This window comes from Hypanus sabinus, chromosome 26, assembly GCF_030144855.1.
Source record: "Hypanus sabinus isolate sHypSab1 chromosome 26, sHypSab1.hap1, whole genome shotgun sequence".
Lineage (NCBI taxonomy): Eukaryota > Metazoa > Chordata > Chondrichthyes > Myliobatiformes > Dasyatidae > Hypanus > Hypanus sabinus.
This window is the reverse complement of record NC_082731.1, coordinates 26,504,672-26,565,619: the sequence shown is the minus strand read 5'-3', so window position 1 is coordinate 26,565,619 and position 60,948 is coordinate 26,504,672. Positions and strand designations below refer to the sequence as shown.

The window sequence follows — 60,948 nt, the reverse complement described above, 5'->3', positions numbered from 1 at the left end:
TCCCTATCCCACTGAGAGAATAGTTATAATCTCCATTACACGGTCTCCCTATCCCACCAGGAGAATGGTCCTGGTCTCACTATCCCATTGGGAACACAGTTACAGTCTCCTTATCCCACCAAGAGCACGGTTCCAGTCTCCCTATCACACTAGGTGAACAGTTCCAGTCTTCCTAACTTCCACAGGGAGATTCTGTTCTCCGTATCCCCCTGTACGTGCCCCCCACCCCGGAGAACAGTTCTGTTCTCTGTATCCTCCTGAGAGCACAGTTCCTGTCTCCATAATCCACTGGGATCATAGTTCCAGTCTTCCTGTCCTACCAGGAGCATCATGAATAGTTGTGGTTTTCTGACTGTAGAATCTCTTGGAGAAGTCCCATACCTTGCTGTCCGCATCTCCCAGGATCTGACGTTTCAACTGTCCCTGTCAGTCAGCTGAACTTCAGTGGACACAAACCCATCCTGTACAACCTTCCCCCCCGGTTCAGGACCGACATCCTTCCTGATCCAAGATGATGGACACTGTCCATGGCACTGCAGGGAAACCCTTACCAATGCCGTCTACAAGCACAATCAGGAAGAAGGCAGGCTACTGGCTTCATTAAGAGTTTAAGGAGGTCTGGGCAGAATAAAGTTGACTCTGATTCTGATTTGCTGCTGAGGATTCAGTGCTGCTTGCATAAAACAGCTTGTTTACTTCCCCAATACTTGCTGGAGCTGAACACTACTCTTTCTCGGAGAAATGTTCTGGGTCAGACTGATCCACTGCAATCTCTTGCTGACTCCTGAATTCCCTCCGGATGTGGTCAGACTTCGAGCTGCAGCAAGAGAAGCAAGTCCATGGAGGGGGGAAGAGGGAGAGAGAAGGAGACATTAGGGAGGGATGGGGAGGGAGCAACAGAGGAGGAGTGGGAGAGGGGTAGGGGAGTCAAGAGGGTAGAAGGGACAGAGGGAAAGGGAGGAGGCAGAGGGAGAGTCAGCGAGAGGGTGGGGTGGAGAAGGGGATAGAGAGGGAGAAGGGGCAGAAAGAGGGGAAGTGGGTGCGGTAAAGTGGGAGAGCTGGGGCCAGAGAGGGGGGCAAAAGAGGGAGGGGAGGGAGAGGGAGGAGAGAAAACGGAGGAAGGGATTGGGGGAGAAGGAGAGGAGATGAGGAGAGACATTGGGTGTCAGAGAGAAAGAGAAGGATGGGGGTGGGAGTGAGTGATTTGGATGGGGAGGTGGGAGGAGAGGGAGAAGGAAAGAGGGAAGCAGAAATGAGAGGGTAAAGAGTAAGAGGGAATGGGAGTGAGAGAGAAGGAGGGGATGAAAGAAGAGAGGGGAGATCAGAAGGCAGAGAAATGGGAGGGGGAAAGCTGATGGAGGTGGAGAGAGGGAGGTACGCTGAGGTCTGAGAGTGGGAGCCGACAGAGCTGAGCTGCTGCTAACTCAGCACAGCCTGGGGCTGGGCTCTGCTCCAGGTCTCGGCTCACGGGAGAGTTCGGCCTCTGGAAACTGGGTCCTGGGCCAGGCTGTCAGCTGATGGAGACTCCCCACCCTGGCCAGGAGGAGCATTGAGAGCAGGCACAGCGAGTGTCAGCCGCTCCAGAGAGAGAGGGATTGGGAGATGGGGATAGGGACAAAGCAGTGTGCAGAGAAGGGTAATGGAGAGGGGTAGATGAGAAGAGGGGGTAGTGGATGGAGGTGGGGGATAGGGAGGTGGAGTGAAGAGGAGGTGGGGAGGGGGACTGGAGGGAGGGGAATTGGGGAGGAAGGGTGATAGCGAGGAGGGGCAAGGGAGAGTTAAAGGGGAAGAGGGTTAGAGGGCAAGAGGCAGAAAGAGTGGGGAGGGAGGGCAGAGGTTGAGGGGAGAGGAGGAGGGGAGGTATGAGGGAGTGGAGAAAGGTGAGGCAAGGGAGGAATGGAGAGGGGAGTGAGAGAGGGGAGAGATTGATCAGTAATGCTGGGAGAAGGCGGGAAAAAGGAGTTGAGAGACGATAAATCAGTCACGATGAAATAACAGAGCAGACTCAATTGTCTGAATTGCTTATTTCTGCTCCTGTGTCTCATAGGGCTATGGGGATGCGGAAAGGTGAGGGGGAGAGAGAGGCGAAGGGAAGGGGCTGCTCTCAGAGTAAAGCTGTGAGGATTACTCTTCCTCCTCTCATCCTCCTCCAACATTCTCTACTTTTCTCTCTGAATTTCCCTCTCTCACCTTCTGCCTTTTCTCTCTCCCACCTCCACGCCCTCTTTTTCTCTTCAATGCACTCCCTCCACTCTCTCCCACACCTCTTGTGCTCCTTGCACCCTCCCCCTCCCCCTCCCAACACACACACATGCTGTAGCCACAGATCGCGAACTGTTCCCTGCCGTTGTGTAATATCAGGATCAGTCCCAATTGGAATTCTGAACCACAGCCTGGGATTAGGCAGCTGGTTCCAAGTAAACAGAAAGGTTTAACCCCTTACTGCCCTCTTCCCACTCACAGATTGTCAGAGGGGATTAACCCTTTTCTCGCCCCTCTCTGACGGACATCATCCCCTTTCTCCTTCCCTGGTGGTATGTTCCAAAATCCCCTTCTCCCCTTCCTTCTTCATATTTATATCTTCATTGTGATACAGTGTGGAATAGGCCCTTCTGGCCCCTCAATCCCCTCATTTAATCCTAGCCAAATCATGGAACAATTTACAATGACCAATCAACCTACCAACCAGTATGTCTTTGGACTGTGAGAAGAAACCTGCGCAGTCACAGGGAAAATTATTTGCTGGCAATGGTGAGAATTGAACCCGGCTCAACTGTACTGTAAAGCATTGTGCAAACCACCACAGCACCACTCCCCCACCACCCCATAAAGTGTAATAGCCTTTACAGTTTATTCTGCATTATTACTAATTATCTTTACCTTATTCTAATCCAATGCACTGTGTAATGATTTGATTAGACAATATGCAAGACTCTCTTTACCCTCAATCCCCCCAATCTCCCCCCCTTGCTCCTCTTTCTCTCTCCACACTACTCTCTTGAAGACAGATACAGGGTATTGGCAGGAGTTTTGCAGTGTGGAGAAACAGAGGGATCTTGGACTCCATATCCACAGATCCCTCAAAGCTGCTGCGCAAGTTGCTAGGGTTGTTACGAAGGCATAAGATGTGTAGACCTTCTTTAGTCAGCGGAATAAGTTCAAAAGCCTCAAGGTAATGTTACAGCTTCGTAAAACTTTAGCTAGACCACACTTGGAACATTGTTCAGTTCTGGCCACCTCATTATCGAAAGGATGTGGAAGCTTTAGAGAAGGTGCAGAGGAGATTCACCAAGATGCTGCCTGGATTGGAGAGAATATCTTCTCAGGAAAGACTGATTGTGCCAGGGCTTTCTCTTTCAAAGTAACAAGTTCAACGTGAATTTATTAACAAAATATATAGACTACCTTGAGATTCATTTTCTTGCAGGTATTCACAGGAAAATAAAGAAATACAACAGAGTTTGTGGAAATCTATACATAGCAAAGACTGTCAAATATCCAATGTGCAAAAGCAGACAAGTTGAGCCAATAATAAATTTGAGAAGTAAATAAATAATACTGAGAGCCTAAGTTGTACAGTTCTTGAATGTGAGTTTATAGGTTATGGAGGCAGTTTAGTGTAATTCATGCTGGTTCAGGAGGGGAATAAGTAGTGCAGGACCTAAGCCTCCTGTATCTCCTGCATCTCCTGCCCGATGAAGAGTGACTTGATAGGGGTGAACGAGATGACACGAGGCATGGATAGAGTTGTTAACCAGCAACTTTCTCCCAAGGTGGAGATGGCTGATATGAGGTGGTGTCATTTTTAGATGAAAGTATAGGGGCATATCATAGCAAAAAGGCTATCCCCTTCTCACTATTTCTCCACCTCCGCCTCATCTGCTTTCAGGATGAGGCTTTTCATTCCAGGACAAAGGAGATGTCTTCCTTTTTTAAACAAAGGGGCTTCCCTTCGTCCACCATCAACTCTGCTCTCAAACACATCTCTCCCATTTCCCGCACATCTGCCCTCACCCCACCCACCCGCCACCCAACTCGGGATAGGGTCCCCCTTGTCCTTACCTACCACCCCACCAGCCTCCAGATCCAATGTATAATTCTCTGTAACTTCCACCACCTCCAACGGGATCCCACTACCAAACACATTTTTCCCTCCCCCCCCACTTCTGCTTTTCACAGGGATTGCTCCCTACATGACTCCCTTGTCCACTTGTCCCCCCCCATCCCTTCCCACCGATCTCCCTCCTGGCACTTATCCTTATAAACAGAACAAGTGCTACACCTGCCCTTACACTTCCTCCCTCACCACCATTCAGGGCCCCAGACAGTCCTTCCAGGTGAGCCGACACTTCACCCGTGAGTCGGCTGGTGTGGTATACTGTGTCCGGTGCTCCCGGTTTGGCCTTTTATGTATGGGTGAGACCCGAGGCAGACTGGGAGACCATTTCGCTGAACACCTATGCTCGGTCCGCCAGAAAAAGCAGGATCTCCCAGTGGCCACACATTTTAATTCCACGTCCCATTCCCTTTCTGATATGTCTATCCATGGCCTCCTCTATTGTCAAAATGAATCCAAACTCAGGTTGGAGGAACAACACCTTATATACTGGCTGGGTAGCCTCCAACCTAATGGCATGAACATTGACTTCTCTAACTTCCATTAATGCCCCTCCTCCCCTTCTTACCCCATCCCTGACATATCTAGTTGTTTGCCTGATCTCCATCTCCCTCTGGTGCTCCTCCCCCACCCCTTTCTTTCTCCTGAGGCCTCCCGTCCCATAATCCTTTCCATTCTCCAGCTCTGTATCACTTTCGCCAATCACCTTTCCAGCTCTTAGCTTCATCCCACCCCCTCCGGTCTTTTCCTATCATTTCGCACTTCCCCCTCCCCCCACTACTTTCAAATCTCTTACTATCTTTCCTTTCGGTTAGTCCTGACGAAGGGTCTCGGCCCGAAACATCGACAGCGCTTCTGCCTATAGATGCTGCCTGGCCTGCTGTGTTCTACCAGCATTTTGTATGTGTTGTTGTTTAAATTTCCAGCATCTGCAGATTTCCTCTTTTTTGCGGCATATCAGAGATGGGTTTCTCACACAGAGAGTGGTGGGTATGTAAAGCACGCTGCCAGGGATTGTGGTAGAGGCAGATATATTAGGGGCATCGGAGAGACTTTTAGGAATGTGGATGTAAGAAAAATTGGGTACTGTGTGAAGGGGAAGGGTTAAATTGAAGGGTTAACTTAAAAGGTCAGCACAAGATTGTGTCCAAAAGATGTGGACTGTGCTGTGTGTTTCTGTTCTCTCCCTCCCCTCATTCTTTCACACTCCCTTTCACTCTTGCTTTGCTGTTCCTGCCTTTCAAAGTTCAACCCTACACCCCATCATGAGAAGCGTAAACAGCCAGGGTCAGCCTAGCCCCTGTACAGTGGGTGCTGTGGAAAGAAGTGCTTTTGAACTCCAACCATACCATCGCCTGACTGCCTGCTCAGCAAACAAATCTCAAGCTTGTGCAATTTATACATTCGTGGAAATAAATGCACTTTGGATCTTGACCCTTTGAATTCAGAGAATTCAGGAAGTGTGAGGTCATCGAAGGCCTGTGCTTCACCTGGAGTTAAGGGCTCAATTGAAGTGAAGCGAAGATACTGCCAGGCCTGCTGAGTTCCTCCAGCATTTTGTTTGTGCTTGGATTTCCAGCATCTGCAGACTTTCTCTTGTTTGTGCAGTTTGCTCTCCCTTCCTCTTCCACTCACTCCCCTCTTTCTCTCTGACCTCTGGTGCTCACTAAAATCCACTCACCCTCCTCCCCACATTGGAACAGCTGGTGTCTCTAAGTTGCCCTCCTGATCTCTTGAAAAACATGCTTGGCATTTCAGAAGCAGTGGTGATGTTCATGGAGCTCTGTAGATAGAAGATGTGGAGGAGTGAAGGAGAAAGATGAAGGATCAGGGGAGGCAAGGGTGAGCAAGACTGAGGATGCTGGATGAGGGGAGGTAGGAGGGAGGACAGGAATAGTTCGGGGAGGCAAAAGAGAGGAGGATGATAAGGAAAGGTGAAGGAGAAGGAAGAGGATGAGGTTAGAGGGATGTTGGAGGGAAAGGAGAGTGGGAAGGCTAGGCCCTGTTCAATGTCTCCACCACTCCTATCTCTTCTCTGTCCTGACCAGAGTCCCCTCATCCTGCAGCATCCCAAGATGGCCCGTATCCCATTTACCCTCACCACCACCTCCTCACTCTGCACGCCCCCTCCCCATCTCTAGAGACACACATTCCCCCTCCCATCTTCCCTTCCCTGGGTATAGCAGAGAGTGGATGGAACAGGAACAGGCCCCTGAACCTACCCCACCATCAGTACAGATCCCACCAGCACCACCACCAGTTGCCCAGCCAACCCAGTGTCCTGCTAACTCAGCAACTGAGCCCCCAGGAGACGGAATTCCAAAAGTTCACCCCATCCTCTCCGTGTGGAAGGATCTCCTCCCTGTATCCTCAATTCCCTTTCATGTTTAGAGCAGAAGTCTGGAATTCGCAACCCACCCTGACAATCTACAAAGCACCTGATGCCACAGGTCACCGTCCACAAATGAAAGGTCAGAGAGTGAACATCAGAGAATGAGGATCAGTCTGGAGCACCTAGGCTCAACTCGAGCAGCAGCAGTACTCAATGGATACGATTAAGTATTCCCATTTCAGCTAAAAAGCACAACTGCTTCTAAGGTCAGAACAGTCAGCAAAGATGTCTTAATGCATTTAAATGAACTATTGCTGCTTAAAACTGATGGAAACAGCATTTGTTGTCAGACGTGCCCCCGGAGGACACCTCAGAGGAAGCGTGGGCGTTGATCAGGATTACAAGTGCATTTAAGGAAATGAAGTTTTAAACTCCCTATACCAACCATCTTGTTGGAAAATATGCAGTCTCTGGTGAATAAAATCAAAGATCTCAGAGCCAGGGTGCTGTGGCAGAAGGACATTAGGACCACGAGTGTTCTTTGTTTCATGAAATCCTGGTTAACCTCTTCCATAGTGGATGCAGCAATTCAGATCGATGGGTTTACTATGCACCATCAGGATAGATCTACACAGTCTCTCAGAAGCAGAGGTGGAGGAGTATGCCTCACGATCAACTCTTCTTGCTGCACAAATACGTGAGTGCTATCCCAATTCTGCTTACCAGACCTGGAATATCCAGCAGTAAAGTGTCATCCTTTTTACCCACCACAGGAGTTCTCTAGGGTCACTCTGATGGCAGTTTACATTCCACCTCAGCCAATGTCAAGTAGGCCTTAGATGATCTGAGTAATGGGATCACCATGCACGAAATAGCACACCCCTAATTCTTCCGCTATTGTTTTGGGAGATTTCAACCGGGCTAGTCTGAAAACAAAAATCACTAAGCAAATATCATCAACAGATCACTTGCAATACCAGAGGAAACAACACACTGGACCTTTGTTACACCACCATCAAGAATACCTACTGAGCTATTCCATGCCCTCATTTTGGGAAGTCTGATCACCTGGCTGTACTCCTACTCCCCGAGTAAAGCCAGAGACTGAAGACTGCAGCACCAGCAGTGAGGACCAAGAAAGTATGGACAAGGAAAGTACAGAAATGCCTACAGGTCTGCTTTGAATCGGTGGACTGGACTGTATTCAGGGATTCATCTTTCAATCTGGATGAGTATGCTGCATGTTGTTACTGACTTCATTAAAACCTGTGTGGATGAGTGTGTGCCCACAATGACTTACTGTACATTCCCAAACCAAAAGCCGTGGATGAACCAGGAGGTACATTGTCTGCTGAAGGCTAGTTCTGAGGCATTCAAGACTGGTACCAGAAAACCAGGTATGACTTGTGGAGGGCTATTTCAATGATGAAGAGACAATTTCGAATGAGATTGGAGCGATATCAGATGCATGGCAACACTGGCAGGGTCTGCAAGGCATTACTTCCTACAAAACAAAACCTAATGGCATGAATGGCAGAGATGCTTCATTACCAGATGAACTCAACACATTCTATGCACACTTTGAAAGGGCGAACACAACTACAGCTGTGAAGATCCCTGCTGCACCTAATGATCCTGTGATCTCCATCTCAGAGGCCAATGTTAGGCTGTCTTTAGAGAGTGAACTCTCGCAAAGCTGAAGTTCCCGATTGAGTACCTGGTAAGGCTCTGAAAACGTGTGCCAACCAACTAGCGGGAGTATTCAAGGACATTTTCAACCTCTCACTGCTATGGGCAGAAGTTCCCACTTGCTTCAAAAAGGCAACAATTATACCAGTGCCTAAGAAGAATAATGTGGGCTGTCTTCATGACTTTCACTCTGCAGCACTCACATTGACTGTGATTAAATGCTTTGAGGTTGTTTATGACTAGACTGAACTCCTGCCTCAGCAAGGACCTGGACCCGTTGCAATTTGCCTGACACCATAATAGGTCAACAGCAGATGCAATTCAATGGCTCTCTACATGGCTTTAGACCTTCTAGACAGCACAAACATCTACGTTAGGATGTTATTCATCAACTATAGTTCAGCATTTCATACCATCATTCCCACAATCCTGATTGAGAAGTTGCAGAACCTGGACCTCTGTACCTCACTCTGTAATTGGATCCTCAACTTCCTAACCAAAAGACCACAGTCTTTGCGGATTGGTGATAACATATCCTCTTCACTGACTATCAACATTGGCGCACTTCAGGGGTGTGTGCTTAGTCCACTGCTCTACTCTCTGTATACACATGACTGTGTGGCCAGGTATCTACAAATTTGCTGATGATACAATTATTGTTGGTAGAATCTCAGGTGGTGACGAGAGGGCGTACAGGAGTGAGATACACCAACTAGTGGAATGATGCCACAGCAACAACCTGGCACTCAATGTCAGTAAGACAAAAGAGCTCATTGTGGACTTCAGGAAGGGTAAGACAAAGGAACATATACCAATCCCCATAGAGGGATCAGAAGTGGACAGAGTGAGCAGCTTCAGGTTTCTGGGTGTCAAGATCTCTGAGGATCCAACCTGGTCCCAACACATTGATATAGTCATAAAGAAGGCAAGACAGTGGCTATACTTCATTATGAGATTGAAGCAATTTGGCATGTCAACAAATGCACTCAAAAACTTCTATAGTTGTACCATGGAGAGCATTCTGACAGGCTGCATCACTGTCTGGTATGGAGGGGCCACTGAACAGGACCGAAAGAAGCTGCAAAAGGTTATAAATCTAGTCAGCTCCATCCTGGGTACTAGCCTACAAAGTACCCATGACATTTTTAGGGAGCGGTATCTCAGAAAGGCAGCGTCCATTATTAAAGACCTCCAGCACCCAGGAAGAGTTTTTACTGTTACCATCAAGTAGGAGGTACAGAAGCCTGAAGGCACATACTCAGTGATTCAGGAACAGCTTCCTCCCCTCTTCCATCCGATTCCTAAATGGATTCTGAAGCTTTGGACACTACCTCACATTATTTTTTTACTATACAGTATTTATGTTTTTGCATATTTTTAAAAATTCTATTCAATATATGTAATGGATTTACTTGTTTATTTATTATGTTTTATTTATTTTTTTTCTCTCTGCTAGATTATATATTGCATTGAACTGCTGCTGCTAAAATAACAAATTTCACGTCACATACCAGTGATAATAAGCCTGATTCTGATTCTTCAGATGAGTGAACATGAAATGAAGATCAGTCTTCTGGAGAGTGAATGGAGAATGAAGACTATTCTTCCAGAGAGTTAACAGAGAATGAAGATCAGTCTTCCAGAGACTGATCAGAGAATGAAGACCAGTCTTCTGAAGAGTGAACATCAGAGAATGAAGACCAATCTTCCAGAGAGTGAAAATCAGAGAATGAAGACCAGTCTTCCAGAGAATGAACAAAGAAAGAAGATCAGTCTTCCAGAGAGTGAATCTGTGAAAAACATTTTGACCAGGTACCCCGGCCATGTCCTTAGATCCTGTGCAGAGCAGCTGACCGGCTGATTTGTAGATATTTTTAACCTCTCCTTGCTCTGACCTGAGTTATCACCTGCTTTATCATTATCCGTCTGAGAAAAACAAGGTAGCACACCTTAATAACTACTGCTTGGTGACACTGACATCCAGTGCCTTGAAGTGCTTTAAATGGTTGCCCATGGCACACATTAATTCCAGCCTTCCTAACAACCTCAACCCACTTCAAGTCACCCACCACCAAAACAAGTCTATGGCAAGCACCATCTTCCTGTCCCTACACCCTTCTTTAAAGTATCTTGGACAGTAATGTCTCTCGTTTATTGATTTCAGCACTGGTTTCAATACAACAATTCTAAGCAAGCTCGTCATCAAATTCTGAATCCTGAGCGTCAGTACTTCCCTCTGCAATTGGATCTTTGATATCCTGCCCAACAGACCACAATCAGCAAGGACGTGCAGCAGTAATTCCACCAACAGTCACTCAATATGCTGGAGCTCTACAAGGTTGCATGGCCTGCCCCTGACACTACTTGCAGACTGTTTTGCCAAATCCTGCTGCAACTCCATTGACAAGTTTGCCAATTGTACCAGTGTAGTGGGCTTTATCTCAAATAAAGATCAGTCCAAGTCTGGGAAGGAAATACGGAGCCCAATCATCACAGCAATGTTTCCTTAAATGTAAGCAAAACAAGACCTGGTCCTGGACTTCAGGAAGAGGGCAGTGTAGACTCTCTTGTTTATATCAATAATGCTGACTTTGAGAGCTGCATGTTCATACAAACGAGCCTGTCCTGATCTAACCATGCAGGCACTATGGCCAATAACATTCTCCAATACCTCTATTTTCTGAAGAGGCTAAAGAATTTGGCATGTCCCCTCTGATGCTTAGCAGTTTTTAAAAAAAAAACGATGCAACACAGAAAGCGTCCTACCGGGATGCATCACGGCTTGGTACAGAGCTGCTCTGCTGCCTGCACAAGAAACCATTGGGAGATGGGAGCACAGCTCAGCATATCACAAAATCACGTCGCTCTTCCACGTCTCTGGTTCTCTCTTCTTTGGTAAAGCAGCCAGCATAACCAAGCACCCCACCCACCCAAAATCTCTACTCTCCCCTCTCCCCATCAGGAAGATTTTTTAAAAAAGGCTGAAAGCACATTCCACCAGGATCAACGACAGCTTCTGCCCCACTTGTATGGCAAAGCAGACACTTGACCCCACAATCTAGCTCACTGTAACCTTGACTCTTATTATCTACCTGCATTGCATTCTTTTCTGTAGCTCTTACACTTTAATCTGTACTCAGTTATTATACCATGTACCACTACAATGCACTGTGTAATGATTTGATCTGTATGGATGATATTCAAGATAAGCCATTTCACTTACAATAATAAACCAATTCTGAGGTCCTGGGACTCCACAAGCTACTGAGTGGTAGTAGGAGGGGGGATTTCAGATAAGGGGGTGGGGCACCCCCCCTTGCCAGGTTCTACAAATCCCAGAGCATTTCAATTGGATCTCCCATAGATCTTCTGAACCTCACAGGACACCCCACTTCCAGCTTGCTGTGAACCCTGGGACCACCCCTTGAAACTCAGCTGCATCCCCTCCATCCTGCACTCTGACAACTGGAGTCATGGACTTCAGGGTCTTTGGCAGCTGGCAGGCTTTGTACTCTCAGGCAGACAGCATAGAGCTGTCCACATCCCCCCTAATGGAAATACCCAATGCCAAAACCCTCCCCCACGGTCCTCCACCTCCAGAGATCTCACCAATCCCAAAAATAACTCTCCTCCAACCTCAGTCAGTTTCAATCCAATCTGTTCACCACCCATTCAAAAACGGGATGTGAACTGTGCTGAGGTCAAGAAGGTTGGGAGCTTCATCACCAATAGCCTATCCTGATACAACCACGTTGATGTCACAGCCAAGACACCCACCATCACCTCTACTTCCTCAGGAGGCTTACAAAAATATTCTGTATGTCCCTGTCGACTCTTAACGGATTTTTATTGATGTACATACAAAGCATTATGTTTCGATGCATAACAGCTTGGCATGGCAACTAATCTTCTGCACATAACTGCAGGAAACTTCAGAGGTGTGGACATAGTTCAACACACAGGAACCAGTTTCTACTCCATGGACTTGTCTGCACTTCCTGCTGCCTCAGTGAGGCAGTCAAAATAACCCACCCATGTTAAAGTGCAAGATAAACGCCAATTCCATCGAATTCTACAAGAGTTCAAGAGTTTGATAACAGCGAGTGGAAGCTGTCTGATGCTCTCTCTCTTCCCCCATCAGGCAAAAGATACAAAAGTCTTTTCACCAGGCTCCGGGACAGCTTCTACCCTACCATTAACCGAGGGGTCCGTGGAGACTGGGTTGGGGCCCTCTGCTCTAGATCAATGCACTCTTTGATGATGTGAGCCGCATGCAAACAAATTTTTCACAGTATCTTGGTTGCTTGTTCATTTTATTTGAGGTACAGTGTCGAAAAGGCCTGCCAGCCACAAACCCCCAAACCTGCCGATTATTATACAATGATCAATTAACCTACTAACCGGTATGTCTGTGGGAGGAAACCAGAGGAAACAGTCAGAGGGAGAATGTACAAACTCCTTACAAGCACAGCAGTGGGAATCGAACTTGTAAAGTATTGTGTTGACCACTACGTTGTCATGCCATGTGGTGCATCAGGCTGCAACCTTGCCATTTCTTATAGCATTTTGTCTTTTTTTTAAAAACCAGGCCGAGTTGCGAGCTCGACACTCACAAAAAGCATGCCAGGAGCCAGCCGGGACCACTCGCCTCAAAGTCCAGTGCTGAAGCCACTACACCACCAGCTGGCTACACCACGTCGTGTGATAACAAACCAACACCAATACCACAGTGCTGACCCAAGTTGTTCACACCCCACCCATCATGTTGGCATGACCCAATGACTGAGACACAGTTCACAAAATTCCACAATTCTTTTTAATTAACCCACAGAGGAAAACAAAAACATAACACTAAAAAAAAGACCAAAAAAAATCACAATTTAATATTTTTTCTTATCTTAGAAAAACACGAAGGGGGCTGAACTGCAGTCTGCAGTGATGGTGGGGGGAGGGATTTGGCCGAGGTACTCGGACCAACACCAGCACCTGCGCAGCAGGTTAACTTGGTCATTTGCGCTCGGCTGAGACGGGCGTTTTAATAACCGCACTTATAATATATAAAAACACGCAACACACAGAGAGTCTGCAGGGCTCTTGCTGCCCTGCTGATGGTACCTTTACCTTTAAGAGTGCCCCCATTCTGCATCCTGACGGGTCGGGGTGTTTAGTGGGACAACTGGGGATGAGAGGGGGTTTGGGGAACGGATGATCGTACTCCGGGGTCACACTCTCTCTCTCACCCCTGCATCAGGGGTCAGGGGTTTCTTGCCTGGCTGGTGGGACAGTCTTTTTAAATTGGGCGGGGGGGGGGGGGGGTTCTGTTCGTAGTGTGGGTGAAGGGATGGGACAGGACAGGCTGGGAACAGGGGAGGAGAGGGGCCGTGGGGGTGTTGATATGTAGGGAGAGGGGAATGGGGGGGGACATTATGATGGGGTGGGTGTCTGTAAGAGGGTGAGATGGGGTGAGGGGAAAGACAAGTAAGGGGCTAGGACAGTGGGAACTGTAGGATGGGTTTGGAAATGGGTCTGTGAGATGGTGTGGCATGCCATGAGATGGGTCTGGGATGGTGTTAGGTGGTCAAGATCTGCGAGTGAGGCAGGCCGATCAGTTTTGTGACTGGGTGCCACAGGGAGGGACAGCTGGGACGGGTTAAAGCTTGGGAGATGGTGTGAAGATGGATTGAGTTTTGGGGTTGGGGCAAGGCAGGAGAAGACAGGGTCGGACAATGTTAAGGCACTCGGTCTGGAGTTTAGGATTAGGATGGTCGAGGGATGGCTGGGGTCCGTGCTGGGTCAGGAGGAGACAGGATAAGATGGTCAGGTTTTGGAGATGGGACAGATGGGGTATGGGACGGTGTAAGACAGCCAGGGTTTGGGGGGTGGGGGAGGCTGGTTTGTGTGGGACAGGGTGTGATGGGTGTCAGACGATCGGGTCTGGGAGCAGTCTGGGAATTCCCACCTGGGACATCCCCTCACACCTGGTCCAGCAGGGAGCGATGGCAATGCAGTAGCTTCTTGGGGGTGCCATTCCTCTTAAAGACAACAAGCAGGGCAATCAGCACTAGAACAGCGATCAGCAGGAGTACTGGCACCACCACGGCCGCTGGGTTTATCTCCACCTGGGACTCCTCCACCTCAACCAGGATCTCCTCCTCCGTGTCCCGGTCACGAGGGAGCTGGCAACCAAACCAGTCCCGCAGCATCGACTTGGGGAAGCCTGGCTCCACCTTTAGGTGCTGGTTATTGAACTTCCAGTAGTGGTTCCCCTTTACGAAGTAGGTGTAAGCTGTGGAGAGGGCAGGGGTCAAAGGTCAGACTGCGAACCTTGGGGGGGAAAACACAAAACAGTCCTCACAGGTGGGACTGGCAGGCAGCTCAGACTGGGGAAAGAGGAGAAGACACACTCCGCACCGTCCCATCGAACACTCCCGGGGCTACTTCCACAGGATCCCATCACACATTCCTGGGATCAGAGGCACAAAGAGTGAGGCTCCCTCTCCTCCGCCACTCACCCACTCACTTCCAGGGTGAGACACACACACACAGTCTGATGCAGAGTGATCCTGTCACCCACTTACCTCCATCCTCGGAGACAAAGGCTGCTTTCGGAGAGTTGGGAATACCGTGCCAGACGGAAATGGGTTTGGGATAGTCCGCGTCTACGGACAGGGTGTCCTCGTTAAACCGGTAGTACCTGGAGTGGAGGGAGAAAAGGCACAGTGTTCAGCGATGCCTCCAGGGCAAAGGACGATCCCAGGGATTTTAAAAATGAAGGGAAAATTATTCAGCAGGTATTAGGTGGGGGGTACGCAGCAGATTACGAGACGGTGGGGGGGTAGTGGTTAACTGGCCGACAATCTCTGATCACAGCCTCTCTCCCTATCGCTGCCGCCACCGAACACCGTCAGACTCACTTGTCACCGCGGAAGAAGTAGGTCTTCCCGCTGAGGCTCCACCAGAGCGCAGCGTCAACGCGGTCCCGTGGAACCCGGGCGCCCAGGTCCTTCAGGGGGCGGGGGTATCCCTGCTGTACGGTGGCCTCCTTAAACACCCAGTGACGGTCTCCTGAGTGGGCAGAGGAATACGTCAGGGTCTGCCGCTAGACTCCATCCACCCTCACCGCCCCTCCCCGTCCACACCATCGTGCCCCTCCGTCCCGTGCTCCCTTGTCTCATCACCGCCCGTTAGCGAGCTCTCCCACCCACAGCATTCCCCCTCACCCTCCAAAATCCCTTGTTCCCACTACCACCCTCAACGCCCCTCAGAACACCATTTCCTCCCCACCACCCCTCAAAGTGCAATCTCCTCCACTGTGCAACACTATCTTCCCTCGAAAACCCCAAACATTCCTTCTGCCCATCCGGCAGTGGTGGCCCCACCCCGACAACCACCAGACCGCCCACCCACCTTTGAAGAAGACAAAGTCGCCATCCTTCCTTTCATAGGCAGTGTTGATGTTGGACGGCAGACCCACCCAGAAGTGGCCAATGGGCATGGGGTAGTTGTCCAGAACCCTCCCATCTCGGATCCTCCAGAACCATTTGCCCTGCAGTGGGAACGTGTTGTCAGCAGTGCAGTATAGACCCTCTACCCCACAAGAAAACCACCACTCCCCCCCACACCACGTGTCAGACAGCATACGCAGTCACAGAGCCTGGCCCATCAGCGCTGCCTTACAATGGCTGAGCTCTGGCCTCGATCAAGTCCTTTCCCCCTACGCCATTCGTGACCAACAGGGCCACGCCTGCAGTAACAGCTTTGGTGTTTCTGAGTGGGAGATCCACACACTGACCAGTGTGCCTCCGGGGCAGTGGTACATCTCTCTGTTCCCCTCCATCGGGGGATATCAGCACGCTGTCTGATAAATCAATCCTTCACCCTCAGGACTTGTCTGGTGTCTGGGATATCCAAGATCACCAAAGTTGGTAATCATTAGAGATTACCAGCTTTTCATCCAGATTCCTCAAGATACCTGCTACATTCTGAGATTATTCCCAAGGATCTCGGTATTAGGCAGTTTCCAAGCAACACACAGAAAATGCTGGAGCAACTCAGCTGGTAAGGCAGCATCTGCAGAAATGAATTAACAGTCAACGTTTCACGCTGAGACCCTTCATCAGGACTGGCGACTCCATCATTCCTGATGAAGGGTCTCGGTCCGACATCCACTGTTTATTCACTTCCATGGCCTCTGCCTGAACTGTCGAGTTCCTCCAGCATTTTGTGTGTGTTGCTCAGATATTCTGGCATCTGCAGAATTGCTTGTGTCTATGATTTACTCAAATACACTCAAAAACTTCTATAGTTGTACATTGGAGAGCATTCTGACAGGCTCCATCAATGTCTGGTATGGAGGGGCTACTGCACAGGACCGAAAGAAGCTGCAGAAGGTTATAAATCTAGTCAGCTCCTTCTTGGGTACTAGCCTACAAAGTACCTAGGACATCTTTAGGGAATGGCGTCTCAGAAAGGCAGCGTCCATTATTAAGGACATCCAGCACCCAGGGCATGCCCTTTTCTCACTGTTACCATCAGGTAGGAGGTACAGAAGCCTGAAGGCACACACTCAGTGAGTCAGGAACAGTGTCTTCCCCTCTGTCATCCGATTCCTAAATAGACATCAAATCTTTGGACGACCTCGCTTTTTTTTTTGAAAAACATACTGTTTCTGTTTTTGCACTTTTTAAAAATCTATTCAATATATGTAACTGATCTACTAGTTTATTACTATTTTTATTTTTTTCTCTGCTAGTTTATGTATTGCATTGAACTGCTGCTGCTAAGTTAATAAATTTCACGTCTCATGCCGGTGACAATAAACCAGATTCTCATTCCATCTCCGATAATTCTCAATGCTCTTCTATCTCCTGTGCTCCTAAATTGCCATCCCGGAATCTCAAAGTTCCAGTGTTAGTGCCAACCCTAAGCAGTGGTCCCTGCGACCTCTGATGTCATGGGCACACACCTTGAAGACAAACATTTCTCCTCGAAGCATGGTGACCGTGTCAACGTTGCCATCACAGATCCTGGGTCCGTAAGGATTTGAGGGCTTCGTAGGATGGAAGGGGTCCTTGGTGGGTTTTCTGGGCACCTTCGGGTGCAGGGTGGGAAGTGGTTTGGTGGGCTTTGGTCTGGGACCATAATCAGGCGGTCCTGCGGAAGAAAAGGACAAAAACAGGCTGTAATTCAAACACATAGATGGGAGGAGGGAGTGGGAGAGGGCGGCCGAGAGGTTGGGCAGAGTACGAGATGGGATAGTAGGGCAAAGAGGGCGAGTTGTGGAGAGTGAAGTGGGACAGCCAGACCCTCACCATACAGCTGCTGAATTCCTCGTCGGTCGTCGTCGGGCAGTACAAAGTTCTCCGTGTCCATCCACTGGTAGAAGGGAGCCATGATGGCACTTGGGTCATTGGAGTGTTCCAGGCCCAGGGCATGGCCCAGCTCGTGCACAGCCACCAAGAAAATGTCGTTCCCTGTCCGAGAGTACAGATTGGAGGTCAAAGGCAGCACCCATGGATCAGTGTTGATGGGGGTGGGGGAGAGGGCGAGGTGGAGGGTGGGCAGCTATAGTGTGGGGGGTTTTCGTGGTCAGGAGGGTTAGGGTTTGGGAACAGCAGAGACTCCTCCCAGGGGATCATCCGGTGAGGCTACCTGACGGGGGCGGGGGGTGGAATTGGGAGATAGGAGTTGGGTGATCATTTTGATGGGTGGTAGAGAGCAGAGTCGAGTTGCCATAATTCTAGTAAAAAGAGCCATGGGAAAGGATAGCACTGGTGCTCAGGTTAGGGTCCTAAACCAGAGAGAGGAATCTTCACTGGTTCATTGAGGGAGGTCCTTTGCTGGGACAGGGACATCCGGCAGCAAGTGGCAAGCTTTAAGCGGAAAGTGAGACAGAGAGAAGCTTGTGCACAGCAGAGTCTTGTCGCAGAAAAGGGCAAATCGTTCAGCAGTGAGGAACGAGAGAGATGGAGCCTCAGATGAACAGCCTCACCCGTCCGCCATTCGATTTCCGAATGGACGTTGCACCCAGGAACACTAGCCCACTACTTTTTAATTTCTATCTTTGCACTACTTATTTATTTTGCTAGAAGTACTTACGGTAATTCACAGTTATAATTGTGCATTGCAATTGTACTGCTGCTGCAAAAACAACAAATTTCATGACATTTGTCGGATAAATTAAATGTGATTCTGTTTTGGAAAGGGGCATGGCCAGGTGTTGACCAGACTTACGGTGAATCCCTTGAGGAATACAGGGGTGGAGGGGATGGTGGGGCAGGGACAGGAGGGGGGGACCGGACCTCCTGAGCCTAAACTCACCCATGAGGTCACGGTCACCCAGGGTCCAGGGTTCAGCAGCATCGAAGTGGGTGTCACCCCCAATAGCGGGTCCCGGGAAGAAGGCGTGGGCGAGGAAGCCCCCCTCGCCATCGAAAGGGGTGCTGTCGCCGTGGAAGCCCTCGCCAAAGAAGATGATGATGTCGGCGACGGGCTCGGAGCCGTCCTGGATCCTCGCGTGGGGCACCTCGCGGAAGCGGAGGGGCGTCACCTTCTGCCAGACGCCGAAGGCGCGGCGGATCGCCTGATGCGTCTCATACTCGCCCACCTTTGGCGTGTAGTTCTGGATGCTGCAGGAGGTGTGCGGGGGGTTGGGGGAGTGAGTGAGTGCACAGCATGATCCTGGTACACAACCGCCCCCCCACCCCAACAGAACTAGACCCCAGGCAGGCAACCACACCCCCAGTGTTATCCTGCCACAGTCCTCCCACCAAGGCACAGCACGATCCCAGTCCGGCAATCCCACCTCCCCATTCCCCCAGCACAGCAAGATCCCGGCAAAAGGACAACCCACCCCACCCCTGCATAGAACATTCCTTCCTGTCGCACAAATCCGCAGAATGGCACCCAACCCAACCACCTCACACAGCAGGATCCCAGTCTAGCAACACCCACCCCCCCCCAAACCATGCCCCAAACTAGCACAGCAAGATCCCAGCACAAATCTCCTCTTTGTCACTCCCACCCAGGCACAGTATGATCCCGTAAACCCGGCACGGTGTTCCCACCACCCCCACGTAGAACATTCCTGACACAGCAAGATCCCAGCACAGGGCCATTCCTGCCCTAGCATCGTGGCACAGCATGATCCCACTCAGACAGCTCAAGAGACTCCAGCACAGAACCGTGCCCGCATGGTCCATCGTATCCGGCACAGCAATATCCGAGCAATCTATCCCGCCACAGCCGGATCACAACAGAGCAACATCTGCACAGAGAGATCCCAAAGCACCACACACACACCTCCCGAAGCACAGGAAGATCCAAACCCTGTGGCCCACGCAGCACAGACAAATCCCAGCACAGCAGTACCCTACCCCCTGTTAGTTTGCAACCTCTTTCAAAAAAAAACACTGACTGATCAGGATCCCGACATGGTGTAACCCACCCAGCACAGCAAGATCCCTCCTTTTCTCCCTTCCCTACACCCGCCAACCTCTCTACCCCCCTTCATCCAGGCCAAGCAAATTGGTCCCATTTGCCTGGGTTTGGCCCATGTCCATCGAAAATGTTCGTCTCCATCGACCTGTCCAAGTGGCTTTTAAACGTTGTTGCTGTACTTCCCCTGGCAGATCGTTCCATAGACCAACCACCCGCTCAGTGAAGGGAAGGGGTTGCCCCCCAGCTTCCCATTAAATCTCTCCCTTCTCACCTTAAACTTGTGCTTAAAACTGGCAAAAAGACAGTGCATCCACCCATCTACGGCATAAGGCATAGGAGCAGAACTGGCCTGTTTGGCCCATCGAGTCTGCTCTGTCATTTCATCATGACTGAGTTTGGTTCTGTGGCTCAGGAGAGAAGGGAGGAAGAAGAGGCGAGCTGTGGTGATGGGGGATTCGTTAGTTACGGAAACAGAAGTGGAGGAGATACCCGGATTGCACGTTGCCTTCCGAGGGCCAGGCTCTGGGACATCTCAGATCAAGTTCTCTGCGTTCTTAAGTGTGGGGGTGAGCAACCAAAGGTCGTGTTCTACATAGGCATCAATGACATAGGTGGGAAGAGAGATGATGTTTTGCAAAGTGAGTTCAGGGAGCTAGCTGCTAAGTTAAAGGACAGGACATCCAGGGTTGTGATCTCAGGATTGCTACCCATGCCACACGCTAGTGAAGCCAGAACTAGGAAAGCCATTTGGTTTCATTCGAGGCTAAGGAGTTGGTATGGATGCGAGGGCTCCAGACATTTGGATCATTGGAAGGTCACACCTGCAGAGGAGGAGGTTGTCATTTCCGAGCAGGAAGGTTTGCTAACTCTGCACAGGAGAGTTTAAACGAGAGCTGCAGAGGACGGAAAACAGAGAGACAGAAAAGTTAGTGGAGTGGTTGTGCAGACAGATGTTGGTGAGACCTTGGACAAAGTCTGAGCATGGTGGGGCTAATGTGCTGGGTTCCATACATTTCTATGCAAGAATTATTGTAGGAAAGGCAGATGAGCTCAAGGCAGAGATCAACAGATGCAATTATGATATTCTAGCCATCAATGAAACGGTTTCACGGGGGTAGGACTGGCAGATAAATATTCTGGCATCCCATTGCTTTAGACATGATAGAGCATGAGAGATTAAAGGGTGGCGTTACTCATCAGGGAAAATAGCAGTGCTCATTCAAGACAGACTGAAGAACGCGTCTAGCGAGCCTTTATGGGTGAAACTGAGGAATAAGGAAGGTATGACCATGTTAATGGAACTAGATTACAGACAACCCAACAGTCTGCAGGATTTAGAGGAACAAATTTGTAAATAGATCACAGACTGTTGCTAAAAACATAAAAGTTGTGATAATGGGTGATTTTAGCTTTCCACATATTTACTGGAAATCTCAAACTGTGAAAGGTCTAGATGGGATAAAGTTTGCCAAATGTGTCCAGGAAAGTTCCCTTAATGAGTACGTAGGAGAGTGTGCAATACTTAATGTCCTCCTAGGGAATAGGATATGGCAGGCGATAGAAGTTTGTGTCGGGGAACACTTTGCATCTAGTGATTATAATAACATTAGTTTCAATGTAATTATGTAAAAGGATAGGTCTGGTTGAGATTCTAAATTGGAGAATGGCCAATTTTGATGGTATCAGAAAGGATCTGGCAAGTATGGACTCGGACAGCCTGTTCTCTGGCAAATGTGTACTTAGTAATTGAGAGGCCTTCAAAAGTGAAATTCTCAGAGTACAAAACTTGTATGTGCCTGCCAGGATAAAGGGCAAAGATAACAAGTGTAGGGAACCTTGGTCTTCAAGAGGTTTTGAGGCCCTGAGAAAAAGAAGTGCACAGCAGGTAGGAACAAATGAGGTACTTACGGAGTACAAGAAATGCAAGAGAACACTTGAGAAAGAATCGGGAAGGCTAAAAGAAGGCACGAGGATGCTCTAGAAGACAAGGTGAAAGAGAATCCTAGGATACATTAAGAGCAAAAGGACTGCAATGGACAAGATTGGTCCTTTGGAAGATCCATATGGTAATCTGTGCGTGGAGCCAAAAGAAATGGGGGTGAGATTGTAAATAGAACGTTTGCATCAGTATTCACTCAAGAGGGAAACATGGAGTCTATGGAAGTGAGGCAAAGCATAATCAAGGACGTAGCCCCTGCACAAATTACAGAGGAGGCAGCTTTGCTGTCTTGAAGCAAATTAGGGTAGATAACTCCACAGGGCAAGGTGTTCCCTTAGCAGAGATACTTAAACTATCCTTAGGGACAGTTAATGCATTGGACGATTGGATATGTTGCTCTGCTGCTTCAGAAAGGCCCCAAGAATCATCCAGGAAATTGTAGGCCCAGTGAGCCTGATATCTCTAGAGGGCAAGTTAATAAAAGGTATTCTAGGGACTGGATGTATGAATATTTGGATAGACGGGGTCTGATTAGGGATAGTCAGCATGTTGTTGTGCATGGCAGGTCATGTCTAACCACTCAGAGTTTTTCAAGGAAGTTACCAGGACAGTTGACAAAGGCAAGGTATTACACAGTGAATGGTAGGGCACTGACAAGTGTGGTAGAACAAGGGGATCTGGGAATACCGGTCCATAATTCATTGTAAGTGGCATCACAGGTAGGTAGGATGGTAAATATAGGCCAGATGGTTGGGAACCGGAGTGATAATGCTGAGGATGAGGTAGTTGGTTTATAAACAGAGACTGCTAGCAAGGAGTGGCTGATGAAAGGGAAAAATCGCAGTCAATAGGTTGAGTTTAATGTAAAAAGTGGGCAAAAGTTGAAAAGGGTCAATACAGGACTGAAGGTGTTATATTTGAAAGCATGCAGTATACAGAATAGGCTAGATAAACTTGTAGCACAGTTACAGATTGGCATGGATGATGGTGTAGGCATCACTGAATCATGGCTGAAAGGTTATGGCTGGGAGCTTAACATCGAAGGATACACGTTGTATTGAAAGGACAAGCAGGCAAGCAGGAGGCAGAGTGACTCTTTTGATAAAAAATGAAATTAAATCAATAGAAAGAGGTGACATAGAAATGGAAGGTAGATTAGGAAAATGGGCAAAGAACTGGCAGATGAAATAGTGTCAAGTAGTATATGGTCATGCACTTTGGTAGAAGAAATAAAAAGGGTTGACTGTTTTCTAAATGGAGAGAAAATTCAAAAGTCTGAGGAGCAACGGGAGTTGGGACTGCATGTGCAGGATTCCCTAAAGTTTAGTTTGCAGGTTGAGTCAGTGGTGAGGAAGGCAAATGTGATGTTAGCATTCATTTCAGGAAGACTAGAATATAATAACAAGCAATCAATGTTGAGGCTTTATAAACCACTGGTGGGACCTCACTTGGAGTATTGTGAGCAGTTTTGGGCCCTTTATTTCAGAAGGGATGCGCTGACATTGGAGAGGGTTTAAATGAGGTTCAAGAAAATAATTCCAAAATTGAAAGGCTTGTCATATGAAGAGTGTTTGATGGCTCTGGGCCTCTACTCACTGGAATTCATAAGAATGAGGGGTGACCTCATTGAAACCAATCAAATGGTGAAAGACATCGATAGTGAATGTGGAGAGCATGTTTCCTGTGGCGAGGAATCTAAGACGAGAGCACACAGCCTCAGAACATAGGGGTGTCCTCTTAGAACAGAGAAGAGGAGGAACTTCTTCAGCCAGAGAGTGGTGAATCTGTGGAACTCATTGCCACAGGCAGCTGTGGAGGCCAAGTCACTGGGTACATTTAAGGTTGAGGTTGAGCCTTGATTAGTCCGGACATGAAGGTAAGAGATTGGGGCTGAGAAAGCAAAGTAATTAGCCATGAAGTGGCAGAGCAGACTCGATGTCAAAGTGGCCTAATACTGCTCTTATACGTTATTGTCTTATGGTCTAAAGAAAGCTTTGGCACACTGGCCTTCATAAATCAATGTATTGAGTTCAAGAGTTGGGATATTATGTTGAACCTGTGTAAGATATTGCTGAGCCCCAACCTGAGTATTGTGTATGGTGTTGGTAACCTGCCTTAGAGGAAAGATGTAAATAAGATGGAAAGAGAAAATTCACAAGAATGTTGCTGGGTCTGGAGTACCTTAATTATAAGGAAAGGATGAATAGGCTCGAACTTCATTCCCTAGAACATAGAAGACTGAGGGGAGATTTGATAGAGGTCTACAAAATTATGAGGGCTAAAGATGGAGTAATTGCAAGCAGGCTTTTTGCACTGCGGCTGGGTAAGGGTGAAAGGTGTAATGTTTAGGGGAACACGGGGGGAAGTTTCTTCACTTAGAGAGCGGTGAGAATGTGGAATGAACTGCCAGCCCAAGTAGTAGATGCAATTTTGATTTCAAAGTTTAAGAAAAGTTTCGATAGGTATGTGGATGAGGAGGGTATGGAGCTCTATGGATGCCACAAACTAGATGGGCCAAAGGGCCTTCTTCTGTGCTGCAGATTTATATGATTCTACGGCTGATCTATTATCCCTCTCAACCCCAATCTCCTGACTTCTCTCTGTAAACTTTGACACCCTTACTATCCAAGAACAGATCAATTTCTGCTTTAAATATACCCAATAACTTGCCTCAAACAGCCACCAGTAGCAATGAATTCCACAGATTCTCCATTTTCTTTTTAAAGAAACCCCTCCTCATCTTTGCTGTAAAGGGACATTCTTCTATTCCGAGGCAGGGCCCCTGGTCCTACAGTCACCCACTGTAAGAAACATCCGCTCCATGTTCACTCTATCTAGGCCTTTCAATAATCAGTAGATTTCAATGAGATCACCTCTCTTTCTTCTAAACTCCAGTGAGTACAGGCTCGGAACCATCAAATGAGCCTTGTACATTAACCCTGTCATTCCCAGAGTCTTTCTCACAACCTTTGAGAGATCTCCAATGCCAGAATATCCTTTTGTAGATACAGGGCCTAAAATTGCTCTCAACACTCTAAGTGCAGTCTGATCAAAGCCTTATAAAGCCTCAGTTTTACACCCTTCCTCTTATATTCGTGTCCTCTTGAAATTAATCCTACATTGCACTTGGCTTCCTTACCAACAACTCAACCTGCAAGTTAACTTTTAGGGAATCCTGCACTTCTGATTTCTGAATTTTTTTCCCTGTTTAGAGTATTGTCTATGAATTTTTTTTCTTCTACCAATATGCATGGCCATACACTCCCTACTCCATTTTTCATTTTCCATTTCTTTGCCCATTCTCCTAATCTGCTTCCAACCTGGACTTGGTCCATGGCAGAAAAAATACATCAGGAACCAATTCTGCATATCTGCTGCTTCCTCGACAATACCTGCTCCTCCACCTATCTTTGTACCATCCGCAAATTTGGCCGCAAAGCCATCGGTTCTGTCATTCAGATGTTTGACATATAGCAAGAAAGCAGTCCAAACACTGAACGCTGCGGGCAGCACTAGTCACCAGCAACAAAGCAGAAAATGCCCCCTTTATTCCTCTCTTGGCCACCTGCAAGTCAGCCAATCTTCTTCGTCTTCTTTGACTGTCCTTCGTCTATACTGCCTGTTATTTCCTTAAAGAATCCCAACAGATTTGTCAGGCAAGATTTCCTTTTAAGGAAACTATGCTGACTATGACCTATTCTATCATGTGTCTCCAACTACCTCATAACCTCATCCTTAATAATGGACTCCAGCATCTTACCAACCACTAGAATCAGGCCAACTGACCTGTAATTTCCTGTCTTTGGCCACCCCGCATTCTTTGAGAAGAGAGTGATATTGGCAATTTTCCAGTCCTCGGGAACCATTCCAGAATCTAGTGATACTTGGAAGATCACTACCAATGCTTTCACAATCTCTTCAGTTTCCCCTTTCATGGTGTAGTCCATCTGATCCAAGTAACTTATCTACTTTTAGACCTTCCAGCAGCTTCTCTGAAGAAATAACATCTCAACTCACTTCTGGCCCCTGAGACTCTGAACTTTTTGGCACATTGCTGCTGCCGTCCACAGTGCCCCTCCTGATTTTATGCATCTCCATTAGTTCACCCCTCATTGTCCGAGACACCGAAGAATAAATTGCTGACCTGCCCAACCCACCTCTACAATCCAGGCCATCAAGTTCTCTGCAGCTCGATGACATCTTTGCTATAAATGGGCGATCAAAATGGTGCAACTGCAGACCCACACGTGCCCCGTACAAACCTCCCAACTCTGCAGTGTATTGCACATTTTTACTGTGATTGTTTTACCTTCCTCTAGCTCAGGGACAGCCTCCTGCCCTCACTCTCCTGCCATTCCACCCACCTGAAGGTTATCTCCCGGTTGTTCCACTTCAGCCCCTGGATGGCGAATCGCCGCCGTCGCACGTTGGTTTTCATGATGGGCCCAAACTTGTCTGGGACTCCACAGCGCGGCTTCTTCATCCACCTGGCAGGGACAGACCGAGGGGGTCAAGGTCACCAGACTCTCGAGAGGGAGTTTGGAGAGGACAGGGCAAGGCTGGGTGGTGGGGGCGAGGGAGCATGGGGACAGTGGAGAGTGGAGGCAAACCCCCACACCCGGTTCCAAGATTGGATGAGCAACCCCTGGCATCCCTCAGCAAGGATCCCTGGACCCTCCCTCAGCACCGCCATCCTTTCCCCTCAACCCTCCCCAAACATAGGCACGTCCCCTGAGCAACTGCCCTCTACCGATCACCCTCCCCTAGCCTCTCGTCCTCCCTCTGCTCCCCACCCCCAAACCCTCTCCCGTCCCCCACTCCTCACTCCAGTCCAAATCCCGGCCCTGCCTCCCGAACCTGCCCCTCGGCAGCCCCCGGCCCCGTCCTGCGCCCGGACTCACTCCAGGGTCGTCTGGTCTAGGTGGCCGGTTTCGGGTATCCCGTAGAACCGCTGCATGGCAGCAACTGCCTGGGAGACTGTGTTCGACGACCGGGCCTTTGACATCCGCAGGTCCCCCGGCGGCAGGTATCCGTACTGCTGGAGCCAGCCCTGGGGAGAGCGCGAGCAAGGAGGTCACTGACTGTAGGGGGCAGGGAAGATTTATTCACGTCTGGACACACACGTATAAACACAAGCGCGTGCACATACAGTGCAAGGAATATCCTGCAGCACATAAGCACATAGACAGAGGACATATCCCATAGGGCTTATTAATGAGTACATGGTGGGGGGCATATCCCATAGGGATTAATGAGTACACAGGGGGGTGGGGGGGGCATATCCCACAGGGCTTATTAATGAGTACACGGGGGGTGGGGGGGCATATCCCACAGGGCTTATTAATGAGTACACAGGGGGGTGGGGGGCATATCCCACAGGGCTTATTAATGAGTACTCATGGGGGTGGAGGGGCATATCCCACAGGGCTTATTAATGAGTACACAGGGGGGTGGGGGGCATATCCCACAGGGCTTATTAATGAGTACACAGGGGGGTGGGGGGCATCCCATAGGGCTTATTAATGAGTACACAGGGGGGTGGGGGGCATATCCCATAGGATTTATTAATCAGTACATGGGGGGGGGGAGAGTAGGAGGACATATCCCATTGGATTTATCCACAGACACAGGTAAAGACAAATACCCTGCAGGATTTATTCATGGAAGCACAGGGTATACCTTGGGACAGAGAGGAATGTACACATACTCGCTCCCATGCTTCGGGGTCCAGGAGCTGAGCCTAGGACGGGCAGGTCTCCACAAGCTCCCTGCAGCTGCCAGTGTGGAGATATCATAAACGTGAGTAGTCGGCTGAGGGAGGCGGGGCGGGGAACAGAGCGACCTTTGCTCAGCACTTCTGTTTACACACAGGGAGCGGTGCATGTCTCCGCCTGCTACCAGTGGGGCTGGGGCATCCCATCTCACGATACACACTCATGTCCTGGGCTCGAGCGGCAGGTAGGATTGCTCAACAAACCCCGCCTGACAGCCGTGGGCATGCGGTACAGTCAGCGTCTGACAGTAAAGCGGGGAGGGAGAGCGTCATGCACCGGCAAAGGGAAGGAGGAAAGGGAGGGTGCTGCCGAAAAGGGGAGTTGGAGGGGGGATACTTTGGGGAGGAAGGGTGGAATACAGACTGAGGAGCACTGGGGGTGAGGGTAGATGAGAGAGACAGGGTGAGGTGTTGGGGAAGGACAGTAGGTCTCAGAGAGAGGGAGGGGCTTTAAGGAGAAAGGGTGGATCACAGAGACAGGGAAGATAGGTCAGAAAGAGACCAGCAAGGGATGCGAGGGAGGGAGGATGGATCACAGAGGTAGAGGAGAGTTGGAGAGGGAGGGTAGGTCACAGACAGGGAGGGGCGTTGTGGAGGGAGAGTGTATAGAGAGTCAAAATGTATGGGGGAGGAACGGTGTTGCAGAAGGAGGGTGGTCATACAGATGGAAGGGAGAGTGGGTTGAAGAGATGGTGGGGGAGGGGGAGGAGTGTTGGAGAGGGAGAGTGGGTCAAAGAGACGGGGAGGTGAGTGACAGACATGGGGAGGGGTGTGGGGGTTAGAGGCATGGGAAGGGATGTGGGATGATGGGCTAACAGAGGGAAGCGCGTGTGGGAAGAAGAGTCACAGAAATGGGGAGCGGCATGGGGGCCAGAGGGGGTTACAGAGTCTAGGAGGGGTACGGAGCGGGGATAGGAAGCAGCTAGAGTAATAGAATCACGCTGTATCGAAACAGCTGTTTTGGTCCAGCTCCACCATACCAAAGTGTCCATCTGAACAGGTCCCATCTGCCTGTATTAAACTCTTTAAACATAGTGATGTACCTGCCTTTACCACTTCCCTCTGACAGCTAATTCCATAGACCCGTCACTACATTAAAAACCTGCCTCTCACTTCCTTTTACATCTATACCCTGTCACCCTAAACCTTGTTCCCAAGTTCTAGACTCTCCTATCCTTGGGAGAAAGACTGTGTCCTTTCACCATTCCTATGTTCACCCCTCAGCCTCCTTCACTCCAAGGAAAACTGCGGTAGCCTGTCCGGTCCCTCCTCGTAACTCAAACCCTCCCAGTTCCAGCTATAGGCTGGCAAATCATTTCCGCATCTCTCCGGCTTAGTCACATCCTTCCTTTAGCTGGGTGGCCAGAACCAAGCACAATTCAATTCCCAGACTCACGGTCACACAATTGCAATCCAAGCACCTTCTCCCAAATTCTCAGTGCCCTGACCAGTGTGTCAATTCAGTGTCCTATCTGCCTGTGTCACGGCTTTCAGAGAGCCATGTACCTGCAGCCCTTGCTCTTTGCTCTACGTTTTGCTGAAATGCACTTGGCTGAGGGCAGGTTCGGGGTCATGGGTAGGGATAGGGTCAGAGACTCCCTCCCTAACCTCTCCCTTCCACCGAAGTCCCTTGCCAACACATGGGGCAGAGAATTCCCTCCCTCCCCACTGGGGAGAGGACATTCCTCCCTACCCCTCGTACTGTGTGATTTACCCTCTGACGGAGGGACCAGGAGGCCGTAAAGGTCCTGCAGTATGGATTGGGAGTGGCCCTCTCCGCCTTCCTGATCTGACTATGAGGCCCGACATCCTGTCCCCATCTCCTCCGTGTGCTTCAGAAGCTCAGCTCCCTTTGTCTTCTCTACAACAGACACACACACATCCAGCCCCAGGGCCACCGTGTACACACACCAGACTCACTCAGGAGAGTGGGCTCGGCTTATTCCATCCCCTGGAACTGGAGCCCACTGTTTCTTCTACGCTGCGGACATGCATGACTGTGTAGCAACCAAGATGCTCCCGCGCATGCAGCTAGAATTTTATTCTATATAAAGTAAATATTATTTTGAAATTATACTAATATAATCTAATTTTGAAACCCATTTAATAGAACTGTAAATTATACTCATGAATATAAACCATAAATTCGCAAAATAGTTCAACCTTTACTTTGAACCAGCCAAGATCTCCAACGTTTACATTGTCAATGTTCCAAGTTAGAACGCTGAGACAAACGGAGAGTGGACGTTAGGAGCTCAGTGTTAATGAGCCGCAGGCTGTCTAGTCAGCACACTTTACTTTTGCCATTGTGTAGTCAGCTGCTTGGATTGCCTGACATCACTGTCTTGTGTTCGGAGCTGTGGTTTGTGTTTGCTCGATGAGCATCATTTCAAAAAGAAAACACATTTAGAGTGCACAGGCAATTGTTTGCACGTTTGTAAAAGAAATTAGAAGGAACGCTGCTGGAGAGAGCGTCTACTTCTGCACGGCAGACACACACCTGGAGAGAGTGTGGGGGAGCACAGAGAGAGATAGACACAGACAGAAAGTTGGAGAACATACGCACGCACAGATGGAGATCCTAAAGCCCAGCATCTGTCAAAGCAGCAAGATTAATCTCAGCAGCAACCCACACAGGCCCACCATTCAAAAAGGGCAAGTCCCTCAGAGAGCAACGGCATACCCCTTTCCACATTCTGCTGGATAAACGGTCTGCCCACACCCTTCAGAACCCATCGATCCACCCGCGTTTCAAACTCCAGCACACCCAAGGCTGGCTTGCTCTCTCCTCCGTCCTCAGGCAGCCTGGAAGTTCCCGGCACTGAGCTGCTTACCAGTGTGTTAAACATCGTTCCCTAAACAAGACCAAAACTGTACACAGATCGCCAGACAGGATCCCACCCAGGGTGTTTACATCTGAAGCAATACCTCCCTCTCCAACTCTCTGGAGGGTAAAACAAGGCAGGACTGAATTGGGAAATCGCCAGTAAGTGACAGCAGTCCGGGATCGGGGAATCACCTCCAAGCGGTTCTGGGACCTACTCTTGAGAGGGAACAGCTCATCGCCGTGCTGTGCTCCTCGGTATGACCGAGGATGTTTCTCCAGGACTCACAAGCGATGATTGGGAAAGGCAGCCGAAAGGCAGGCTTGCTTTACTGGATGAGTCACTGAGTTCAGGACATGGGTAATAATATTGCAGCTTTACAAAACCCCACTTCGGCTGCATCCGGAGTATTGTGTTCGGTTCTGGCTGCCCCAGCACAGGAAGGATGCGGATGCCTTGGATAGTGCGAAGGAGAGGATTACCATGAGGCTGAGGCCAGACCTGATAGAGGATTATGAGGGGTGCAGGCAGCCAGCATCATTGTCCCACAGCGTCAAAGATACAACACTATTGGGTGTGCATTTAAGGTGAAGGAATGAGGGTGGGTAAGATCTGAGAAGACGAGGGGTCAATTCCCAACCTCCCCCCAAGCTGAGAGTGGTGGGTGCCTGGTAGAGGCAGACATGAAGAGAACCAAGAGATGGGATCAGAACAACATTGTGGGCCGAAGGGAGAAGCTGCTCTGTTAGACAATGCGGGCAAGATGTTCAGTACAGCGAAGATACACCCTCGCCTCCCACCTTCACATTTCCCTGCATCCCCACCCAACATAAACCCTCCCTCACACATGAGCCAACCGACTGATGATGCTTTTCACCTACACCCTGCGGTGCAATTTCCAGTGGCTAATTTACCCACCCACCATCATATCAGGAGCCTGGAGCACCTGGGTAGTGGGGGGGGGGGGGGGAAGTTGTAGGATGTCGCAGGGAAAACGTGCAAACTCCACACCGACAAAGGCTAGGGCAGGATTGAGCCTGGCTCTCTGGTGCAATGGCCCTGCCACTGTTGCAAGCGACTGCCCCATCAGCTCCCGGCTTTGCTGGAGATGGAGGCAGTTCAGGAAATGGCCCCACCCATCAGAGAATAAATGGAGAGTGGGACCCCACACCAGCTGAGTGTAGCAGATGCTGAGGACGTTGGCTGACAGTGGGTTGGTGGAAACAGTGGCAGTTCTGCTGACAGCTAAGGGTGCTGGCTCTGAGGATGGGAAATGTGAAGCAGACAGCAAGACATGAGCAGGGTGGTCTCCAGAGACGTGGCCTGGACAGACATGTCTGGAGTGATCCTCACGAGCAACAGTGCGAAGCGCAGAAGCATAATGGAACTGAGACAGCAAAGGTCAGACCATGGAGAGGAGGCAGCCGAGGCTGGGAGGCAAGGTGGTGCAGTCAGAGTGTGAAGGCTAGACTGGGCGGGCATAGTCACAGTTACATGCACAGTATTGCTCAGGGAGCTAGAGAAAGAACATGCACACATTGTAGACAACACAGGAATACGTCTGGAGACAGCACAGCATGGAGTGTGCACATACACATAATACAGCGCACAGCGCACTCACACAGTATCGCAGGGTGCACGCACACACACGGTACTGCAGGGCATGCATATACATGGTACCACAGGGCACGCACACACATGGTACCACAGGGCGCGCACACACATACATGGTACCACAGAGCACACACACAGAGTACTGCAGAGCACACACACACACAGTACCGCAGAGCACGCACATACACATTTGGTACCGCAGAGCACACACACATACATACACATGCACAGTACTGCAGAGCACACACACACACACACACACACACACACACACACACACACATACGGTACCGCAGAGCACACACACACATACACACAGTACCGCAGAGCACACACACAGTACCGCAGAGCACACACAGACACATTTGGTACCACAGAGCACACACACATACATACACATGCACAGTACCGCAGAGCGCGCACACACACACACACACACACACACAGTACCGCAGAGCACACGCACACACATGGTACCGCAGAGCACACACACACACACACACACACAGTACAGCGGAGAACACAGTCAAGTGCGCACGCGCACTGACATAAATTCACAAAACTACAGGCAAACAACAGGCACCGAAACTACACACACACAGGTCGAAGATCATCTCAAAACTCAGCAACCAGCGGAGCCCAACAAACGATTCCTTCTGCACACTTCGGGGATGGGTGGGGGACGTGTCCAACGGAACGGAGAGTGGGTGTAACTGCCCCTCTCCCGAGTGTCGGGACGGAGCAACAGCCGCCCGCCGGGCACAGAGCCGCCTTTGTTGGGAGCGCCCCCATGGGATCCAACCCCGAGCTCGGGGCCAAAGCCCTCGGCTCGGGACATCTTGGCGGGACGACGAGAGGACTGGAGTGGAGGGTGTATTTAAGGTGGGAGGGAATGTTTGCGCCTGTCCTGCCAGCGGCACACTCTTTGACAAGTTCTGGCGATGTTCCCGGAGTGTGGGAGGCAAATCGGGAACGGTCCCAGTGCCGTTCTCCGTCCAGCACCCGACTCCCTCTGTGCTCTACCTCCTCCACTCTCGATTTCCCACTTTTTGAACTCCTTTTCCAAATTACCTCCCCGTATAGCTCTCCCTCAATTCCTTACCCTCCGCCACTCACCTCAGCTCTGAATTCACGTCCGGTGGTCGGACTGAGTGCTCCGGCCAGGAGACACAGGCAGATCCACGGCCATTGCTGTGCCATCGTTCCCGACGCTACTGGAGCGACTACTCGTCGGGAGTCTCGCTCGGTTCCCCAAAGGATCTATCGACGTCTCGTCCCGGGGGCCGTGGATCCGCTCTGCGTCTGAGGATCGCGGGAGCTGTGCAGGGGTCCTGTGACCGTGCAGCGGACTCTTTTCTTTCTCTCTTCGCTCGGACCCTACCTCCTACAAACAGGCTGCGAAAAGCAGGGACGTGTCCCGATTACGCGGATCCTGGCGCTACTCCAAACTTTCCGACCACAGCTGCTTCCCTGGATCGAGGCACCGAGCGGTCCTGGCTCTTAAAGGCGCGGGTCCGATCCTTAAAGGCGCAACCCGCCCCTCCTCCTTCACTGAAAACCTCCTCTTCCTCCCTCCGACCAGCTTTGAGGCAGACAACAGGGACGCGATACCTAGAATGGTCACTGCAGCAGAAAAGAACGTTCTCATCAGTCCCCCCCAGTCACCCTCCTTCATTTAAATGGTACCCCTCTCCAGTGATGTCACCGTCCTACTTTCGCCTCCATCTCTCTCACTCCCCTTCTCCTCAAGGCAACCCCCTCATCTCCTTTCCTCACCCTCCTTCCCCTCCCCCCCGACCTTAATCTGCACCTCCCAAGGTTCCTTCTATTTCTCTACCTCCCTTTCTACATCACCACCCTCCGCTCACCAAAGTACCCCTCTCTATCCACTACCCCATTCTCTCACCCACGACAGAGTACCGATGGAGTTCTCACCAGGTTTGGGGTCAAAAGTGTTCAAATGGGGGGGGGGAGAAGCACAACAGGAGTGGCGACATGGAAGGAAGGAGGGAGCGCCGCGGGGATGAAAGTGGAGAGGAGGGAGCGCGGGGGTGGGGGGTGATGACGGGAGAGGAGCCACGGTGCGGGACGGGTAAGCTTTTTCTTGAACAAATGAGCAGACTCAGCAAGGTCAGAATGTGTTTCCAATTAAAAGTTAATCTGGAACAAAGAGCTCAGCAAACGACAGTGATCAAACTCCCAGATCAAGTTAAAAACTCCTGGGCTTCGCCTCGGATCCAACACAGGGTGAACCTGACCTCATCCTCCTCACCCGGACCCCTGGGGGCGAGGTCAATCCCTCAGCCATCCCGGAGGCTGGTGAAGAATGGGGAATAAACCTCAGCCAGATCCTGGGAAGAAGCACGTTGAAAGGAGGAGCCGCGTGTTTATGGGATATCCAGAGACCATCGTTAAAACATCCTGCCGAGCCTCGCAGCAAAAAAATCCCAATAAAATCTGACACCGGGCCAGATGGAGGAGCTGGCGGGAGGGGCTACCGACAGCTTCACCAGAGGGCGGGGGAGGGTGAGCAAAGGGAAAATAAATGGAGGAAAGGGAAATGGGGTTAGCGAATATGAAACCGGGGACGGGTTTATTGGGGAACTGGAGGGAGCTGCTGAGGAGAGAGTGAGCAGTTATGGACAGAGAGGTGTTGGAGTTGGGGGAAGGAAGAGAAAGGGGAGTGGGGGCCGTGGATAGAGAGGGGTAGGGAGAGGAAGAGAAGAAAATGTAGAGCAGGGGTGGCCAACTTTTTACATTCCATACGTCATTTTTTTTCACGCACGAGTTCAGATGCGATTTTTTTTCACGCGCGATTACTATATTAAAATATTTTTACAAAAATTGAATTGGGGTGCAGTTGTATGGTGCATCTGAACTCGTGAGTGAAAAAAATTGAACCATGGAATGTAAAAGGTTGGCCACCCCTGGTGCAGAGAGAAAAGGAGGTGTGAGAGCAGAAGGGGAGGGAGAGTGGAGAGAGAAGTGTACGGAGTAGGGAGCGAGAAGAGTTGGGGAGTGAGAAGGGGAGAGTGGGTGAGAGGCGTAGGGGAGATAGAGGGTGAGAGAGGAGTAGGGGAGGGAGGAGTGGGGAGAGAGGTTGGAGAGATGGAGGAGGAAGGACAGGAGACGATGGGGAAGGAGGTCGGGGAGAGAGGTGAATAGAGAATGATGGGGAGGGATGGGAGGTGAGGAAGAGTAGTGGGAGATACAAGGGTAACAGTCGAGTTGGGGAAATGGGGGTGAGGAGAAGGGAAGATAGCGGTAACAGAGGAGTAGGTTAAGATAGGTCTTGAGCTGGTGCAGAGGGAGAGAGTGAGGAGGAGTAGGGGAGATGGGGTGAGGAGGAGTAGGAGCAGATGGGGTGAGGGGCTAAGTGGAGGGGGAGACAGGAGTGAGGGAGTTTGGGGGTTTGAGAGAGGATTGGAGGATGGGGAGGGACAGGGGTGGGGGAGTGAGACTGGGAAAAAGGTAGAGAAGAGACGATTAGATGGAGAGGAGTGAGGTGGGGCAGAGGGTGAAGGGACGAGAGGACTGGGGGGAAGGGAGAGAGGAGTTGGGGAGCGAGAGAGGGTGAGGGCTGAGTAGGGGAGATGGGGAGAGGAGTAGGTGAAAGACGATTGGGGAGAGTGGATGGGTCAGAAAGAGTGAAGGAAAGTTACTGGGGAGAGTGTTTGTTGGGGGAGAATTTGGTAAAGAGAGGATGAGGGGAAGAGAGGAGGGGGTGAGAGAGAAGATTGTGGAGAGGAAGTGATGGGATGGGGAAAGATAGAGGATGGAGTGCAAGAGCTGGGGAGAGAGAGGATTGGAGGTGGAGGGAGAGGAGAGGGGGAGTAAGATTGGGAGAAAGGTGGGGGAGTTGATTAGAGGGAGGGAAATAAGATGGGGAGAATGCTGGGGAGGAGTAGGGGAGATAGAGGGCGAGAGAAGGGTAGGGGAGATATGGTGAGAAAGGACGAGGAGGAAGAGGATGAGGGGAGAGAGGACGGGGAGAAAGGTCGGTAAAGAGAGGATATGGGTGGAGAGAGGCTGAGGGGGAACTGAAATGAATTAACTTTCTTTCTTAAATCCTTCATATACATGAGGAGTAAAACTCTATGTTATGTCTCCGTCTAAATGTGCGATTTATAGTAATTTATAATAATTAGAACAGTCAATGTAACATAGAGATACACTCAAGACAGCGTGAGTTCATCAGTCTGATGGGCTGGTGGAAGAAGCTGTCCCGGCGCTTGCTGGTCCTGGCCTTTACGCTCTGGTACTGCTTCCTGGATGGCAGCAGTTGGGATGTGGTCGGGGTGACCGGGTCGCCAATGATCCTTTGGGCCACTTGTTCACACCTGTCTTTGTAAATGTCCTGAATCAGGGGAAGGTCACAACCACAGATGTTCTGGGCTGTCCGCACCCCTCTCGGCAGAATCCAGTCATTAAGGGGGATACAGATTGGAGAGAGAGGATCGGGAGAGGGAGTGGATCGGGAGAGGCAGAGGATGGGGAGAGAGTGGATGGAGAGAAAGGATGGGGGAGTGAGGAGGAGGAGGAGGAGAGAGAATGGGGAGTGCGAAGGTGGGGAGAGAGAAAGGGTGAGGATGGGGAGAGAGAGGATGGAGGGGAGAGAGAGGATGGAGGATAGAGAGGATGGGAAAGAGGATGGAGGGGAGAGAGGATGGGAAAGAGAGAGGATGGGGAGCGGGTGAGGATAGGGGAGAGAAGATGTGAGAGATAGAGGATGGGGAGAGCGAGGGTGGGGAGAGAGAAGATGGGGAGAGGGAGGATGGGGAGAGGATGAGGATGGGAAAGAGAGAGGATGGAGAGGAGAGAGGATGTGAGAGAGAGAATGGGGAGAGAGAGGATGGACGGGAGAGAGGATGTGAGAAAGATGATGGGGAGAGAAAGGATGGGGAGAGGGAGAATGGGGAGAGGGTGAGGATGGGAAAGAGAGAGGATGTGAGAGAGAGGATGGAGAGGGAGGATGGGGAGAGAGAGGATGAGGAGAGGGAGGATGGGGAGAGAGGATGGGAAAGAGAGATGATGGGGAGAGGGTGAGGATGGGGAGAGAGAAAGGATGGGGAGATGGAGGATGCCGAGAGGGTGAGGGTGGGGAAGAGAGAATGTGAGAGAGAGGATGGGGAGAGGGTAAGGATGGGGGAGAGAGAGAGAGAGGATGGAGGGGAGAGAGGATGGGGAGAGCGAGGGTGGGGAGAGAGAGGATAGGGGAAAAAGAATGGGGAGAGGGAGGATGGGGAGAGAGAGAGGATGGACAGTGAGGATGGGGAGAGGGAGGATAAGGAGAGGGAGGATGGGGAGAGAGGATGGGAAAGAGAGATGATGCCGAGAGGGTGTGGATGGGGAAGAGAGAGAGGATGGAGTGGAGAGAGGATGTGAGAGAGAGGATGGGGAGAGGGTAAGGATGGGAGAGAGAGAGAGGATGGAGGGGAGAGAGGATGGGGAGAGCGAGGGTGGGGTGAGAGAGGATAGGGGAAAAAGAATTGGGGAGAGAGAGGATGGGGAGAGCGAGAGGCTGGAGGGGAGAGAGGATGGGGAGACAGTAGATGGAGGAGAGATAATAAGGGGGCAGATGGGGGAGAGAGGATCGAGGGGAGAGAGGATGGGGAGAGGGAGGATGCCGAGAGAGTGAGGATGGGGAAGAGAGAGAGGATGGAGTGGAGAGAGGATGGGATAGATAGATGGGGAGAGAGAGGATAGGGGAAAAAGAAGGGGAGAGTGAGGATGGGGAGAGAGAGAGGATGGAGGGGAGAGAGGATGTGAGAGACAGGATGGGGAGAGATGATAAGGGGACAGATGGGGGAGAGAGGATGGGGAGAGATAAGGGGAGAGAGGATGGGGAGAGGGTGAGGATAGGGAGAGAGAAAGGATGGGGAGAAAGAGTATGGGGAGAGGGAGAGGATGTGGAAGAGAGGATGGGGAGAGTGAGGGTGGGGAGACAGAGAGAATAACAGAGAGGATGTGAGAGAGAGGATGACAGAGAGTTGGGGAGAGAGAAAGAATGGGGAGGGTGAGGATGGGGAGAGATAAGGGGAGAGAGAAAGGATTGGGAGAGAGAATGGGTAGAGAGGATGGGGAGAGAGAGGATCGAGGGGAGAGAGGATGTGAGAGAGAGGATGGGGAGAGTGAGGGTGGGGAGAAAGAGAGAATGGCAGAGAGGATGTGAGAGAATGGGGAGAGAGAGGATGACTGAGAGTTGGGGAGAGAGAGGATGGGGAGAGAGAGAGGATGGAAGGGAAAGGATGGGGAGAGAGAATAAGAGAGAGAGTGGATGGGGAGAGGGAGAGGATGGGGAAAGAGGATTGAGGAGAGAGAGTGGATGGGGAGAGCGAGGGTGGGGAGAGAGAGGATGGGGTAGAGAGAGACAATGGGTTGGGGAGGGGTAAAGATAGATGATGAAGGATGAAAGCTGGGGCAAGAGTAGCTGGGGAATGAGATGATTGGAGGGAGGGGAGGGAGAGTGGAGGAGGGAAAGGGAGAGAGAGGGGATGGAGGTGAAGAGAGTAGGGGAGGTAGGAGGTGACAGTCAGCGGTTTGGAGAGGAGAAGGTGGAGAAGGAAGAGAAGAGAGAGGGAGGAATGGGGAAAGGAGAAGGGAAGTGAGGACGAGGCTGAGAGTGGAATGGGGAGGGCGAGAGGGGGAGAGAGGAGTGGGGGAGAGGTGGAGAGAGTAGAGGGAGAGGAAGGGAAAATGGGAGAGAGGATTGTGGGAGATGAGAGGAGAGGGGAGATGAGAGAGGATGGGTGTGAGAGAGGTGTTAGGGGAAAGGAGAGGAAATGGGGAAGGAGGAGTGAGAGGATGAGGCTGACTGGAATGGACAGGGTGAGGGGGAGAGAAAGTAGTAGGGGAGGGAGATAGGAGAGGGGAGGGTGAAGGGAAAGGGAGTGGGAGAAGGAGGGAAGGGTGAGTGAAGGATGGAAAGGGAGAGTGAGAGGGTAGGGTAAGGGAGAGCGAGTGAGGTGAAGGGAGAGTGAGAAGGAGGGGAACAGGGAGCGAGAGAAGGGGAAGGGAGAAAAACGGAATGGAGAGGAAGAATGGTCTGAGAGGGAGAGAGGATAGGGGAGGGAGAGTGGAAGAGAACGGTAGGAGAGGGATAGAGTGTGGATAGGAATACAGTGGAAGGGAGAGAGAAGGAGGGATTGGGAGGAAGAGGAGAAGGGCGAGAGGGAGGGAGAAGAGGGGGGAAGGGAGAGGGAAATGGGGAAGGAGTAGAGGGGAAATAGGGGGTGAGGAGCAGGAGAGGAGGAAGGGCTGATAGAGGAGGAGGAGGAGGGCATGAAGGTGAAGGGTGAAAAGATGGGTGGGGAAGGGGAGGAGGAGAAGGGGGAATGGAGGAGAGGATAGAGTGAAAGTGAAGGGGAGGGAGGAGTCGCGCGTAGGAAAGGGGAGTGGTGAGGGCGAATGGAGAGGAAGGGACGGGGAATGGAAGGTGAGGAGAGGAGGTGGGGAAGGGGAGGGAGGAGGCAGGGGAATGGAGAATTGGAAGGGAGGGGAAGCGGAGAGAGGGAAGATAAGAGAAGATTGGGGAGAGGAGTGATGAAAAGGAGAGGGAAGAATGGAGGGATGATTAGGGAGAGATGAAGAGCGTGAGGTGGGAGCAGAGGAAACGCATCTCCAGACACTGGGAGACAGCGGCGGGAAGGAGCTTGAATAGGAACTTTGAGCCGGGAACCGCAAAAATTCCTGGAAAGTCATTGCGGAGCCGGAGTCAACAGATCGTGGTCTGCAAAAATAAACCAACCTTTCCGCACTGCTGATTCGTGCATCGGACCTGCGCCGCGTCTGGCGCAGCCAATCCAGTCCTGTCCCGCGTCCGGTCACGACCCCAGCCAATTCCAGTGAAGAGGCTTGAGCAAGACCCCGCTGGAGGGTTTGAGCAGTTACCCTGCTCTTTGGAGGAGGGTAGAGGGGTTTAGTTGAAGGTGGCAAGGTTTGAGGAGAAGCTGTCCCGGTGCTTACAGCCCGGCCTGAAACTCCCTGGGCCAGTGAGGCCGGGAGAGAAGGCTAGTGGGGTGATTAGGGGGTTGGACGGGTTGACTAAGGCCAGGCCGCTTACCTGTACCCCACACCTCTCTGTCGCTGGCTGGGGAAAGGGTCCGGAACGGAAATAACCCCCACCTTCCCTAACTCCTCCTCGCCCTTCCCCTCCCACACACACACACCCTCTCCAAATCCTTCCCCACCTCAAAAACACCAACATTCTTTACAACCAAAGCAGCTGGAGGAAGAGCATATGTCATCTGGTGAGTCTGCAGAAAGTTTAACAGAGGCAGCAGTCCGAAACCTGAGATGTGAGTCAGTCCGGGCAGGAAAACCCCGGACACTTGAGTGCAGTCATCAGTTTTCACCACGAGTTGAGTCCCATCACGTAACCTCAGGACAAGACACCCTCCTCAGGGTCCCGTCACACAATCCTGAGGCCAGACACAGTGAGGCCCCCTCTACGCTGCCCCATCATATAACCCCAGGGTCAAGAAAAGAGTGCGACTCCCTCCACAACCCCCTGTGCATGGGGTCAGGCTCAGGGTGAGGCTCCTTCCAGACCGCCAGGTTAGACTGTTCGTGTTTGATTCCAGGATGACTGAAGGAGGGAAAGTTTCACATCCCAGGATATTCGGGCAATGGATGTCAGGGGTGAGAGAGGGTTAATAAGGCCAGAGAGTCTGCTTCCCTCTGAGATGAGCTCAGTGCCACAACTCAGGCTTCCTGTGGTTAGATCAGGATTTGGGAAGTAGCGTGGGCCAAGTCATTGGTGTGGGCACAGAGGCTGGGAAAGGGAAGTGCACAGGAAAGGAGTCAGCAGGGGAAGAGGACAGAAGTCAGAGGAAAATGAATAATGCAGTGCATTGGTACACACGTCACTGGGTGGCAGGGAGAGTGAGTTCACATTGTATCAGGGGATGCAGTCAGTGACACAGGACGCGGCGGCAGAGTAGTCACGGGGGGAAGGTGTGATGGAGCTCAGTTAACAGCAGAGGGGGTACAGTCTGTAATACTTGGGGCTGGGGGAGAGGGGTTTCCTAAAGCAATGGGTGCGGGAGGTGGATTAACAGTGGGGGGTATGATCTGTGACACGGTGCCGGGGAGAGGGTCACTGAGGGACGGTGTGAGGGAACTGGATTAACATCAGTGGGGATACAGTCAGTGACACAAGCACTGGAGGAGAAGGGTCGCTGAGGGATGGTGTGCGGGAGCTGGATTAACACCGTTGTGGATGCAGTTAGTGACATGGTGCTGGGGAAAAGGAGTCGCTGAGGGATGGTGTGCAGGAGCTGGATTAACATATTGGGGATGCAGTCAGTGACACGGTGCTGGGGACGAGGGATAGAGTGAGGGAACTGGATTATTGTCCGGGGAAACAAGTCGGAGACAGGGTGCTAAGGAAAGGAGTTACTGAAGTGTGGGTGAGCTAAATTATTGACTGGTAAAGAAGAGACACTGGGCACAGGGGATGAAGTGTCACTCCTGAGGGACAGTGTAAGGGAACTGGATTATTGACTGTGGGGACAAGGTCAGTGAGTGATAAAGGTGCTAGTAAGATGGGGCAGAATTTCTTGAGTGCATCTTCAAGGGTGTCCTGAAGTAGACTGTGGATAGTCGATCGAGTAGGGAGCACTGTCGACCTTGTTTCAGGAAAGGAGCCTGTCCAGGTGACTGACTTTTCAGTGGTTGAGCCTTTTAGAAACAGTGGCTGCAGCTCATTAAGTTTTAAGATAGTTGTGAATAAGGATAGGAGTATACCTTGCAGAAAAAGTACTAAATTGGACAATTTCTAAGTATTCTAAAGGAGTCAAGGTGTGTTAATTGGTAGCAGCTGATATCAGACAAATCTATTACCCACATCTGGCAGTCATTTAAAGAGGATGAGAAGGCAAGGGAAGCTTTGCTGATGAAATGAAAGAGGTTATGAAATTAGTCAGAGAGAAAACAATAAAACATATGTAAGATTTAGGAAGCTGACGTGAAGAATATAACGATAAAAGGGAAAAGATCAAGCCGGGGATCAGGAAGGCCAAATGGGGCCATGGAACGTCCTTGACAAGTAGAATTAAAGAGAGTTCAAAGGCACTTTACACTTGTGTTAAAAACAAGAGGACAATTAAGAAGAGGGTAGAACCACTTATTGTGCAGAAAACACCTTTCTGGCCCTTTGAGCTATGCCATCCGGCAACCCTGATTTAATCCTAGCCTAATCACTGGACAGTTACAATAAACTATTAACCAGTGTGTCTTTGGACTGCAGGAGGAAACCGGGACACCCGGAGGAAACCCACGTGGTCACGGGGTGAACACGGGGTGAACCCTTTCAGGCAGCAGTGGGAATTGAACCCAGGTCGCCTGCATTGTAAACCGTTGTGCTACCATGCCACCCTATGCTTGGATTCAGAGGATGTTAGTAAGGTATTAAACAAGTACCTAGCATCTGCGTTCATTTGAAGAGAAGGACATGCTGGGCAGTGAGATAGATGAGTGTAGTCCAGTATTTCAGGGCATTCTAGGATCAAAGAGGTGGTGGAGCTTGGTCTCGAACCACAATTCCCATCAGCACAGGTGCACCGCAAGGCTCTGTGCTTAGCTCCAGCTCTACTCACTTTACACTTACGACTGTGAAGTTAAGCACAGCTCCAATTCCATATTTAAATTTGCTGATGACACTGCTGTTGAGGTCCGATTCAAAGATGGTGAATCAGCATATCAGAGGGAGATTGCAAATCTGGAGCCACTGCAATAATCTCTCACGCAATGTTAGCAAAACCAAAGGGTTTTGACTTTGAGGCCCTCTGTTGGTTGGGGCTGACTATGGATGTTGCATCTCAGCTGTCTATGTACTATGCAAGGCAGGGTAGTATGTTATGAAGAGCAAGCAGTTGCCCATGTGGCAGGCTCCCTCTCCATGCAGCTGATAAATCAGATACCAATACAGTTTGGCATTGGTGGTGTCACAGCAATCCAGATTTTCCTTGGGGTTTACTCCTGAAGCTTCCTGCATGAGTGGGTATAGCAGCAAGGCAGCAGAGGTCTGAGATCAGAGTTTCCTTCTGCATGAGCTGCCAACCATGGGTAACAAGCCCCATCTGCCTGAAGCAACTGGTTTCAAGGTACCAGTAACCCATCTTCGCCCCTTCTCCTGTTAATAGAAATGGTTCTGTTGGGCTTAGTAGCTGAACCTCAAGTGAAGGCCAGGAGCTGGATTTGGTTGTCAAGAGTTACTTAAGGTACAGACCATTGGGAGTATTTAGAAGGTACTGGGAGCTTATCCCCTCTATTCTCCCGGGCTATGAAAACCTTAAAGGAACTGATAATTGACTGGAGCTCTGTGAGCCAGTCTTCGTCAGGGGATCAGAGGTGGAGAGAGACAACTTTAAATTCCACAGCATTATCATTGCAGAGGACCTGTCCTGAGTCCAGCACGTAAGTGCCATTACAAGGAAGGCACTGCCCTGGCTCTATTTCCTTAGAATTTTGTTCAGATTCAGCATGTCGTCTAAAACTTTGACAAACTTCTCTAGATGTGTGGTGGAGAGTATACTGACTGGTTGCATCATGGCCTGGTATGGGAGCACCAATGCCCTCGAATGGAAAAACCTACACAAAATGGTGGATACAGCCCAGTTCATCATGGGTAGATCCCTTCCCACCATTTGAGTACATCTACATGGTCAAGCATATAATACACCATTGAGTACATCTGCATGGAGCAATGTCACAGGAAAGCAGCATCACAGATAAAGCACTCCCCACCAAGGAGCACTGTCATGGGAAAGCAGCATCCATCATCAAGGACCCCAACTATCTAGGCCATGCTCTCCTCTTGCTGCTGCCATCAGAAGGAAGTACAGGAGCCTCAAGTCCTGCACCACCAGGTTCAGGAACAGTTATTACCCCTCAACCATCATGCTCTTTGAACTAGAGTGAATAACTACACTGAAACCAACACTGAGCTGATTCCACAACCTTTTAAGGAGTCTACAACTCATGTTGCTGATGTCTATTATCTCATGTTCTTTATTTATTATTTATTTTTTCTCTTTTTGCATTTGCAGTTTGTTCTCTTTTGCACATTTGCTCTGGCATGTGTGGTTTTTCATTAGTTCTATTATGTTTCTTTTTACTTACTGCGAATGCCTGGAAGAAAATAATCTTAGGGTAGTATATGGTAATATATACTGTACAGTGGTGCAAGAGAGTTTGTGAATACTGTAGAATTTTACAAGGGTCTTGCCTGGTTTGGAGAGCATGCCTTATGAGAATAGGTTGAGTGAACTTGGCCTTTTCTCCTTGGAGCAACAGAGGATGAGGGGTGACCTGATAGAGGTGCATAAGATGATGAGAGGCATTGATCATGTGGATAGCCAGAGGCTTTTTCCCAAGGCTGAAATGGCTAACATGAGGGGGCATAGTTTTTAAGGTGCTTGGAGATAGGTACAGTGGAATGTCAGAGGTAAGTTTTTCACAGACAGAGAGTGGTGGGTGAGACTCTTAGATAGATACATGGAGCTTGGAAAAATAGAGGGCTACGCAGTAGGGAAATTCTAGGCAATTTCCAAAGTAGTTTACATGGTTGGCACAACATTGTGGGATGAAGGGCCTGTATGTGCTGTAGATTTCTATTGTTTATGTTTCTGCATAAATATGACCTAAGTGTGATCAGATCTTCAAGTATGTCCAAGAGCTAAATTATGAGAAACCAATTAACTAAATAACACAAAAAACATTACGCTTGTTTATTTATTTATTTATCAAGAAAAATGATCCAATATGCTTTTTCCAGCTTCATGCGTCTCTATAATTCTTGCAAGATCCTCTGAAAGTTGTTTTGATCAAGGCCTGGTGCACATAAACAGATCTTTCTTGAGAAGAGCAGGCTGTCAGTAACCTGACTTTGTGTGTCTTTTTAATAGGGCACCACTGCAACTGATACCTTCAATCTCATCTCATTGATTGGAACACTTGACTTCAAATAGCTTTTGTAGAAGTCTTTACCCCAGAGGTTCACATACTTCCCCCAACAAATGAATGTAATATTGTATCATTGGAATGTCATCCAGGCTATTGAAAGAAGGAAGCGAGGAAATTGCTGGGACTTCAACAAAGAGCTTAGTGTCTTAATCAGCAACACTCAAGTTCCCAGACCAATGTGATGCGCCTACATTGAGTGGCTACTTCATTGGGTACAACTATACTCTTATGTGTTAACGCAAAACTCCGATCTGCCAATCACGTGCAGCAACGCAGTGTATAAGAGCAGGCAGACGTTGTCAAGAGGTTCAGTTGTTGTGCTCAGACCAATTATCAGACTGGGAAAGAATGTGATGAGTGATTAGGACTGTTGGTGCCAGACGAGATTTCCTGAGAATCTCAGAAACTGCCGATCTCCTGGGATTTTCATGCATACCCTGCACACAGAGCCGTTGTTGCCACGCAGCTAGAATTTTCTTTTAATCTGTTTTCTGTTAATATCATTTTGAAATCTATGTTAAAATAATTGTGAAATACCCTGTAACTAATTACATGTTAATGAAGATAACTGATAAATTTTCTAAATAAGAAACATACCACAACATTTACTTGGAAAAAAAAAAGAGCTTACGTTGTCAGTGTTCCAAGTTGCAACAGCGTCACAAACTAACAATAAACACAGAATGAAGTTGGTAGCTCATTGTTAATAAACTGCTGGCCCACTGAACGTCAACACTTAAAAAACATATGAAGTGCCATGCAGTTTTCAGGCCGTGTAAAACTTCCCATTCAGTGCAATAGGTAGATTTAATGTCAGAGAAATGGACACAATATACATCCTGAAATTCTTTTTCTTTGCAAACATCCATGAAAACAAAGGAGTGCGCTAAAGAATGAATGACAGTTAAATGGTAGAACCCCAAAGCCCACCCCAGCTCCCCCTCCCCCACCAGCAATAAAGCATCTGCACCCTCCATCAGGCACTCAAGCATGCAGCAAACCATCAATAAAGACACAGACTTGCAGTACCCCTAGTAATTCAACTCTCTTTCTCCCTATAAGGGAAAAAGACATGCCCCTATTTCACAGTTTAAAAAAAATTAGCGGGAACATTGGGTACAAGAAAGAAAAACCAAATCCAGCGAGCTGCAGTTCTGTGGGAGAAAATGCCTCATTAAAGAGAATGGCCAGACTGGTTCAATCTGACAGGAAGGTGACTGTAGCTCAAAATAACCACGTATTAAAATACTGGCGTGCAGAAGAGCATCTCTGAACACACAACACATCAAATCTTTAAGTGGATGGGCTACAGGAGGTAGTTCTTAATGTGGTCGCTGAGTTAATATCCTGCCTTTGTTCAAAAAAGGGAGATGGATCACTAGCAGGTTGGAAGGTCCCTCACCTCCAGCCCTGACTCTCAGTACAGGAGCCCCTCAGGGCTTCGTACTGAGTCCCTTCCTTTCCTCCCTGTGTACTCATGACATCTCCAACCTGCTAATTAAATTTGCCGATAACACTACATTGATTGGCCTCATCTCAAACAATAATGAGGTGGCCTAAGGGGAAGAACTCATCTCTCTGACATAGTGGTGTCAAGAAAACAACCCCTCCCTCAATGTCGCAAAAACAAAGACACTGGTTGTGGACTACAGCAGGGATGGAGACGGGCTAACCCCTATTGATATCAATGGATCTGGGGTTGAGAGGAAGAACAGCTTCAAGTTCCTCGGCATCCACACGGAGGACCTCAGATGGTATGTACACACAAGCTGTGTGGTGAAGAAGGCACAACAGCACCTCTTTCACCTCAGCTGGTTGAGGCAGTTTGGTATGGGCCCCCAAATCCCAAGAACTTTCTACAGGGGCACAACTGAGATCATCCTGACTGGCTGCATAACTGCCTGGTATGGGAAATATACCTCCCTTAATTGCAGGACTCTGCAGAGTGTGGTGCGGACAGCCCAGTGCATCTGTAGTTGCGAACTTCCAATGATTTATGACATTTACAAGGTCTGCCGTGTAAAAAAAGGGCCTGTATTGTCATTGGAGACCCAAACCATCCCAAACACAATTTATTTTAGCTGCTACCATCTGGGAAGTGGTACTGCAGCATAAAAGCCAGGACCAACAGACTCTGGGACAGCTTCTTCCACCAGGCCATCGGACAGATGAACTCATACTGACTTGAGTGTACTCTAAATTGCATTGGCTGTGCTATTTATTATAAATTACTATGATTGCGCACTTAGATGGAGATGTAACAAAGATTTTTACTCCTCATTTATGTGAAGGATGTAAGAAATAAACTCAATTCAAAATAGGAAAACTATAAACCATTGAGCTTCTCATCCCTAACAGAAAGATGTAGATCCTAATTCCGTTCAGTTATCCTAAAAGGAACAGGATTGGATGGGGTCTCTGCAAGAGGATTTCATCCCTTCAAGGAAGTATGTGTCTCATTGATGGTGTTCTTGCTCAGAAGGTGGCATCCAATCAGATGCAAAGCTTCAGGTCCTTTGTGAAAGGGAGAGAATATCCCACTGGACATGTGGTCCCAGGTTACAACCTGACATTAACAGGATACAGAGCAGGGCTGAGATCAATCCAGAGAAGTGTGAGGCAGCAGGGTAGTGTAAGAGTTCACAACACAAGCAATCCACATTTAAATCCTGCCATTGTCTGTAAGGAGTTTGTACATTCTCCATGATTGCATGGGTTTCCTCCAGGTGCTCCAGTTTCCAGACTTACGGGTTAGTAAATTGGGGGTATGCTGCCAGAAGCATGGCAACACATCCTTGGATGTGTTGGTCTTTGATGTAAACGACACAGTTCACTGTATGTTTGCGATGTTTACATGATAAACAATGCTCACCTTCTTGATACATTTGTAAGGTCAAACTTGAATGCAGAGTACAAGGTTATTGGCATGTTTTTGGCAATGTGGAAGGACGGAATCTTGAAATCCATGTCAATAGATCCCTCAAAGCTGCCAAACAGGTAGTTAAGAAGATGCATCAGGAGTTGGCCTTAGTTAGTCAGTGGTTGAGTCAACAGCCTCAGACAAATGTTCCAGCTCCATAAAACTCTGGTTAGACCAGACTATGAGTATTTGTTTTCATTTCTGGTCACCTCACTATAGGATGGATCTGGAAGCTCTTGAGAGGGTGCAGATTCAGCAAGATGCTGCCTCAGTTGGAGAACATGTCTTGTGTACAAAGGTTGAGCGAGCTAGGTATTTTCTCTCTGGAAAGGAGGATGTTGAGTAGTGACTTGATGGAGGTTTGAAAGATGGTAAAAGGCAGAGACAGAGTGGATAGCCAGTGCCTTTCTCCTAGGGAGGCAATTACTCTTGCAAGAAGGCATCATTTTAAGGTGAATGGTGTACAGTAAGGGGGGGTGATGGAGGATGTCATAGGTGTGGTTTCAATATAGTGGGTGTAGAATGCCCTGCCAAGGACGGTGGTAGAGGTAGAGAGAGTAGGTACACTTAAGAGGCTCTCAGGCAGACACATGGAGGACTAGGTCAATCTTTGAGCAGGTTAAAAGGTGGGCACAGCATCGAGGGCAGAAGGGATTGTACTGTGCTGTAGTGTTCTATGTTCCTTTGCTCTAACCGGAATTTGTCGGTTTCCCTGTCCAGTGAGATGTTGTGGAAGGGAAAGTTGCTGACTGGCATATTCCAGGCTGTGGGACTACTTAATGAGGGTCACACTGATGCTCAGTGCAGCCAACACCAAGGCCTGACAGGGAACACCCACTGTCTATGGGTCTTCTGCTCCTGGACAGGGAGGGGCTCTAAAATGTTTTATTACTCTACCTCTCCAGCCAGCCACATGAGCAGCAACAATGCTACTGGTTTGAAAAAAAAAGAAAACACTACTAAATGCATTGATCAGGAATGAAAAGGCTCTGCACAATTTTATTGTGAATAAAATTTATTTTAATAAAAACAACCAGCATTGTGTCAAGCTTCCAACACCATGTCCAAAACCCTGTACTAAGTGGCCCAGTTGATAAAGGGCAAGCACGTCTTCTTCACCAGTAAACCATCTGTGTGGTTCCAACCAGGGAGCGAGGGAGTCCATACCCCACTCTTACCAGAGCTGCTTGAATCTCTTTACACCTGGCCTATCTAACACTTCCAGTAAGCTTTCACACCTTCCCACAGAAGGGAACAGTCTAGGGTCACAGGGAAAGGAAAAATCTGCAGGGCCGCAGGGAGCAAGCAAGGGAAAGACATGGGGGCTGCCCCAGAGTGGGCCAGGCTGAAGAGCAAGGTGAGATGTCATGGGGGTGGAATCCCAGGGGGTCAACACAGCAGGACTCCAGGAACCCCCAGCCCCAACACTAACCACCACCTCTCCTGGGATCTTGCTGTCCTGAAGCCACCTGAATTACCCTCCTTCCTGGTAGAAAGGGACACATGGATGTCGCCTGCACGTTTCTGCGATGCTGCTGTTCCGATTCAACACAGTCCTCCCCCAACCCCAGGAATGTGAGAGATGCATGGGCATTGATCTCTGCCATTGCCAGGAACTTGCCTTGCATAATTACACCCACCCAGAGGCAACAAAGGATGCAAAGCTGTTACTCCTAGGATCTTGCTGTGCTATTCAACCCCAATGCCCCCACCTTGAACCTACACACCATGCAAAAAGGAGGGGGTGAATGGGATGAGGTACATGGGATCTTCTCTCCAGCTGCACCCATCTCCCGAAAGCTCTCCAACCCAACCAACTCTCCTGTTCCCAACAGACAGACCACATAACAGAGTCGGAGCAGCGCCTGGGGCACCTTTATTCGGAATGGGTGTCCCTGGCGGTGTGAACCTGCGGGGCATGGTGCCTGGCCCTGGCTCCCTTGGGGCGGAGCTGCGATTTAAGTTGTTCTTCCTGCTGCCTGCGGAGCACAGCTTGCTCGCTCTCCCACTGCTCGATCCCCCGCTGCAGCTCATTGGTCAGCATTACAATCCGTCCCTGTGAAGGACAGGGGGCAGAGTTACAGAGGTGTGGATGGCAGGGATCAGAAGGGCCGGAGTCAACGAGTGAGTGGACGAGTCAGGACAGAAGGAGCTGAGACTGAGATGTGGGCAGGTAAGAGCTGGGAGCTATGGGGTCAAGGAAGACAGCGGGGGCAGGGGGGGGAAGAAAGGGGTGGGAAAAGGGGAGGAGGGCAAGAGGCAAAATGGGGAAAAAGGGTAGGGGCTGAGTGGCAGAGGGATAAGCAGGAGAGGAGCGGAGTGGGGAAGGGGTAAAGATGAGGTGGGCTAGAGGGGAAGGAGTGGGAAAAGGTGGCTGGGAAAAGTGGTGGGGGAGTGAAGGAAGAGAGTAGTGAGGATGGGTGTATGATAAAGAGGGGGAACATAAAAGGGAAGGGGGGAGAGTATGGGTTAGAAAGGAGAGAGGAGAATGAGAAGGAAGAGTGGGGACAGAGAGTAAGAAAAGGGGAGAGGGAGGGTGGGGAAGTGGGGATTGTGAGTGAAGGGGAGATGGGTGTGGGGAAAGCAGGGGAGGGTGTGGAAGGGGTTATAGTGGCAAAGGGAAAATGGGAAGGAGAAATAGAGGAGGGGGAAGGAAGAGAGGGTGGGGGAAGTGGAAGTGTGGAGACGAGGAGGTGAGGTGAGAAAGGTGGGGTTGAAGGGAAAGCCAAGAAGGGAGAGGTTGCAGGGGAGAGTTATGGAGGAGAGAGAGGTGGGTGGGAGAGACAAGGAGAGGAAGTGAGAAAGCCAGCGCGAGGGAGGTGGGAGAGGAGGGGAGGAAGGGGACTTACCGCCATCTGAGCTGCCTCCTGACGCCTACGGATGTATCCCTTCATTGGGGGTGCTGGACGCCCATCTATTGGTGGGAGAAGGGGTGGGGGGGGGGTAGTACAGACATAGTCAAAATACAGAGGCAGTGAACCATAGGGTGAGTCACATGGAGGGGCTCATTGAGGAGAATGGGGTGCGGCTAGGAATGCAACAACGATTCCCAGCAGTAGGTGACAAACCGGGATTTGTCCTTATGGGGGAACAAATGTATGTGCATACATCAGACATTGAATGTAATGATATTATAGGAACTCGCCCAGTTGTGAGGATGTTTGTAAACTGGGTGTTCATAACCAAGGTCAGTCTGTAGAGAATATCAGGGCAATCTGAAGGTTAAAGGGAATATGAGCAACCTTTGCAAGATAAGATAAAGGAAAATCCTAAGGAGATTCTACAAGTGTATTAAGGTTTCCCTTAGGTAATAGAACAGTATTCCTTTGCACATTTTTTGTTCGTCACTTTTGCTTATGTAAAGTGGTTTTGTAAAATTCTCATTGTATTTCTTTTATTCCTGTAAATTTCTGCGAGAAACTGAACCAAGGTAGTATATGGTAACCTATACACACTTTGATAATCAATTTACTTAGAAATTGAGGATGAATATCGATTGTCTATGTGTTGGAGCCACAGGAAATGAGTGAGGTGTTGAATGAAAATTTCTCTTTGATTTTATTGTGGAGTTCATGGAAGCTGAGGAATTAAGGGAGATAAACCACACAGTGAACTCCTGTGGCCTGATCCCTCGGTAATAAGTTTACCATTTTGAACACTGTTGAGGGACAATCTACCGGGGGAGCCGCAGCCACTGGGTCTCTGGCACTGAATCTGGTGCTGAGGCTCAGAAGAAAATGGAGGTGAAGGGGATTGCACATTTAAAGGGATAGAGATGAGATTCTGTGGACATGACAGAGACAACCAGGATGGTATGTTGCCTTCTGGGAGTCAGGGGCAGGGACGTCTTGGATCAGTCCACGGCCTTCTAAATGGGGAGGGTGTGCAGCCAGAAGTCTTGCTACATATTGGCACCAATGACTCAGGTAGGAAAGGCGAGGAGGTCCTGAAGAGAGATTTTAGGGAGCTAGGTAGAAAGCTGAGAAACGTGACCTCCAGGGTAGTATCTCTGGATTGCTGCCTATGACATGCAACAGTGAACTAAGAATTGAAGCATCTGGCAGATAAATGTATGACTAGGGAACTGGTACAGGCCCAGAGGTTCAGATTTTTGGATCATTCGGATCTCTTCTTGGGAAGGTACGACCTGTTCAAAGGGACAGGTTACACCTGAACCCAAGAGGACGAATATGCTTGCAAGGTTTCCAGTCAGTGGGATGAGTTGCAATGTAAAAGGGGAACAAAACCGAAAAGGTTGCTGAATACAGGACTGCAGGTGTTATAATTTGAATGCACACAGTATACAGAATAAGCTGCGTGAACATGTAGCTCAGTTACAGAGTGATAGGTATGACATTGTGGGCATCACTGAGTCGTGACTAAGGGAAGATTGTAGCTATGAGCTTAACATCCAAAGATACACATTGCATCATCGAAAGGAAAAGCAGGTAGGCAGAGGTGTGGGGTGGCTCTTTTGTTAAGAAATAAAATTAAATCCTTAGAAATCTGGAGTATTGTGTACAGTTTTGGTTTCCAGGGTTAAGGAAGGACATCCTGGCTATAGAGGAAGTGCAGCGTAGATTCACGAGGTTAATTCCTGGGATGTCTGGACTGTCTTATGCAGAGAGGTTAGAGAGACTGGGCTTGTACACGCTGGAATTAAGGAGATTGAGAGGGGATCTGATTGCAACATATAAAATTATTAAGGGATTGGACAAGATAAAGGCAGGAAATATGATCCAGATGCTGGGAGTCCAGTACCAGAGGGCATGGTTTGAGAATAAGGGGTAGGTCATTTAGGACAGAGTTAAGGAAAAACTTCTTCTCTCAGAGAGTTGTGGGGGTCTGGAATGCACTGCCTCGGAAGGCAGTGGAGGCCATTTCTCTGGATGCTTTCAAGAAGGAGCTAGATAGGTATCTTATGGATAGGGGAATCAAAGGATATGGGGACAAGGCAGGAACCGGGTATTGATAGTAGATGATCAGCCATGATCTCAAAATGGCAATGCAGGCTCAAATGGCCGAATGGTCTACTTCTGCACCTATTGTCTATTGAAAGAGGCGACATAGAATCAGAAGGTGTAGAATCCTTGTTGGGTAGAGTTAAAGTACAGCAAGGGTAAAAGGACCCCAAAGGGAGTTATATACAGGGCTCCGAACAATAACCAAGATGTGGGCTATGAATTACAGCAGGAGATAGAAAAAGCTTGTCAAAAGGGCAATGTTACAGTAGTTATGGGAATTTCAATACGCAGGTAGATGGGGAAAATCAGGTTGGTGCTGGATCCCAGAGGAATATATAGAATGCCTTTGCGATGGCTTTTTAGGGCAGTTTGTGGTTGGGCCCACTAGAGTATTGGGTCCTGTGTAATGAACCAGAATTGATTGGAGAGCTTGAGGTAAAAGAATGCTTAGGTCAATGATCCTAATAGAATTCACCATGCAATGTGATGGAGACGTCGTAAGTGATGTGCGAGGAAGTGCAAGTGAGGCAAGCAGGCAGGGGTCCATGCCAGGCAAAAAGCAAACCCTAACCGGCTAGCTCTCCCATCCATTCTGCTCTCCAATGTCCGCTCTGGACAACGAATTGGACTACATCCGACTTCAACGAAATACTCAGTGGGAGTACAGAGTCTGCTCTACGTACGTTTTTAAAGAAACATGGCTCACTGATGGAATTTCGGACGTTGCCATTCAGCTAGACGGGCTCGCCTTGTTTCAAACAGACAGGGATTCAGCTCTCTCTGGTAAGATTCGCGGTGGTGGTGTGTGTATTTACATCAATACGGAATGGTGTAAGAACTCTGTGCTGGTTTCCAGATACTGCTCATTGCTAGTGGAGTTTGTGGCTGTTAGATGCAGACCATTTTATTTGCCACGGGAATTCACCTCCGTCCTTATATTTGGTGTGTATATTTCCCCCAGCGCTAATGCTAAGGAGGTGCTCTGAACTGTACAGGGCTATTGGCGAATTGCAGAATGCAGCACACCCTGATGAACTGTTTATTGTCGCCAAATAAACCACGCAAACCTTAAGTCAGTGCTCCCCAAATTCCATCAGTATGCAGATTTTGTAATGATGAGAGACCTGGTTTATACAAACATCCCCGATGCGTACCGGGCGGAGTCTCGCCCTCACCTCGGATACTCAGACCACATCTCTGTTATGCATACAGACCGCTCGTCAGGCGCTCCCGATCAGTTCAGAAGCAGGTGAAAACATGGCCAACAGGAGCCATCTCTGCTCTTCAAGACTGCTTTGAGCACACTGACTGGCACATGTTCAGGGAGGCTGCAACCGATGGCGACTCTACCAACTTAGAGGAGTACACAGCATCATTGACCAGCTACATCAGCAAGTGCATTGATGATGTCACTGTGTCCAAGACCATCAATACACGCGCTAACCAGAAGCCATGGATGACCGCAGAGGTGCGTGCGCTGCTGAGGACCCATGACTCCACCTTCAGTGCAGGCGATGAGACAGCCCTAACAACAGCAAGGGCCAAACTGTCCCGGGTCATCAGAGAGGCAAAGCGTGCACACACCTGGCGAATCCACAGCCACTTCCAGGACAGTGGCAACACGCGGCGCATCAGGACATCACCAACTACAGGACAACATCACCTCCTGTGCTGGTGATGCCTCCCTTCCAGATGTGCTGAACAACTTCTGTGCTGGTTTTGAGGTGGAAAATGACGTGGTGCCAAGGAAGTCCACCCCTCCTGCGAATGACCAGGTGCTGTGTCTCACCGTGGCCGATGTGAGAAGAACCCTGTGCAGGGTCAACCCACGGAAGGCTGCTGGACCAGACAACATCCCTGGTAGAGTGCTCAGAGGATGTGCAGTTAGCAGATGTTCTCACTGACATCTTCAACATCTCCCTGAGCAGCGCCACCGTTCCAACGTGCTTCAAGGCCGCCACCATTGTCCCTGTGCTGAAGAAGTCTTCAGTGTGCTTCCTAAATGACTACCGTCCCGTTGCACTTACATCCATCATCATGAAGTGTTTCGAGAGGCTCGTCATGAGGCATATCAAGACCCTGCTGCCCCCCTCATTGGACCCCCTGAAGTTTGCGTGCAGTCCCAACCGCTCAACAGACGACACCATTGCCACCACCCTCCACCTGGCCCTAACCCACCTGGACAAAAAAGACACATACGTTCGGATGCTGTTCATAGACTTCAGTTCAGCATTCAACACAATCATCCCTCAGAAACTGATTGGAAAGCTAAGCCAGAACACCTCCCTCTGCAACTGGATCCTAGACTTCCTGACTGGGAGACCTCAGTCAGTCTGGATCAGGAGCAGCATCTCCAATGCCATCACATTCAGCACGAGGGTCCCCAGAGCTGTCTGCTCAGTCCACTGCTGTTCACTCTGCTGACCCACGACTGTGCTGCAACACACAGCTCGATCCACATCATCAAGTTCGCCGATAAGACCGTGATGGGTCTTATCAGCAAGAACAATGAGTCAGCTAACAGAGAGGAGGTGCAGCGGCTAACGGACTGGTGCAGAGCCAACAACCTGTCTCTGAATGTGAACAAAAGAGATGGGTCTTGACTTCAGGAGGACACGGAGAGATCACTCCCCACTGAACATCGACGGCTCCTCGGTAGAGATCGATAAATTTCATGGTGTTCACCTGGGGAGAATCTCACCTGGTCCCTCAACACCAGCTCCATAGCAAAGAAAGCTCAGCAGCGTCTCTACTTTTTGCGAAGGCTGAGAAAAGTCCATCTCCCACCCCCCATCCTCATCACATTCTGCAGGGGTTGTATTTTGAGCATCCTGAGCAGCTGCATCACTGTCTGGTTCAGAAATTGCATCATCTTGGATCGCAAAATCCTGTAGCAGATAGTGAGGTCAGCTGAGATAATCGAGGTCTCTCTTCCCGCCATCAAGGACACTTACACTACACGCTGCATCAACAAAGCAAACAGCATTATGAAGGACCCAATGCACCCCTCATACAACTTCTTCTCCCTCCAGCCGCCTGGGAAAAGGCACCAAAGCATTCGGGCTCTCACAACCAGACTATGTAACAGTTTATTCCCCCAAGCTATCAGGCTCCTCAATACCCAAAGCCTGGACTGACACCTTACTGCTCTATTGTCCTGTTTATTATTTACTGTAATGCCTGCTTTGTTCGCTTTATGTAGTCCTGGGTAAGTCTGTAGTCTAGTGTAGTTGTTTTTTTTTCTGTGTTGTTTTTTACGTAGTTCAGTCTAGTTTTTGTAGTGTCATGTAACACCATGGCCCTGAAAAACGCTGTCTCATTTTTACGATGTACTGTACCAGCAGTTATGGTCGAAATGACAATAAAAGTGACTTGACTTGACAGGGAGAAGCTGAAGTCAGATGTATCAGTATTACAGTGAAGAGAGGCATGAGAGAGGAGCGGGCCAAAATTTATTGGAAGGGGATGGCAGAGCAGCAATGGCTGGAATTTCTTAGAGATATTTGGAAAGCACAGGATAGATTCATCCCAAGGAAGTTGTTTACTAAAGGCAGGGTGATGCAACTAATCCTGACAAGCAAAGTTAAAGCCAATATAAAAGCCAGAGAGCTTATTAACAAAGCAAAATAAAAGGGAAATTATAAGTTTGGGAAGCTTTTAAAAAACAACAGAAGGCAACTAACTAGAAAAGTCATAAAGAGGGAAAAGATGCAATACAAAAGTAAGAAAGCCATTAATATTGAAAAGGATACCGTGATTTTTCAGATATATAAAGAGTACATGAGGAATGAGAGCTGATTTTGGACCACTGGAAAATGTTGCTGGAGAGACAATAGACAATATGTGCAGAAGTAGACCATTCGGCCCTTTGAGCCTGCACCTCCATTTTGAGATCATGGCTGATCATCTACTATTAATACCCGGTTCCTGCCTTGTCCCCATATCCTTTGATTCCCCAACCATAAGATACCTATCTAGCTCCTTCTTGAAAGCATCCAGAGAATTGGCCTCCACTGCCTTCCGAGGCAGTGCATTCCAGACCCCAACAACTCTCTGGGAGAAGAAGTTTTTCTTTAACTCTGTCCTAAATGCCCTACCCCTTATTCTCAAACCATGCCCTCCGGTACTGGACTCTCCCAGCATCTGGAACATATTTCCTGCCTCTATCTTGTCCAATCCCTTAATAATCTTATATGTTACAATCAGATCCCCTCTCAATCTCCTTAATTCCAGCGTGTACAAGCCCAGTCTCTCTAACCTCTCTGCGTAAGACAGTCCTGACATACCAGGAATTAACCTCGTGAATCTACACTGCACTTCCTCTACAGCCAGGATATCCTTCCTTAACCCTGGAGACCAAAACTGTACACAATACTCCAGGTGTGGTCTCACCAGGGCCCTGTACAAGTGCAAGAGGATTTTCTTGCTCTTGTACTCAATTCCCTTTGTAATAAAGGCCAACATTCCATTAGCCTTCTTCACTGCCTGCTGCACTTGCTCATTCACTTTCAGTGACTGATGAACAAGGACTCCTAGATCTCTTTGTATTTCTCCCTTACCTAACTTTACACCGTTCAGATAATAATCTGTCTTCCTGTTCTTCCTCCCAAAGTGGAGGTAGAATTGGGAATAAGGAAACAGTGGACAAACTGCTAAGTATTTTGTATCAATCTTCATTATGGAAGACACTAGCAGTATGCTGGAACTTCAAGAGTGTCAGGGGGCAGAAGTGAGTGAAGTTACCAATTCTAAGGAAAAGGTGCTTGGGAAACTTAACGTTCTGAAGGTAGATAAATCACTTGGACCAGACGGTCTGCAGCCCAGGGTTTTCCAAAAAGGTTGCTGAAGACAATGTGGAGTCATTAGTATCAATAGATTCTGGCATGGTTCCAGAGCTCTGGAAAATTGCAAATTTCACTCCACCCTTCAAGAAGGGAGCGAGGTAGAAGAAAGGTCAGTAAGTCTGACCTCAGTGGTTGGGAATATGTTGGAGTCGATTGTTAAGGATGTGGTTTTGGAATACTTGGAAGCACATAGAACACAGAACAGTACAGCACAGTAACAGGCCATTTGGCCCACAATGTAGAGCCAAACCAGCTAAAATGCAAATCAAAAACACCCAAACACTAACCCGTTCTACCTATACTCTCCATCTTCTTTAAACCATGTGTCTATCCAAACTTCTCTTAAAAGCCTCTAATGTATTTGCTTCTCCCAACATACCAGGCAACACATTCCAGGCTTAAGACCATTAAATGTAAGCGGAGAATTAGGCTATTTGGGCCATCGTGTCTGCTCTGCCATTTCATCATGGCTGATCAATTTTTCTCTCAGCTTCTTCCCGTATCACTTCATGTCCTTACCAATTTAAAAAAAAATCTAACAACCTCTGCTTTAAATATGCATAAAAAACTTGGCCCTCACAGCTGAACGTGGCAACGAATCCTACAAATTCATCACCCTCTGGCTAAAGAAATTTTTCTTCATCTCCATTCTAAAAGGAGGCCACTGTTCTGAGGCTGTGTCCTCTGGTCTTAGACACTCCCATCATAAGAAACGTCCTTTTCACATCTACTTTATCAAGGGCTTTCACCATCTGATAGGTTTCAGTTATGTCACCCCTCATTCTTCTGAATTCCAGTGAACACAGGCCCAGAGTCATCAAACACTCTGCATTTGACAAGCCGTTTAACCCTGAAATCATTTTCATGAACCTCCTTTGAACACTCTCCAATGTCAGCATATAGTTTCTAAGGAGCCCAAAACTGCTCACAAAACTCCAAGTGAGGCCTCACCACTGCTTAATAAAGCCTCAACATTACATCCTTGTTTTTATATTCTAGACTTGAAATGAATGCTAACAATTGATTTTGCCTTCCTCATCACAAACTCAACCTGCAAATTAACCTTTAGGGAATCGTCCACCTTTGTGCCTCACGTTTTTGTATTTTCTCTCCATTTAGAAAATAGGTAATCATTTCATTTCTTCTATCAACATGCATGACCATACACATCCCAACACTGTGTTCCATCAGCCACTTATTTGCCCATTCTACTAATCAATTTAAGTCCTCCTATCGCCTCTCTACTTCCTCAAAGCCATCTGCCCCTCCACTGGTATTCATATAATCTGCAAAGCTAACAATTCCATCATCCAAATCATTGACATATAACATAAAACAAATTGGTCCCAACACAGACCCATGTGGAACACCACTAGCCAACCAGAAAAGGCTCCCCTGATTTGTACTCTTTGCATCCTGCCAATCAGCTGTTTCATCCATTTTCAGAATCTTTCCTGTAATACCGTGGGGTCATAGCTTGTAAAGCAACCTCATGAGTGGTCTTCTGAAAATCCAAGTACACAACATCAGCTAATTCTCCTTTGTCTACCTTGCTTGTTATTTCTTCAAAGAATTACAACAGATTTGTCAAACAAAATTTTCCCTTGAAGAAACCATGCTGACTACAGCCTATTTTATCAAGTACCCTGAAACCACATGTTTAACAATCGACTCCAACGTCTTCCCAACCACTGAGGTCAGACTAACTGGCCTATAAATTCTTTTCTTCTGCCTCTTTCCCTTCTTGAAGAGTGGAGTGACATTTGAAACTTTCCAGTGTCTGGAACCATTCCAGAATCTAGCATCCAGAGCTCTAAGTTTATCCCTCACATCCCAGTTGAACCTATCCCCGCTCTAGTATTAGACATTTCAATCCTGGTAAACAGAACCTCTCTCTCAACTCTTATCTATGCTACTCATTATCTTGTAAACCTCTATCAGATCTCTCCTGAGCCTCCGGCACCCCAGAGAAAACAACCCAAGCTTCCAGCCTCTTGTGATAGCACATGCCCTCTAATCCGGGCAGCATTCTGGTAAACTTCTTGGGCCCCCTCTCTGAAGCCTTAATGGTGGGGCGACCACAACTGTACATAATAATCCAGATGTAGCCTAACCAGAGTTTTATAAAATTGCAACATCACCTCCTGACTTTTGAACTCAACGACCTAACCAATAAAAGCAAGCATTCCATAAGCCTTCTTAACCATATTATTGACATGATGAAATAGGCCAAATCTGTTGGAATTCTTTGAAGGAATAACAAGCAGGATAGACAAAAGAGAATCGGTGGAGGTTGTGTACTTGGGTTTTCAAAAGGCCATTGACAAGGTGACACATACATGAGGCAGCTTAACAAGTTAAGAGACTGTGGTATTACAGCAAATATACTGGCATGGATGGAGAATTTGCTGACTGGCAGGAGGCAAAGCGTAAGAATAAAGGGAGCCTTGCCTGGTTTGGCTGCTGGTGTCTATATTGGGTTACCTTTCTTTTACGTTATATGTCAATGATTTGGATGACAGGTAGGTAGAGGGGCAAGTAGTGTTGAGGAGGGAGGGAGGCTGCAGAAGGACTTAGACAGATTAGGAGAATGGGCAAAGAAGTGTCAGATATATAGTGTAAGCAAATGTATGGTCATGCAAAGTGTATGGTTATGAAGAAAAAGCATAGACGATTTTCTAAAGGTCGAGAAAAATCAAAAATCTGAGGTGCAAACAGACTTGGAAGTATTTGTGCAGGATTCCTTAAAGGTAAATTTGCTGGTTGAGTCTGTGGTGAGGAAGGGAAAATGTTAGCATTCACTTCGAGAGGACTAAGATATAAATGCAGGGATGTAATGTTTAAGTTTTATAAGGCTTCACTTGGAGAACTGTAAACAGCTTTGGGCTCCTCATCTTGGAGGGGGTTCAGAGGAGGTTCACCAGAATGATTCCGATTGATAGCTTTGGACCTGTACCCACTGTTATTTCTGAATTATGAGCTGGGAATCTCATTGAAACCTATCAAATGTTGAAAGGCCTTGATAGTGTAGATCTGCAGATGTTTCCCATGGTGGGGGAGTCTAGGATCAGAGGCCACAGCATCAAAATTGAGCGACATCCATTTAGAACGGATACAAGGAAGAAGTTCTTTAGCCAGTGTAGTGAACCTGTGGAATTCCTCCCCACAAGTGACTGTGGAGGCCACATCATTGGATACATTTAAGGGAGAGGTTGATATATTCTCGATTAGTCTGGGCATTAAGTATAATGGTGAGAAGACAGGAGAGCAGGGCTGAGAGGGAAATGGATCAACCATGAAATGGTGGAACAGACTCAAGGGCAAAATGGCTTACTTCTACTCTTATCTTATGGTCTCATTGTAATGTGTTGGAACATCCAAATTGCAGCTGGTGGTCTGAAAGCACATTAAGGTGGATAAATCCTATGGGGAGAGGTCTCACCACATGTAACCCAGGATATTTGTGAAGAGAATGCAGGCACCCAGTGAAAACGCTGTTGTTAACCATGGCTGGGGTGCCAGGTTA

At 49.0% G+C, this 60,948-nt stretch overlaps 2 protein-coding genes across 5 annotated transcripts in view; both read right to left on the bottom strand.

The window, feature by feature from the left end:
* Positions 1–12,940: 12,940 nt before the first annotated feature.
* Positions 12,941–33,327, bottom strand: mmp14a (matrix metallopeptidase 14a (membrane-inserted)). Its single transcript, XM_059950709.1, has 10 exons — positions 32,845–33,327; positions 26,418–26,566; positions 25,881–26,003; positions 18,459–18,766; positions 17,450–17,611; positions 17,104–17,291; positions 15,546–15,684; positions 15,053–15,203; positions 14,717–14,832; positions 12,941–14,424 (listed from the first exon to the last, which is right to left on the bottom strand). Exons 1-10 carry the CDS (start codon positions 32,926–32,928, stop codon positions 14,111–14,113), a joined length of 1,734 nt encoding a protein of 577 aa, XP_059806692.1. The 5' UTR covers positions 32,929–33,327; the 3' UTR covers positions 12,941–14,110.
* A 15,284-nt stretch (positions 33,328–48,611) lies between these two features.
* Positions 48,612–60,948, bottom strand: part of mrpl52 (mitochondrial ribosomal protein L52) — a 36,313-nt gene continuing 23,976 nt past the window's right edge. For all 4 annotated transcript variants that reach the window (XM_059950714.1, XM_059950712.1, XM_059950715.1 and 1 more), the window contains 2 exons: positions 50,464–50,528; positions 48,612–49,670 (listed from right to left, as the gene is read on the bottom strand). In XM_059950714.1, the coding sequence (XP_059806697.1) occupies positions 50,489–50,528 (40 nt within the window). In that variant the 3' untranslated portion in view covers positions 48,612–49,670; positions 50,464–50,488. The remainder of the gene's footprint in view (positions 49,671–50,463; positions 50,529–60,948) is intronic.

Bases quoted from the DNA above. Each gene is read 5' to 3' on its own strand.
- mmp14a (XM_059950709.1), bottom strand. From the start codon at position 32,928: ATGGCACAGCAATGGCCGTGGATCTGCCTGTGTCTCCTGGCCGGAGCA. The intron at 14,833-15,052 runs GTGAGTCTGACG...CCTCCACTCCAG, and splicing joins TACTTCTTCCGCGGTGACAA to GTACTACCGGTTTAACGAGG. The intron at 14,425-14,716 runs GTAAGTGGGTGA...CCCTCTCCACAG, and splicing joins CTTTGTCTCCGAGGATGGAG to CTTACACCTACTTCGTAAAG.